Source organism: Camellia sinensis, chromosome 5, assembly GCF_055761805.1.
Source record: "Camellia sinensis isolate YWXY chromosome 5, ASM5576180v1, whole genome shotgun sequence".
NCBI classification, from domain to species: domain Eukaryota; kingdom Viridiplantae; phylum Streptophyta; class Magnoliopsida; order Ericales; family Theaceae; genus Camellia; species Camellia sinensis.
In genome coordinates, this window is record NC_138965.1 from 211817149 (window position 1) to 211889237 (window position 72089).

At 36.3% G+C, this 72089-nt stretch overlaps 4 protein-coding genes across 4 annotated transcripts; 3 read left to right on the top strand and 1 right to left on the bottom strand.

Annotated features, from left to right (window-relative positions):
- The first annotated feature begins 9202 nt into the window (after positions 1-9202).
- Positions 9203-41811, top strand: LOC114311836 (protein DETOXIFICATION 29). The gene is made up of 8 exons (XM_028258008.2): positions 9203-9608; positions 10732-11273; positions 12031-12117; positions 12254-12310; positions 12802-13040; positions 13243-13361; positions 40476-40562; positions 41393-41811. Exons 1-8 carry the CDS (start codon positions 9270-9272, stop codon positions 41471-41473), a joined length of 1551 nt encoding a protein of 516 aa, XP_028113809.2. The 5' UTR covers positions 9203-9269; the 3' UTR covers positions 41474-41811.
- A 2738-nt stretch (positions 41812-44549) lies between these two features.
- LOC114311860 (protein DETOXIFICATION 29) lies at positions 44550-59126 on the top strand. Its single transcript, XM_028258034.2, has 8 exons — positions 44550-44921; positions 47338-47879; positions 49119-49205; positions 55672-55728; positions 55833-56071; positions 56174-56292; positions 58149-58235; positions 58732-59126. Exons 1-8 carry the CDS (start codon positions 44616-44618, stop codon positions 58810-58812), a joined length of 1518 nt encoding a protein of 505 aa, XP_028113835.2. The 5' UTR covers positions 44550-44615; the 3' UTR covers positions 58813-59126.
- A 2592-nt stretch (positions 59127-61718) lies between these two features.
- Positions 61719-68935, top strand: LOC114311858 (protein DETOXIFICATION 29). The gene is made up of 8 exons (XM_082871403.1): positions 61719-62201; positions 63383-63924; positions 64007-64093; positions 64769-64825; positions 64932-65170; positions 65272-65390; positions 66018-66104; positions 66271-68935. The coding sequence occupies exons 1-8, from the start codon at positions 61857-61859 to the stop codon at positions 66349-66351; spliced, it is 1557 nt and encodes a 518-aa protein (XP_082727529.1). The 5' UTR covers positions 61719-61856; the 3' UTR covers positions 66352-68935.
- LOC114311859 (large ribosomal subunit protein uL15x) lies at positions 68310-69083 on the bottom strand. Its single transcript, XM_028258033.2, has one exon. It carries the CDS (start codon positions 68866-68868, stop codon positions 68428-68430), a length of 441 nt encoding a protein of 146 aa, XP_028113834.1. The 5' UTR covers positions 68869-69083; the 3' UTR covers positions 68310-68427.
- Positions 69084-72089: the final 3006 nt, after the last annotated feature.

The following is a 72089-nucleotide window of genomic DNA, read 5'->3' on the forward strand; positions in this document are numbered from 1 at the left end:
AGCTGAAAACTCTCTCTCTCTCTCTCTAGAATTCTCTCATTCTCCTCTTGTTTTTAAGCCTTAAGCTTAGAATTCTCTACACTTTTGCAAAGAAACCCTTAACCAAAGTTGATCACCATTGGGCTGAGGTCCCTTGGAACCTATTTTTGGGCTGTTAAAAGGTTGTTTGGCTCAGAAAAGAGGCTGATTTGCTGCTGTGCTTCAAAGGTAACCTCTTATCCCCTTTTAAGCTCTTTGTGCACTATTGTTTTGCCAAAGTTTTCAACTACTTTGGTGATATCTTAGGGGTGGTGTTGAACTACAAAAACCTATGTTTTTCAGTCCTAAAAGTGTTGGTTTGAGCATTGTTTGGCTACGGGGTGTTTCCTCCATTTTGCTCCTTGTCTTGTAAGGCCTTTTGAGCTATCTTTCAAGCTTTTCAAACAACTTCTTTTTGGCCTTAAAACCACTAAATTCCAAAGGAATTTCAGTGGTAGAAAACTTGTTTTGAGGTCTCAAATGGGTGGGGGTTGTCCCCCCCCCCCCTCTTCTCTTGTTTGCATGTGTTGATGGCCCATCAAGAGCATGTGTTTCTACTTCTTTGTGACTTTATTTAGGCTCATTTTTGTGACTTTTTAGACCGACCTTAACTCTATTTTTGGCTGTCATGGTCACCTCTTGCATGCTTATTGTACTTGTAGTGTAATCCTACTTGTAGCCTTGCAAAATAGCATGTCTTTGTGCCTTAAATTTGCTTAGTTCAAGCATGTTTTTAGCCATTATTTAACATGTCATAACTCTGTTTTGGGTTGGTTTGGTTGCCTCTTGCATGCTTCTTGCACTTGTAGTGCAATCTTGTTCACTAGCCTAGTGGATTTGGTGTTTTAACCTATTGATCTAACATGTGTATGCTCTACTCCAGCACTTTTTTGGCTATGTTTTAGCATGCATTAGGTCTGATTTAAGTGGTTTCGATCATGCATGCTTGGCTTTGCATAGCTACAGTGTATTTGGCTTTGCTAGCCTTGCATTTTGGGACCTATAACATGTCATATTTAAGCTTTTTGCATGGCATAGCATCATTTGGCATGTTATTTCAGACCACATACCTCTGTCATATTCTTGCATTTATCACTCTTTCAATGCTTTTGGAGAATTGTGCCTTATGCCTTGATCATGAGCTAATTTGTATGCATGCTTGTCTAACCTTTTGGGCTACCATCTCAGCATGTTTTTGGTCTTATTTTGCCATGTTACAACTCTGATTTTGGTGGGTAAATTTTCCTTTTTTGCATGGCATAGCATCATTGGACATGAGCTAAATGATCGCTTGGTCTATCACTTTTCTGCAATGTACGCTTGGTCTACCACTTTTGCATAGGTTGGTAGTTTCAAAACTTCAAGCCTATCTTTGATTTCAGCATCCAATCCTACTTCGAATTTTCTTACTTTTCGAGCTTCAATGGGGATGACATATATCGCAAATCGAGCGAGTCGTGTGAACTTGCTCTCGTATTTGGCCACCGTCATGGTTCCTTACTTTAAATGTATGAATTCTGATGCCTTCTGTTCCCACAATAAATCTGGGAAGTATTTTTTCAAGAATATTTCCAAGTCGCAATTTCTTTTTTCTCCAGAGTGAAAAGCCATAATTCCTGTGCATTATCTTTGAAAGTGAAAGTGGTGAAAGTTACCTTCTGTCTTTCGGTACAGGGCAGGGTGCAAAAAATATTTTCCATGTCTTTAACCCAAGCGTCTGCTACCATTGGGTTTGGACCGCCGGTAAATGCGGTGGGTTTCAGATCCTGGAACTGTTTTATGTTAACCGACTCTTCTCGCTGTTCTGGCATCCCATTACTGATGTTAGTCTGCAAGGCTTGTAAAAAGCTAGTAACCGTTCTTTCTATGATTCTTTCCATCGATTTAGTGCCACTGACTGATGACTTGCTTCCGTTACCATTATTGGTCATTCTACAAAGTAATAAACGAGACATTACATCCATAATGCAACATATATATAAGCATGTATAGTGCAATCTATATCTATATAAAATACTAACTTTACTATTTTTACAATTAATATTACATCCTTGTTTCAAAAGTCAGAATATGTTAGTGTCTCATCCCTGTGGTACAATAAAACTAAAAACAAAAAAGACAACAAAAAGGGGTTAGAATACATCATGGTTAGCATACAAAAAGGTTTTCTTTTACCAAATCTAGAGTGGTGGGTCAAACGAGCCAAACAACCATGGGAAATAGTGTTGCATAAAAAGCTCAAATTCTCATCCTAACTGGGCCACACCAAAACACATCCACGCTGCCTAGACTGTGAAAATGGGGACAGACTGTATGTATCCCAAAAATGCTCAATCAACAATCTAGCCCAGTGTCTCAATATATGATAGGTCATTACTAAAGTCAACATTTTGAATATTAATAATCTCCAGCGGGTTAAGGACAGTGGTAAAAATGTAGTCTTCGGGGTACACGTTTCCCCTTCTTGCCACAAAATATGGGGGTAAAGGGCCTATGATGTAGTGCGGGCGGTCATATCCCGAAGCAATGCCGAGGACACGAGTGGGTCCGAGAAAGTGTTCGCGCGTATGTGCACAACTCTGCCTCCATAGCAAGTATGGGACATCAGTGGGATCAGTCTGTATATAGATTGGTTGACCTATCAATTGGGCAAGGCCTGGATGTAGTCTTCTAATTATGTCCTCTGAATCTCCCCATCCTTCAGGTGAGGCAGGGGCGGGGCGCTCTACTAAAATTTCATCCAAATTAATGGCTCCAAGCTCATCCCAAAATCCCTCATCAAGGTTAATCTCGGACATTCCTACATTACCAGAATAAACATGAGATTTTACATAAAAGGACTAACGTCGCAGGTATTTATTTTATTATGTTTATCTAGTTATATAGTTTTATTTATAGATTTATTTATAACTTTTCGAACTTCTTGATCAAATTAAAATAGCTTCTTTTTCTTTTTCTTTTATTTGAATGAACCATTGCTCTAATACCATCTTTGTCACGACCTAATCCCAAGGGCTTAGGGCTGGAATCGTAACTCTCTACTTTATTCTAATTGTGGCAAATTAAATGGCGCAGGCGGAGGCAAAAGGAAATAAAAATAATTAAACAGAAAATTTACTTCATTTTACTATTTTAATAAGAGAAAATACATTTATAGGGTTTTTATTATTTTATTATTCAGTGACCGGCCTTGAGTAAAAACAAAAGGGAGCAAAAATAAAATAAATAAAAGGAAAAAAAAAAAGAAAAGAAAAACAAAATAATGGTTCAACATCAAATTCTCGTATGGATTCCACTACGTGAGGTCATGGGTCTTCCTTACAACTCGTCACCTGAAAGGGTAACAGGTATAAGCACACAGCAGAGTGAGAAATATTATGCCAAGAGTATATGGAATACAAAATAACCATGGATAGTTACTCAACGTAAAACATTTAGGTAACTTAATTTGAATAGGCAAATTATTCAAAGTGACAGAAACTGAAAGGCGAAAATTATGTAAATAAATAACCATAATCACGACATAGAACAGAGGTCATAGGAGTGACAGTCAGAACAGAGATCAATGGATCTATGACAAGACCACAAAGTGGCCAAACAGAGACCAATGGTTGTTTAAGTCTCTCAAGGCGTGGGACTCTCATGGTGGTACTTACAAAACATAATTGTTTATAAGGTCAGTACCAAATACTTTCTAAAATTTAAACAAACATATCCATGAGTTTCATTTTAAACAAATAGAGTTCAGAAAATGACCCACGTAATTGAAATATTAATATAATTTATAAAACAGAACTTGTATAAAATAAATTATGATAAGTCAAAACATACGTAAAATATATTATAATAACTCAAGATATAATATAACTTACCGTAATATTAATTCTTACTATTTTCCTCCTATTTTTTTCCGACTATACACGCCGATTCTCTTGCTACTTTCTTTTCCCTCCATTTTCTTTTCCTTTGCTTTTGTTCTCCCAATCTGCAGCATATCCTCCCTCTATATATAGCCTATAATATTTATTATTTATATATTAAATAATATAAAATTATATATAAAAAATAAGAGAAATATGTTATTTATATATTTAAAAAATATAAATATAAATAATAGTTAACTATAGATAGTACATTTATATAATAGTGGTAGTAGATATTATTATTTTAGTAAAGTATGGATTTTTTTTTAGTATGTTATATATATATATATATATATATATATATATATATATATATATATATATATATATTGTATATATAATTGTATAATCAAAGTTTTAATTGTAATTTTAGTCTCACATGCGAGTATGAATTTATAAATTTTTTAGCTCGTTAAGGTTCGTGAACAGGCTCGAGCTCGAGTCGAGCCTAAGCCAACTCGGCTCGAGCTCGGTTCGTTAAATTTTTATTCAGCTCGAGCTCGAGCTCGTTAAAATCTTAATAAACAAGCTCAAACATACTAAAGCTCGGCTCGGCTCGACTCATTTACAGCCCTATATATAGGGAGGCAACGCATGATTAGCCAACCATATGGAGTCTCCTGGATGTGCCACGTGTTTATGGCCAATCTTGCTTAAATAGGCCAAATCCTAAGCCAATCCTAACCCAAACCCTGCTTAGATATGTTCTTATTCAACAAGTGTCAATTTTTACGTGATTTTTTATTTAATTTTATTTTGGGAAAATGATTTGTCCCCCGAAATTCTTCCCCCCGAATCCCCCTAATGGCCAAAATGACGTCGTTTTGGCCATTTTCTTTTTTTTTTTTCTTTTTTTTTCTTCTTCTTCTTCTTCTTCCATTTCGACTCTGAAATGCAGGAGGGAGAGGAAGAGAAAGAGAGAAGAAGAGGGGAAGAGAGAGAGAGAGAAGAGAGCCCAGCCCATCGCCGTCGTCGTCGCCCAGCCCGTTGCCGCCGTCGGTCGTCTGCCCAGCCCCGCCGTCGTAGCCTCTACTCAGCCCCGCCTCTGCCCAGCCCCGCCTCCGCCTCCTTCCATTTTGATGGCCTCCTCCTCCTCCTCCTCCTTCCCCTGCTTCTAAAAAAAATAAATAAATAAAAATTAGGGGGATAGGGGGAGCTCATTTTCGAGCTCCCTAGCACTGCTCTTTATTTTGACCCCAAGTCTTAGCAATCCAATTAAATTTTATTACATATAATCATAAAATTAATTATTTTATTTTACTACTACTACTATTCTTATTATTATTGTTATTATTACTTTTATAATTTATTTATTTATTTATTTATTTATCTTTTGATGTCATTTTATTTTGGTCCAATTCTTCGAATTATTATATTTTTTGTATCTTATATTAACACATACAGTCATAATCAGTGTGTTTGGTTTGAGTTTTCTGGATTAAGTTTTTTAAAAATTGATTTTTTTAGTTTTCGTGTTTTTTTTGTTTTTAGTGAATATTTTTAAAATTTTAAATATTTTTTTTTACTTTTTTAGATGCACCTTATTTTGATATATCTAAAAAGTAAAAAATTTGTGAAAAAATATTTTTAAAAATTAATAAATACATAAAAATACAAAAAATGTATTGAATTCTTGTATTTTTTTTTTTGTATTTTTGGTATTTAGTGAATTTTTAAAAGATTTTTTTTACAATTTTTTTACTTTTAAGGTGTATTTATGTTAGGTGTGTTTAAAAAGTAAAAAAAAATTGCTTAAAATATTAAAAAAATTCAGTAAAAACAAAAAAAAACACGAAAAATAAGAAAGTAAAATTTTCTGAAAAATATTTTTTTGAAAAGTGGAAACAAGCAAGGTGAATTATGTTTATATATATATATATATATATATATAGTATTTAATTAAACAATTAGGGTGTCACATCTTGACGTAGGACAAGATTTTAAGACTCTTTGTATTTTTAGTTTTAATATTTTTTATTTTATTTTAAATCTAAATTATTCATACTCAATTACAAGAATCCTAATAAAATTATTTATCAAAAATATTAAAATTAAAAATACAAAAAATCTTAAAATCTTGAGTCCGGATTCTCGGCCGCCCTTCTCGGCGGCCGTTCTAGCAGCCCCCCAAAACGACGTCGTTTTGGGGGTTTTTTTGATTTTTTTTTTTTTCTTTCTTCTTCCTCGTTCTGGCCGAACCAGAGGCGAGGGGAGGGGAGGGGAAGGAGAGAGAGGGGGAGGGGAGGGGAGCCGCCGGTGGGCCGGACTGGAGGGGGCCATAATCACCGGGGGAGGAGGAGGAGGAGGCAGAGGCGAGGCGACGATCGGACGGCTGGACGACCTGCGACGGTGGAGGCGAGGCAAGGAGACGATCGGACGACCTGCGACGGCGACCCTCCCCTCCCCTTCCTCTCTCTCTTCTTCCTCTCCCCTCCCCTCCCCTCCCCTCCCCTCCCCTCCCCTCTGCTCTGGTTCAGCCAGAACGAAGAAGAAGAAAAGAAAAAAAAAAATTCAAAAACCCCCAAAACGACGTCGTTTTGGGGGGCTGCCGGGTAGGGCGGCCGAGGATCCGGATTCTAAAATCTTGTCCAACATAACATCTAGTGTCATTTTTGAAAAGTGTTTAAATTAAAGAATTTAAAATCTTGAAATTGGAGTTTAATTTGTAAGATTTTCATAGAATTCAAGCCCATCCTATTAAAAAAATGAAAATCCATTCCCAAGAAGATTGAGGAAAGTTAAAGACTCACTAGATTAGGGACTTTTTTACAAGCTCTAGTTGTGCAATTTTTGTTTTAATCCAATGGTAATAATCTGCACAAGATGATAGTCTCCCTGGCTTCTGTTACTAATACCAAGATTTTTTTTCAAGCTAAATTATAACCTTCAAAAATTTGGTTATTTATGTTTGAAATATGACTTTTTAATAAAGATCTCAGAACCTCAAAACTTTATTGGATCATTGTTTGGTGAAAAAAAAAGTCTAATTTATTTTGCTTCATAAACTCCCTAAAGATGAGGTGCATAATTAAGTAAGAATAAAATAAAATAAAATATTGTTATTTTTTTCTTGGATAATATTGTCAGAGTAACATGTATTGTTTACATCAATTTTGACGATAATATATATATATATATATATATATATATATATATATATATATATATTAAGAATTTAATAGTGAATATGGATCTTATTTGATAGATCTTGATGAGATGATTCTAAAAATACTAATTTTATTAAAAATGGAAAGTTATATTATTTTAAAGTTTAATATTTTGATAATAGTAGTATTTTGAAGAAAAGATTCTAAAAATATTAATTTTAATAAAAACTAACATTTAGATTAAAAGTTATATATTTTAAATTTTAATATTTTGATAATAGTAGTATTTGTTTAAATTTTTTAAGAAAAACTTTTTATACTTTTATTAATATATTAAACTTTTATTATTATGTGAAATTTTTGATCAAATTCTCCCATAAAAAAACGATGATATATGGTTCACGTTTAATATTAACAATTTTATTTGAGATTTGACGCCCAAACGAGAGATTTCAAAAAATTATTAAAAATTCTACAATTTTTTTTAAAGCTCTGTAGCATTTGTGCAGCTAAAAACTTTTGAGGTCAAGAGAGAGACTCCCTCTTTAGGTGATTTCTGGTGATATTTTAGTGATTTATTTTATACTTTTAAAATATAAATTTACACTTTTAGAATATAGATTAACAGTTTTAGAGTGTATATCTAAATTTTTTATATCCAAAATAGAGGTTTTGAGAGTTTTCTCCTTTGATTTTGACATAGATTTTTAGATTTTCGATACTCACAATAATTCTCTTCTCTCTCAAGCTTTCTCCTATATCATTGTGGGTGTATTTCTTTCTCTGGCGGCAGTGGCGGTAGAGTTAGGCAGCAGCGATGGGGATGACGTCGATAAGAACAGCGGGCTTTCAAGTAGATCTTACTTTTTGTATAAAAGATGGTTCAAGAACATCGTTGGAAAATTCAAAAATTTTCGAAAATCTTTAAAGAAAAATTCGAATTCTCTAGAAAATGATGAGAGGTTTAGATTCTTCAATAGTCACAACTAAGAACACAAAAGCAAAGAGATGATGGAAATAAGAGATTGGGTGAAGAAGAAGGCAAAATAGTTAGAGAAAGAATAATGGCAAGACTCTCCCATGAATCTCTCACTTTCACTCTCAAGATTGATAATGAAGAAAGGAAATTAGTTCTTTCTCAAGAGTTATCTCTTCAAAATTCATATCTTGTAAAGCCATGGGTAGGTGCTATTTATAGGCACCTCATGATATAGGATGGAGAGCATGTGCAAGGCACATAGGGAATAGTCTCTCTAACCACCTTGTCTGAGGAGGTAACCTCTCCGAGGATAAGGAAAATCTTGAAGAGAAGATCAACCTCTCGGCGAACCTTTTTTCTTAGTCACACCTAACCAATGATCCCAAATCATCCCAAGGGGTCAGGGGTAGTTCTAGAGGACGCCTTTCCGCAAAAGGGTCAAGGGTAGCTCAAGAGAACGTCATGCCGCAAATATTGCTGAGTCTCAGGGACCCCCTAGATCGTGCCACCTCGACTTGGGTATAGGCTAGTTTAACCGAATTAACCGAAGAGTGAATTTATCTCCACTCACCGTCCTCGAGATCGGGTCCTTTGTTCGGGTTTCATTACGCCAATGGTTCTAGTAGGTAGATCCCCGAAAGCTCTGAGTCCGCAAGTATTCTACGACTCATTAATGGAGCAGCTTCTAGATTGCGTCTGAATCCGTTCGAAACGAAATGTTTCGGATCTCTAGGTTCGTGGATCCGAACTTTTTCGAGTCCGGGCCCGAGTAAGTCTCTAAGTTCATGGATTTGAGCCCTTTTGAGACTTACAGCGATTCGGCCCATTTGATGGCGATAAATCCAGGCCCACCAATCTTGGACTTGCGATAAATTCGGGCTCACCAACCTTGGACTATTGGGCCTAATTAATTTAGTGGGCTCAAATTAACTCCTTTTACATTTTTCAAATTACATCTTTGAGTAGATCGGTGATTTTTCCTGAATTATAACTATTTTTTTTTTGGCTGATTTATTTTTTTATTGTTTGTTTTTTATTTTGTTGTTTGATTAGAATGACGCTTTAAGATCTTATTTATGTACTATTGTTATCTTATTAATATAATATTTCTCATGTTGTAAAAAAAAAATATGTAAATAAAATAAAAAAAACCTATAGCTTTGTTGTCCATTTAAATGGCTGACAAATCTTAGACCGAATGCTACCCCTCTCTCTCTCTCTCTCTCTCTCTCTCTCTCTCACATGTCTAACATGGAGGGTAGCAAGCACCCACTTCTCTCCCCCAGGAATGATGATCATAAACCTGACCTTCTAACACAATCAAGTCTTCTCTCTTCATCATCTTTCGCAGTTGATGAAGATGACATCAATCCAATTATCAGCACCAAAGATTTCTTCAGAGAATTCATCATCGAGTCGAAGAAGCTATGGTACCTCGCTGGTCCGGCAATCTTCACCTCCCTCTGCCAGTACTCCCTCGGTGCCATTACTCAAGTCTTTGCTGGCCATGTCGGAACTTTAGAACTCGCGGCAGTGTCTGTCGAAAACTCTGTCGTCGCTGGATTTGCTTTTGGCATCATGGTAAGGTATCTGATTGATTGATGATAGTTTGATATATATTGTTGGTCTATTTTTAATAACTTAAATTTATGAGATAATAATCGTTTGTTTAAGTTTAACTGGAAAACGTAACAAAATTTAAAATGTGTTCATCAAACTTGGCTTGAATTGTGTTAATAGATTTAATGGATCTTATTCAGCTTTGGGAATCTTAGTTTGTTGGAGTTTCTTTTTAGAGGTACTATTTTTGGGTCTGCTTTTTTTGTTGGTTATGGAGCTGTTTTGTTGGCTTATGGACATCTGGTTGCTTCCTGTAAAAGTTTCTTTACGGTGTCTTTGGTTAAAAGATTTGGACAGGAATATAGAAAGCGAAAGAAAAAAAAGTGTGTGAAACTATATGAAATGTAAGCATATTTTTTTCACATTTTACCTACCTTTTCCATTTGTCTTTTCAAATTCCTCCTTAAATCCCTCAACCAAACACGACATTAATGTTTTATTTTCTTCCCCTTTTTGTAATGTTTTATTATCTTTAATGAAATATTACTTTTTCTTTCCCAAATTTACTTATCTTTTGACTCAATCTTAAATAAATTTTAATCCAGAGAGGTCGAGTCATTTGATTTTTTTTTATAATACATATAAATTTATAAAGTTGTGCATTCACAAACTATATGGTTGGTTGCCGTTTTGTTTTCATCGTTTCCTTTTTTTTGTTACAAAAACAATGAACAATTCAAAACATCTTACATATTGGTTTAATTTTTGTGAGAAAACTGTTTTTGAAAATTCAAAAAATAATTTTTCAGCTTTTCCTGAAAAGTGAGGTGCTTTCAAAAAGCAGTTCTCTATTTTTTTATTTTTTTTCTTGTTTCATCCAAAAAAATAGGAAACAAAAACACAACCAAACTATGTAATGAGTTGATTAGCTAATGAGCTGAGTTTGAAAGAGTTTTTAACAAATGGAACACGCGTCTAATGCACCTTACTCTGTATAGTCTATTTGCCTTTTTTCGTGCGTGACAAAATCGCATGCAAAAGAAAGAGATATCTCGATATACATTATAAGCATTGTTTTCTAATAATGTAAACTTTTAGAATAATTGTTGATCTAACAATTTTAGTTGATACTCATTTCAAACAGTTGGGCATGGGGAGTGCACTAGAGACGCTATGCGGCCAAGCATTTGGAGCCGGACAATTAAGGATGCTCGGAATCTATATGCAGAGATCATGGCTCATCCTCGTCTCCACAGCCCTAATACTAATGTTTGTCTACATTTTCGCGGCTCCAATTTTAATCTTCGTCGGCCAATCAATTGATATTTCAAAGGCAGCAGGAAAGTTATCCGTGTGGATGATACCACAACTCTTCGCCTATGCATTGGTCTTTCCTCTCGCGAAGTTTCTGCAAGCGCAGAGCAAAATGGCAGTGATGGCGGTGACATCTGGCGTTGCGCTTGTTTTGCACACTTTTTTCAGCTGGCTGTTGATGGTGGAGCTAGGGTGGGGGCTGGTGGGGGCGGCGGTGGTGCTGGATTCATGGTGGTGGTTCATGGTGGTGGTTCAGCTCTTGTATGTGTTTGGTGGGGCTTGTGGTGAAGCTTGGTTTGGGTTTTCATGGATGGCATTTCACAATTTGTGGGGATTTGTTAAGTTGTCCTTTGCTTCAGCTATAATGCTTTGGTGAGACTATTTTTCACTCTTATATTGAATTTTTTCTCATTGATCTGAATATTGACTAGGTGCATGAAAAATAATATATAAACACTTAATTTTTAAAAATAAAAAAGTACAAAAAATTCATTATGACCAAGAATATTTGGTTTTCAAATTTCGCTATTTCTTCATTCAAAACACTCTAAACTGTTAAATTAGGTGAGAATTTTAAATTTTCAAATAAGATTAACATGTGATAATGTTAAAGGGGATTGTTCTATAAAATTGTGATTTTATTCTTAGACAAAATGAATTGCCAAAATATGATAGATGCAACACTACTTTCTTATCTTTTTATATCATCATTCACCAATTACATTGCAAAATATAATTAAAGAAAAATTAATAAGAATACTGCATAATTTTAATACATAGTCTTTTAATTTTTATTAAAGAAATATAAACAATTCATTACATCATTTTCTATCAAAATTTTATAATATGAATAAATTTTATTTATATCACACACACATACTTTTAACTCTGACAGTTCACGTGGTTGTGTTGTGTCTTTATTAGAAGTTAATATTAATTATAAAGTTGTAGTTTATCCAAAAAGTCTTAGATGTAATCGAACCCCAATGTAATGTAGTAAAAAAATTGATGTGAATTTGTGATAGCACATGAGATTAGTTCTGGCAGGAAGCTCAGTTAAGTATATTAATTTAATTTCAACGTCAAATCATTTTAGATTTTAATAATGTTTATTTCTAGAATCGTGCAGCTTAGAGTTTTGGTATTATATGGCATTGATTCTCTTTGCTGGATATTTAAAGAATGCAGAAGTTTCTGTGGATGCCTTGTCCATATGGTGAGTACACAGTTCTACCTTTTTCGAGGTATTTACCATTATTTTTAAAACAATTAAAATGTTGATTTGCAGCATTTTAAAACAAATAATATGGTGAGTTTCGCTAATTGTTAATTGTTTCATGTTGGTTTTGCAGCATGAACATATTGGGCTGGACTGTCATGGTAGCTTTTGGATTCAACGCAGCCATAAGGTTGTTTTGGCATACACCAAAACTACGTACCATAATATGTACCTAAAAAAAATATTTAGATAGTGTTTAATTTGTTGGAATGATTTTTGTCAAGAATGACCACTGATTTAAATTATTGAGTTGTAATTTGATTTCCAATATAAATTTCTTTTTTTATTTTATTTATCAAACCAATATAAGAATGAATATTCTGACAAAATGATAATTTCATTCTATCTTATTTCAATGAATCAAACACTGTATAGCATCACAGGAATATATAATAATTGTGAGAAAGATTAAATTTGCAAAAAAATTTCACAGAATGAGACACAAATGTGAAACAAAAGGCGACCCTACATGTATGCCTTACCTCTATGGGTAAATAAAGACGACCCTACATGTAGGCCTTACCTATGTGGTCTCACTCATTTGACTCACTGCTCCATTCTTTGAAAATTTTCTGTATTGCTACCAAAATTGAATTAATTTTTTTAATTATAAAATTACAGTGTAAGGGTATCAAATGAGCTAGGGGCAGCAAATCCAAGAACCGCCAAGTTCGCTGTGGTGGTGGCCGCCGGAACTTCATTCTTCTTTGGCCTCTTCATGGCACTCATTTTGATTGTTTTCCAAAATCAGTACCCAGCTTTGTTTTCAGACAGTAGAGAAGTCCAACAGCTTGTATATGAGCTCACTCCATTGCTAGCTCTAAGCATTGTCATTAACAATGTTCAACCTACCCTATCAGGTACACATCAATCCTTCGTTTTGTAATCGCATAGGTATACAGAAATCCAAACAGATGCAAAAAATGTCACAAACACTCAACCTGTGTTCGTGACATTTTCTGTGTTTTGTATGCTTCTTCTTGATTACAAGCCTTCTTAAATGATTATTTTTTTGGTTCTTTTACAAAAAAATTTCTTCTTGGTGGATTCCATGGTTTGTAGGGGTGGCAATTGGAGCAGGGTGGCAAGCTTATGTTGCCTATGTGAACATAGGGTGCTACTATTTATTTGGTATTCCTTTGGGTCTGCTGGCAGGCTACACCTTTGGCATGGGTGTCAAGGTAACTTCTCTCTCCATTTTCTAAATTTTTATTAATATAAATGTTTTATTACCGATCAGTGCTTTTTTTTTTAAATAAAAAACAAAAAAGCAATTTTTGTGTGGAAGTGGCATCTTGCTACGTATTTCATTTTGAAATGATGAAATCTAAACATCTCATGTTATAATATATGAAGTTTTTGGATAAATTTTTTGTTTGTATATGGTTAGCAGAGAGGTTATCGATGATTACTAAATCAAATCTCATAAATCATCAACTACTTTTGATTGTCGCTGGCAGTCATTGCTTCATAAACTACTTCATATTTACAAAAATTATTCTCATTTAATATTTACAAAAATTATACCCATTTGATGTTGTACAATAGAAAAATTTTATTTTCACACACTTATTTATTTCAGTACATATCATATCTTAGTGTATACACTTATTAATCTGATTATTAATTATTTTTCTCAATCTATACACTAAATATTTCAATTATATCATTCACTTATGCCATTGTATATACACCATCTCAACCCTTACTCCACACACTTGTTGCAAAATTGCAAACCCAAACAACCATTCATAAAACTCCCTTATCTTCCCCCTCTCTCTCTGTCACTCTCATCCATGGCCTCTCCGTAAACTTATTGAAATTATCTTCATTTCTATCGTTGTTCTAACTCTACCCCCAAAATTCCCTATCTTCCAAACCCCAATTTGATTCATTGTATGCAATGCAATTACGAAATATTGTTTTCCTTTATATATATATATATATATTGTTTTGTTTATGAAGTAAGGTTTTTGTTTCTATTGTTTTAACATAAGTGTGTAACATGGTGTAAAAATTAGGATTTTTTTAACTAAAAATATGTGTATTGAGATTTTCTTTATTTTAAAAAAATATATATATAAAAATTTGGAATATAATATTAAAGGTGTATTTTGATATCCATTATAGTTATTTTATTTTAGGGTATGATTGTCATTAAAATAAAGTAAGTGTTAGGAATGCTTACGGTTCGGTTGTGGTTTGGGAACCTCTAATCCGTCATCTGTCCAAAATTAGACGGATTGGAGAAAATCAATTTGTAACAATCCGTCGGATTGACGGATACAGATTGAGTGAATTGGCGTATTGGCGTATAGATGCGAATCAATTGGACAATTTACATTTTATAAATTTTCAGCACAACAAAACATGGATCGACATAAATTTTTTATTTTTTTATTTTTGGATAGCAATCCAATATGTTTTATTAATAATGACTACAAATATGGATAATAATCTAACAAATCTCTATGTTAACAATGGCTGCAAATGAGGGGTGTTTGCGGTTTGGTTACGGCGTAGGAACTTTCAATCCGCAATTCGCCATTTGTCCAAAATTAGTCGGATTGGAGAAAATTAATTCGTATCCGTCTGCTTGTCATCACGCATCCCTTCAAAATGTAGCGAATCGGTTCGGTTCAATCGGTTTGAACGGATCGACATATCCGCTGAACACTCCTATTAAATATATATACTGAGATAAGTAGGTGTGTCCAAATAGAATTTTTCTATACAATACGGGTGGCTGCTGGCTCAATAGCCTGCCTACGCCCAACTAGATATATTTAGAAATTAGGATAAATTTTTTGGCCCATATATTTGGGTCAAATTGGGTTAAGATTTTGAGTCTATTTAAGAATTCTAACCTAACCTAGCTGGGTCATTTATAAAATATTATTCTAAAATTCATATTATTTAGTTACATAATTATTATTAAAATTAAAAGATTAGCAATACATATCCATCGTAGGATTTAAATTAAAATAGTTGTTAAAATGTTCAAAATCATTTATTGTAGAGAAGTGGTTTGGAAATACTCTTTGGATCCAGTAGGACGCTCGTGATCCTCAACTAGTCACCTAAAAAGGAATAAACACTTCGATCGGGGTTTCTGGAATTAGCATTCCGACGGATAAGTCAGTGTATACTCTCTTAGTTGCTTATATCTCAAGTTAAACTTATTTGTTCTCATCTACCTCTTTTGGCTGATTTTCCTCTTATTTATAGTAGTCCTTGATGTTGATGGTTAGGCCCACCTTTCGTCCAATGAACAATCGCTCATTAGGCTATCTCTTCATATTCGGCCCAATCTACAACTGATAGAGGTCGATCTGGATATTCGGCCTCTGTCCCTCGGGGCTGGAGCCGTATTGTACACGATCTAGTTCTCTTCTTTAATATATTCGGCTATCCTACGTAATAATTTACTCGGTCCCCACAATTACAACATCCTATTAACTTCAATTTAGACGGCATGTTTGGTTTTGGACTTAGAGGGTCAAAAAATACAGCAGTTTTCCTTTTTCCAATGCAAGCGTCAGAACGCCTACTCTTTTTAGGCATGATTATAATTCCCCGCCTCTTCGTACGCTTCATTCATTTAATACGATTTAAAACCGTGTTGTCTCTTCGTTTGTATGCTTTTTCGAATGCACAAGATGTCAATTCACCTTCCTCGCTTCACGCCCTCTGCAACTTCTTGCCGTTCTTTATTGCCCTCATTTTTTGTAAGTTCATCTTTCTTCCATTTCGACTCCTTTTCCTTGTTCGTTTACTGTTTAGAGTGTCCATTTTACCTTCTATGATGGCAAAACATCTGAGAGCCCTTCTTTCGGCGGAGCGAGTCTCTAGTTTCCGTCGTCATTTCTCCATTCCTGACGACGCTCATCTGTCACTCTTCGCAGAGAGCGTGATTGACACAGAGAGGACTGACGAAAGTACAATCGTCTTTCATCTCCTTTCAATTGCTGAGGAGGGGAATCTGTTTTCCCTTTCATCCACTTTTGAAGGCTGTCCTTTGCCATTGGAGTTTAATCCCTTCTCAACCGAACGTGAATTTTTTCAGAATAATAATGGGGGTTGTGGAACTAAATCGGCGCCTCAGGCTCGACCTTGGAATCCCTGCCATTCGGCATTATTATGCCTTGGCCAAATCCACTGGTCGGTAGAGGCGCTATCTCCTCAGGGCCAAGGACATCGACCATCATCTGGTGACAATGCTTGCCAACTCTGGTAAGTGTGTTGATGATGTCATGGTTGTTGTTCGTGGCAACTGGGAATTTGGCAAGGGCGAAGATCGTCAAGATCCAGTGCCTAGGCGAAGAGGTGAACCAGGTTGTCATTTAATCCCCTACGCATTTTTATTAAATATTTACTTCGTTCAACTTCTACGTACTTACTGTTTTATTCGCGTAGGAAACGACTTGAAAAAAGTTCTCATTTCAGCCGACAAGTTGTACTCGCATAGATCAAAGCGGCACTCAAGTTCTTCGGCCGTTCGAATCTTCAGAAGCAGGGGAGGGCGGCCCACATTCTTTTGAGATATGAGCCGATCTACACTACCTTCTCGGCCGCAGATAATATTCCGATTCCAAGGGATGAACAGTACCTTACGGCATTTGTTTTTCCTACCTTCAAGAACCTTAGGCAGGTTGGTTTTGAGGCATCGGACTCAGAGCCGGAGGACGAACAAATAGCCGAAGGGGTCGTTAAGCAGCCGAACCAACCACCCCAGGACAGATCTAACGGATCAGAGGAAGAGGTTGATGCAGCATTAAATTTGGCATTTGAAGAAGCCGACTTTAATCCTCCATCCACTTTTGGCCGAGCGAACATGTCCTTCGAAGACATTTTCACGGGCTTGGGGGACCTACCCGGCTCATATACTGACGGCATGGCTGGTGAGTTGCTCACTCAAATGGCTAGGTAAAAAAATGCCGAGAGGATGGCTGTCCGTAGAAGAGCCGAGGCCGAGAAAAGTGAACCTCTGCCCCCTCCATCCAATGCTAGGGAATAAACTCCACCTGCCCCCGTTGAGGAGGTGATTCAGATTGATGTGGCCGAGACGGAGCTTGTTGTTGATCAACAAGACCTGACGGAGCAAATGAGGGAAAAACATTCAGCCAAAGAAGAAGCCGGATATCTGGAAGAACTAGTGGATAAATGTCACGACCCAAACTCGTCCCTATGGGTTTAGCACTGTAACCGGCCAGTAATCCAAGATTACCGAAGGCCTGCTTAACAGTAATACAGTAAAACAGAGTACAGGGGCATGGCGGAAGCCAAAACAGTAAATAAACAATGTCCAATAAGCTGTGACAGTCTGTATGCCAAAAAGACTTTTCATACACATATACATGAACAGTACAAAATAGCATGTACATATATACAATCATTCAGTTCAGAGACCTAATCCCTATTAAACAGTACGGTAACAGTTTACAGTTTACAAGACAGAACAGAGGGAGGGAAACTAAAACACCCCACAGCCTTAGCTTCACAGGCTCGGAACCTTGCAGTGAGGCATAGTAGTTGGCTTGACAAAAAGGGGAGTCTAACCCACGCTCCTAGCTCCGGTCTGGTACCTGAACACCTACATATATATATATAAACAGTGAGCTAAAACCCAGTGAATAACATAATGCGTAAAGGGGTTTAGAATGAATGTCCTTACAGTAATGAAAACAGTTCATTAAATCAGTATTTCAGTCGTTCCGTCAGTACAGTCATATGTGGTACATCCATTAGCATAACAGTACAGTAAACAGTAGGTCTTAAAAGACCGAACAGTAAATGATGGCCATCAATCAGTAAACAGTAGTGGTTCCAACAAGGGAACCGATAGAGATCTCTGTAATAGTAACAGTAAACAGTAGTTGCTAAGGATGCCACAATATAGTTCAGAATATAGGACATACATTCATTCAATTAACAGTAACAGTTCAGAAAGCAGTACAGTTCAATTGTTCAGAAGATAATCATTTTGAACATATCTTTACACAGTTGTTACTCACAGAGTTCTGGGCTACAGTAAAGCTAGAGCGCGTCCCCAGTCGCCAACCCTACACAGTTTACAGATTGAACACACACTAAGCTACACAGTTGGGAAAGATAATAACTTAATCTCTAATTTGCTTCGGTGTGTTCTACATCTATATCCTCATTAAGATGTCTTAAACTAGGCCTAAGAATGCCTAGGATGGGATGAGGATGCAAAGATGCACTTTAAAAGTATTTTCAGAAAACAGGGGTCATGCTCGAGCGTATGTTACTCCGCTCGAGCGGACATGCAGACAAAGGTTTCCGCTCGAGCGTAGAATTACCCGCTCGAGCGTTCAGCAAAATAGTCAAAAGTGCTGGATAGGTGAAAATCAGGCTCGATTGGGCGCTCGACACCCACTCGAGCATGAGACACAATGTCCCACTCGAGCGTCAATTATCCCACTCGAGCAAACTTCAAAACAGTGCGAAGTACTCGGAGCACGAATTTCACGCTCGAGTGCCAGTCACCCTGCTCGAGCGTGAGTTCAAAATCTGGAATTCCCAAATTTGAGCCTCAAGCTCAAATTCAACTTATAAAACATAAATTTCGATCCTCTTTGGCCAATTTTCCAAAAAACATCCCAAAACTCATAGTTTAACATGATTCCAAAGCTCAATTGTAAAATCAAAGCCCAAGGGTGTTTCAAACAACTCAATTTCAAACCAATTTTCAAGAATATAATTCAAACATAACATGCATGAATTTAAACCATTTCAAAGCTTCAATTTCATGCTCTAATGAGCCAATTCTTTCAAAGACAAGGTGAAAACATGGTTTATGATCAAAACATAGACATGCATGTGGCAAATTCATGAAGAACAAGCTCTAAAATGCAAGAGTATGCCATGCATGCAATAATTAAGCTTCAATTCAACACTATTGAACCAATTCTTGACTTAACTCTTTAAACTACCATGATCCATGCTAGAAGGAACTTAAATACACAATAAAGAGGATGAAATTCATACCTAGGTTCCTCAATTACAAGTCTAGAGGCTCAATTATGCACTTAAGCTTTCAATTTCCCTAAGCCTCCAAGCAAAATCAAGATGAAAACAAGTTGAACTCACTTCTCTCACCCTCCCTCACTCTCTAGCCGGTTATACACTCAACAAGGCTGATGAAATGTACAAAATAGAATGAAGGCAAGTCTCAAAATGTATAAGGTAGTGGCCACTAAGTGACACTAATGTAATTAAGTCAAACTATGCAATTTAACACCATTTAGCCTAATTTAATCATACCGAATCGATTTTCAGATAATTACACCATTAAATCACATAAATTCTACTGATCATGAAACACTAATCAATTTCTGGTTCGGCCGCCGATAAGGCCTTCAATTTGTAGTTAAACACAAAGGCATGAACAGATAATCAAGCAGTCAACTGATAGACATACAATTAAACAGATATACTTAATCAATTCAGTTCCAAATTTTAGTCAGTCAGTTCAGTACTTCAATCAATTCAGTTACCAATCATAATCAGTCTCAGTTCAGCAGTAATCAGTGGTTAATCGGTAAACAGTGACGAGGGTTGTTACAGTCTCCCCTCCTTAAAAAGAGTTTAGTCCTCTAAACTCGAGTTACCTTCGTTTTGGAAGAAAACAAGACTCAGTGGAAACAGTTCAGGATATCTTTTAGCCATGTCATCTTCCCTCTCCCAAGTGGCATACACGCCACCATGGTTTTGCCAGTCAACTTTCACTAACGGGATCTCTTTGTTTCTCAACTTTTTGATCCGTCTGTTTACAATCTGAATAGGCCGTTCCTCGTAAGTGTAGTCATCACTCAGCACTACACGAGTAGGCTCTATCACATGGAAAGGATCCCGGAGGTAGTCCCTCAACATAGAAATGTGGAAGACATTGTGCATATGCTCCATTTCAGGAGGAAGCGCAACTTGATACGCCACTGGATTGATTTTCTCAATAATCTCATATGGTTCGACGTATCTCGGTGCTAACTTACCTTTGACTCCAAAACAAGTCTGGCCTTTCATCGGTGTCACTTTCACAAAAACGTGATCACCTACTTCATATTCTCTGTCCCGTCTTCTGAAATCAGCATAACTTTTCTGTCTGCTCTGTGCAGTTTTCAGTCTCTGTTGCATCAGTTTCACTTTCTCAGTCGTTTCGTATACAATCTCGAGCCCAAGCAAAGGCCCATCTCCAACTTCTGCCCAGCAAATTGGAGATCTACATTTTCTGCCATACAATGCCTCGAAAGACGCCATACCAATACATGAATGATAGTTGTTGTTGTAGGCGAATTAAGGTAAGGGCAAATGACTTTCCCAGTTTCCCTGGAAATCAAGGACACACATTCTCAATAAATCCTCCAGAGTTTGGATGGTCCTTTCTCGGAAAATTATATAAGCCAAAATAATTGGGGGAGTTTGAATTATTTTGCAAATGGATCGCGGAGATCTAGGCCAATTTCGGCAGTTGATTTTAAAATACGAGCCGGATCTATTACTGCTGCATTGGTCCTTGTTGGTCGTCGGCGAAAACAACGCCGAATGTTTAATTCGGCTCATCAACGCCTTATAGTGGCAAGAAGATGCTCTATTCGCCGGTCTAAAAGCGGTTTCCGAAACAGAAACCCCGGCGACGACTCCAATTATGCAGACGATGGAGCAACGTGCAGATATGTGTTCTGCTACTGATGTTTGCTACATCACCGCCCCTTCAGAAAATCAACCTGTGCGTTCTGGTTGTGGATGTTGAGATCATAAAAATAAAATGTAAATTATTATTTTGTAACTGTTTTAAGCGCAATAAAATTTGGACCTTCTCTTTAGTGTCCACTTCTTTCATAGTTTGGATGGGCCGCATACTGATGGGCCGCTTATTGATGGGCCTATCTCTAATGGACTGCTGTGCCATATGTCTGGGCCTATTTTAATTCTTCCTAATAAACATGAAATGGGCCTCATTTTGTAATTGGTCCGTTCGTCTGTTTACCAATTACAGCCCAATTATCCAGCTTAAACCTGCTCAGAAATCGAATTTATTAAGGCACATAAATTCAATAAACTTGCATTTTTATTTAATCACAAAAATTTACATAAATATTTTCCCATCGCCAATCTTTTACATAATATGAAAGCTCGTCGAGTACAATGGTCAGTGCGAGACAATAATTTACAGGGCTAATAATCCCAAAGCTGGATAATTTATTCGTCATCCTGCGTGCAATAAGCTGGGTAAATACAGTCTCCGACAGGCTTCTGCGACCACTGGATGTCAGCCATGTATACATTGTCGCAGTAAACATCCGGATTCTCAATGTTTTCCGGAGGTTGTAGTTGAACAGGCATTGTATCTTGTACACCCCCTGATCGCCCGATCTGGACATGTCCACTGCTTTGAACCACATCGGGTTCTTCAAAGTATCGTAGAAGACCCCTGACAGCGTCCTCTCTCTCCAATGTATGTGGTTCGACACATCCATTCGTATAGAATATCGAACAGCCGCACTGGAAGTGGAATATCTTCCTGCGTTGGGCCTTCTTCTTGGCATTACGATGCCTCTTCTTGATTGGTTCTGGCGAACAGGGGCTTGTCGACTTTATAGAATTCTGCGTTTCGGATTGTCCACGCTTTGAGCCCGGCGTGGTCATGTTTTTCTAAAAACTCCTTGTAACTGGAGTCGGCTCCGGGGTTGCATAATATAATACTTGGAATCCCGCCCGTTATTTTCTTTGGATGGGCATATTTACAATTTGAAAAAAATCCCGTTGGGCTCCAATAAACTCGCGCCAATGTTTTAAAAATTGTGAGGCCACATCATCTATTATGTTGTAAAAAATGTCGTCCTTGTGGTCCCTCAGGTCGATGTGGCCAGAATAATAATTATGTGGTCCCAAAGACCGGGCCCAACATGTTTTCCCAATTCTAGATGGGCCTTCAATTATAATGCTTTTGGGCCTGTGCGGTCTTTGGGCTTCGTCTTTAATATTGTCTGCAACCCATTGTTGTATGGCTGTTGGAACGATCCATACTGTGTCTGTAAATGGATGAACATACGGCAGTGGTGGATTAAATGAAATCCGGTCATAATTTGATGACAACTTGTCAAAATTTAACCAGAAACATTTTGGATCGCCATTTCGTACCACTGCTAGTGCTTCGTCCTTGGTGCCGGCGGCAAGGGCATCACGATATATATTTTCTTTGTTATTCTGGTTAGCGCAGCGGCTCCTCTCATGGAATTCACCCCATTTCGTGTAATCCTCGTGTTTGGAGATGTATTCTAGCACATTCTGTTGGTTGTAGGCCCCTTGTACATTCGGATGGAAATGGCAACTGGTTCGATCTTGAGTAACGTCGAAGAACCGTTCATTCTATGTCTGAAAACGGTATGGAAATTGCACAAGGGCATGAAGGTGTGGTTTCCCATCCTCGTGTAATTCATGTGCGACCCTTACATAATTTGGTGGCCTGGTTGTGAAAAGCACTCTAATTTTCTCTGACAATCTCTCTTTGAGTATAGAACACTGGGCATATGTGAGGAAGATGTTCTTGTTTTGGACCCTAAAACGACGTCACATTGATGCCATAACTCACTCTCAATGACGTCACTTACTCTCTCGGATGACGCAAGTCACTCTCTGGAAAATTATACTGGTGGAAGAGAGTTAGGGAGTGAGTTATATAGGTGCCCCGGAGCGTCCCACTAATATTACCTGGGACGCTCCCCCCCGCGCCACGTGTCGTCCCCCGATTGGTACTCCCTTCCGTAATTCGTGGCGTGTTGTCGTCTAGGGCTTCCGCTCCGCGCCCAGATCTGCGGTCAGGATTAAAAACGACTCTGGCCTTTCATCGGTGTCACTTTCACAAAAACGTGATCACCTACTTCATATTCTTTGTCCCGTCTTCTGACATCAGCATAACTTTTCTATCTGCTCTATGCAGTTTTCAGTCTCTGTTGTATTAGTTTCACTTTCTCAATCATTTCGTATACAATCTCGGGCCCAAGCAAAGGCCCATCTCCAACTTCTGCCCAGCAAATCGGAGATCTACATTTTTTGCCATACTATGCCTCGAAAGGTGCCATACCAATACTTGAATGATAGCTGTTATTGTAGGCGAATTAAGCTAAGGGCAAATGACTTTCCCAGTTTCCCTGAAAATCAAGGACACACATTCTCAGTAAATCCTCCAGAGTTTGGATGGTCCTTTCTGACTGGCCATCGGTCTGAGGATGATAAGCACTACTCAGTCTCAATTCAGTACCCAATGCAGTCTGTAAGCTTTGCCAAAATCTCGATGTAAACTTTGAATCCCTGTTAGAAACAATGGACACAGGCACTCCATGCAGTCTAACAATTTCATCAATATAGAGTATAGCCAATTTGTCCGCATTATAAATTGTCTTAACAGGTAAGAAGTGAGCAGATTTAGTCAGTCTATCAACGATAAGCCAAATTGAGTCCATACCTTTACTGGAGCGAGGCAATCCCACAATAAAATCCATGGTGATATGCTCCCATTTCCACTCCGGTATGGGTAAGGGCTGCAATAAGCCTGCGGGTCGTTGATGTTCGGCTTTAACTTGTTGGCAATGAAGACATTTCGATACAAAATCAGCAATTTCTTTCTTCATTCCCGGCCACCAGAAATTCAGTTTCAGATCTTGATACATTTTCGTATTCCCTGGATGGATAGAAAATTTTGAATTATGGCCCTCTTGCAGAACTCTTCTTTTCAATTCAGAATCATTTGGTACGCACAGTCTTTCTTGAAATTTCAGTACATTATTTTCAAATTTGAAACCCGGTCTTGGTTTAGTTTCCCTTTCTTCGATGATCTTCTTCAAGAAGTCATCCAGTTGTTGTTTCTCTTTAATCTCTTCAATCAATGCTGGTTGAGCAGAAATAGCAGCTATTGTTCCACCTTGTTCTCGTAAAACAATTTCAATTTCAGATTTTTCAAGGTCACAAAGTAATTCTTTCAGCCCGGTATGCAAACAGGCTAAATTTCCAATCGATTTCTGGCTCAGTGCATCGGTAACGGTGTTGGCTTTTTTCGGATGGTACAAAATCTGTAGGTCATAGTCTTTAATCAGTTCTAGTCATCTCTAGCTATCCCTCAGTCTCAATTCAGTACCTAATGCAGTCTGTAAGCTTTGCCAAAATCTCAATGTAAATTTTGAATCCCTGTCAGAAACAATGGACACAGGCACTCCATGCAGTCTAACAATTTCATCAATATAGAGTATAGCCAATTTGTCCACATTATAAATTGTCTTAACAGGTAAGAAGTGAGCAGATTTAGTCAGTCTATCAACGATAACCCAAATTGAGTCCATACCTTTACTGGAGCGAGGCAATCCCACAATAAAATCCATAGTGATATGCTCCCATTTCCACTCCGGTATAGATAAGGGCTGCAATAAGCCTGCGGGTCGTTGATGTTCGGCTTTAACTTGTTGGCAATGAAGACATTTCGATACAAAATCAGCAATTTCTTTCTTCATTCCCGGCCACCAGAAATTCAGTTTCAGATCTTGATACATTTTCGTATTCCCTGGATGGATAGAAAATTTTGCATTATGGCCCTCTTGCAGAACTCTTCTTTTCAATTCAGAATCATTTGGTACGCACAGTCCTTCTTGAAATTTTAGTACATTAGTTTTACATTTGAAACCCGGTCTTGGTTTAGTTTTCCTTTCTTCGATGATCTTCTTCAAGAAGTCATCCAGTTGTTGTTTCTCTTTAATCTCTTCAATCAGTGCTGGTTGAGCAGAAATAGCAGCTATTGTTCCACCTTGTTCTCGTAAAACAATTTCAATTTCAGATTTTTCAAGGTCACAAAGTAATTCTTTCAGCCCGGTAAGCAAACAGGCTAAATTTCCAATCGATTTTCGGCTCAGTGCACCGGCAACGGTGTTGGCTTTTCTCTGATGGTACAAAATCTGTAGGTCATAGTCTTTAATCAGTTCTAGCCATCTCCGCTGTCTCATGTTCAGTTCTTTCTGTGTGAAAAAATATTTCAGACTCTTGTGGTCGGTATATACTTCACATGTTGCCCCATACAGATAGTGACGCCAAATTTTCAGTGCAAATACTACTACAGCAAGTTCCAGATCATGGGTCGGGTAGTTCTTTTCGTGTGGTCTCAGTTGTCGGGAAGCATAAGCAATTATTCTCCCATTTTGCATTAAAACACATCCCAAATCCTCATGAGAAGCATCACTAAATACAGTATAACCATCCGTACTTGAAAGTAGGGTAAGAATCGGTGCAGTTACAAGTCGAGTTTTCAACTCTTGGAATGCTGATTCCTTTTGGTCAGTTCAGTCAAATGATATCCCCTTTTGAGTTAACTGAGTCAACGGTAAGGCAATTTTGGAGAAATCTTTGACAAATCTTCTATAATATCCAGTCAAACCCAAAAAGTTTCGGACTTCAGTCACATTTGTTGGTCTAGGCCAGTTTACTACAGCTTAAATTTTCTGTGGATCAACAGAAATTCCATCTTTGCTAACAACATACCCCAAAAACATAACATGATCAAGCCAAAATTCACATTTAGACAGTTTCGCATAAAGTTTATGTTCTCTTAGGGTCTGTAGGGTAAGTCTCAGATGATGTTCATGTTCTTCTATACTTTTGGAGTAAATCAGTATGTCATCAATGAATACTACAATAAAGTCATCAAGGTATGGTTTAAAGATTCTGTTCATGAGGTCCATAAATGCAGCAGGTGCATTGGTAACTCCGAAAGGCATAACTAAAAATTCGTAATGTCCATACCTCGTTCGAAAAGTAGTTTTGTCAATGTCTTCTGGTTTAACTTTCAACTGATGGTATCCTGATCTGAGGTCGATCTTAGAGAACACTTGAGCACCCTGTAACTGATCAAATAAGTCATCAACACGTGGCAATGGGTATTTATTTTTCACAGATACCTTGTTCAGTTCACGGTAGTCAATACACAGTCTCAGTGAGCCGTCTTTCTTCTTCACAAATAAAACAGGAGCGCCCCATGGCGAAGTGCTAGGCCTGATAAACTTCTTATCTAGCAGTTCTTTCAATTGCACTTTCAATTCTTTCAGTTCAGTTGGAGCCATTCGGTAAGGAGCTTTAGATACTGGCTGCATTCCCGGAATCACATCAACGGTAAATTCAATCTCCCTGTCAGTCAAATCCCCTGGCAGATTATCTGGAAAAACATTGGGAATTCTCTGACTATAGGAATACTGTTCAAGTTAGCATTATCATCAGTAGATACAGTCAATACAGAACACAGATATCCCTTACATCCATTTCTAATCAATTTAACAGCTTTCACAGATGAAATCAAGTACGGAGAAGGTACTACTCTAACCCCATTAAACACAAATTCGGGTAAACCCGATGGACGGAAAACTACTTGTTTCGTTACACAGTCTATGGTAGCATGGTATTTCGTTAACCAGTCCATTCTCAATATTACATCAAAATGATCAATGTTCAGGGGCAGTAAGTCAATAAACAAATGTGTATCTCCAACAATAATTTCACAAGCAGGGTACATATATGCACAGGTCATAGATCCCCCAATAGGTGATGATACAGCTAACAGATAATTCATGAGTTCTAGTGGTCTATTCAATTTTCGCGAGAAAGCATGCGACACATATGAACGCGTAGACCCCGAATCAATTAGTACATAAGCATTTTGAGTACAAATAGAGAGAATACCTAACACAACGATCTCGGTATTCTGCACGTCTCCCGGTACTAGGGCCAACACTCGGCCCTGCCTCATGGGTTTTTTCCCGACAGCTTTGGGGTTCGATTTTGGAGCAACAGTTGATGCTGCCACGCTTGGTGCAGCTTTACTACTGGCTTGTGAAGCAGAGGGGTAGTCTTTAACCATGTGGCCCACCTTGCCACACCTGTAACAGGCTCCAGATATTTTGTAACAGACCCCTTTGTGCTTCTTGCCACACTCAGAACAGGGTGGTATGAAACCACTCCCTTGGCTAGGGCTAGTTGCTGACCCCGTATTCTGTTTCTTGTTCAATGGGTTATGCTTGCCTTTCTTGAATTTATAACCCTGCCTTTTACCACGCCATTCAGACACTGGTGTTTCAGTTTTCAGTGCCTCGATGTTCGATTCAGCCATCAAGGCTTGGTCAAGAACATTTACGTAATTTGGTAATTTCAAAACATTTATTCTGTCGAGTATTACAATATTAAGGCCGCCTTCAAATTTTCTGGCCTTCTTGTAGCCAGTGTCAACCATATGTGGTGCATAACGGGCAAGCTCGGTGAACTTCGTTTCATATTCAGCAGCGGACATTGTGCCCTGTCTCAGCTGTTCGAATTCAGTTACTTTTCTGTCCCTAACACACTGAGGGAAGTACTTTTCAAAGAAGGCTCCTTTGAATTGAGCCCAAGTCATAACAGTATTGTCATCACGGATAAGCATCCACCACCATGTAGCTTCTTCTTACAGAGTAAAGGTGGCCAATAGCACTTTATGTGCTTCGGAGCACGGAAAAACCTCAAACAATTTTTCTGTCTCGAGAACCCACGCTTCAGCTTTTAATGGTTCAAGGCCTCCCTGGAAGGATGGCGGTTTCATTTTTTTGAACTTATGGGTGAGAGCAATTATGTCCTCATCATTAACATTCACATTCTGCTCCGGCTGTACTGGAGGAGGAGGTGGGGGTTGTTGATTCTGTTGTTAATCTAATCTTTCAGTTATTAATTCCATCATTCTTTCCAGTCTTGCCATTCTTGCCTCAGAGGATGAGGATTCAGATTCATTTGCAGTTCTCGCATTATCCATTTCACTATAGGCAGTTCTAACAGTTATCAACATAGGCAGTCATTTGTTTAAACAGATTAACACATTAGCATACATTCAGTCATGTCATAGCCACACACTTATCATGCTCATGTAATGCCCTAATTGTTTTTCTAGGACATCCTATAGCTCATTGGGACACGTGTGTGCGGTATAACTCGTGGTAAGTATCGCTCTGATACCACTCTGTCACGACCCAAACCCGCCCTTATGGGTTTAGCACCGTAACCGGCCAGTAATCCAAGATTACCAAGGGCCTGCTTAACAGTAATACAGTAAAACAGAGTATAGGGGCATGGCGGAAGCCAAAACAGTAAATAAATAATGTCCAATGAGCTGTGACAGTCTGTATGCCAAAAAGACTTTTCATACACATATACATGAACAGTACAGAACAGTATGTACATATATACAATCATTCAGTTCAGGGACCTAATCCCTATTAAACAGTACGGTAACAGTTTACAGTTTACAAGACAGAACAGAGGGGGGAAAACTAAAACACCCCATAGCCTTAGCTTGACAGGCTCGGAACCTCGCAGTGAGGCACAGTAGTTGGCTTGACAAAAAGGGGAGTCTAACCCACGCTTCTAGCTCCGGTCTGGTGCCTGAACACCTACATATATATATAAACAGTGAGCTAAAACCCAGTGAATAACATAATGCGTAAAGGGGTTTAGAATGAATGTCCTTACAGTAATGAAAACAGTTCATTAAATCAGTATTTCAGTCGTTCAGTCAGTACAGTCATATGTGGTACATCCATTAGCATAACAGTACAGTAAACTAGGCCTAAGAATGCCTAGGATGGGATGAGGATGCAAAGATGCACTTTAAAAGCATTTTCAAAATTTTCAGAAAACAGGGGTCACGCTCGAGCGTATGTTACTCCGCTCGAGCGGACATGCAGACAAAGGTTTCCGCTCGAACGTAGAATTACCCGCTCGAGCGTTCAGCAAAACAGTCAAAAGTGCTGGATAGGTGAAAATCACGCTCGATTGGGCGCTCGACACCCGCTCGAGCATGAGACACAATGTCCCGCTCGAGCGTCAATTATCCCGCTCGAGCGTGAGTTCAAAATCTGAAATTCCCAGATTTGAACCTCAAGCTCAAATTCAACTTTTAAAACATAAATTTCGATCCTCTTGGGCCAATTTTCCAGAAAACATCCCAAAACTCATAGTTTAACATGTTTCTAAAGCTCAATTGTAAAATCAAAGCCCGAGGGTGTTTCAAACAACTCAATTTCAAACCAATTTTCAAGAATATAATTCAAACATAACATGCATGAATTTAAACCATTTCAAAGCTTCAATTTCATGCTCTAATGAGCCAATTCTTTCAAAGACAAGGTGAAAACATGGTTTATGATCAAAACATGGACATGCATGTGGCAAATTCATGAAGAACAAGCTCTAAAATGCAAGAGTATGCCATGCATGCAATAATTAAGCTTCAATTCAACACTATTGAACCAATTCTTGACTTAACTCTTTAAACTACCATAATCCATGCTAGAAGGAACTTAAATACACAATAAGGAGCATGAAATTCATACATAGGTTCCTCAATTACAAGTCTAAAGGCTCAATTATGCACTTAAGCTTTCAATTTCCCTAAGCCTCCAAGCAAAATCAAGATGAAAACAAGTTGAACTCACTTCTCTCACTCTCCCTCACTCTCTAGCCGGTTATACACTCAACAAGGCTGGTGAAATGTACAAAATAGAATGAAGGCAAGTTTCAAAATGTATAAGGTAGTGGCCACTAAGTGGCACTAATGTAATTAAGTCAAACTATGCAATTTAACACCATTTAGCCTAATTTAATCATACCGAATCGATTTTCAGATAATTACACCATTAAATCACATAAATTCTACTGATCATGAAACACTAATCAATTTCTGGTTCGGCCGCCAATAAGGCCTTCAATTTGTAGTTAAACACAAAGGCATGAACAGATAATCAAACAGTCAACAGATAGACATACAATTAAACAGATATACTTAATCAATTTAGTTCCAGATTTTAGTCAGTCAGTTCAGTACTTCAATCAATTCAGTTACCAATCATAATCAATCTCAGTTCAGCAGTAATCAGTGGTTAATCGATAAACAGTGACGAGGGTTGTTACAATAAACGACCACGATTGGAGGAGTTGGACCTAGTCGTGACGTTCGTAATACAACCAAGGATAAGGAACATGTCGGTTGCATCCGATGCGTCGGCTGCAAAAGACCCAACTGTGGCCTTGAGCTTGGCCTCCTCCATTTTTCTGCCGGTTAATAGAGCAACCTTTAGGGCAGAGCACGATCTGTTGTCCATCGCATTAGCCGCTCAATCGGCAATATTGGTACGTGATTCTTAACTGTAATTTTGCAGGGATAACCAAAAGGAAATTTTATATTGGCTTACTGATTTCTTGTTTTGTAGATGGCGGGTAGGATAGCTGAGATTGGCCGTCACCAACACAATGCTATCGAATAGATCGGCTTTTTCACGACCGAGGTGCAAAACGAGAAGGGGAAGACCGAATTCGAGGCCATGAAAGCGGCGGCAGAAAGAACAAAGGCCAATGTCGAAGCAGATAAGGTCGAGGCTTCTGACGGACTGAGGTTGGCCGCCGAGGAGAGGGCGAATGCCAACGAAGAAGCGCTCAAATTGGCCAACAAGGCCATTGCCAAGCTGGAGGCCGATTTGGAGGAGTCGAAGAGGGCGATAGCAAATGTCGAATCTGAGATCTCCAAGTCATTCTAAGCTGGCAAGGATGCGGCCTTGGAGAATTATGTGGAAGAGGTGCCGAAGTTCGAAAATAGGGGGTTCAAACACGGCTGGCTCAAAGCCTTAGTTGCCGCTAACGTGGTATCGGAGCAGCCGATTCTGTACGAGCAGGTAGACGTCGAGCCGCCGGAGTCTGACCCTGAAAACTGATCTAGGGTCAAAAGTATTTTTCATTTTGTTTTGGTAGATTTTGTTAGGTTTTGTTAGAGTTTTGTCAGAAGCAAATGTAGGGTAGTTTTCATTTGTAAAATGACTTCTGTTTGTACTCAATTTATGAATGAAAATTGCCTTTACTTTTTAGCTTATTGAATGTGAATGAAAATTGCCTTTGCTTTTCAGCTTATTGAATGTGCGTGTAAATAGCCAAGTTGTAACGCAATAAGTTGTAACGCAACTATTAAATTAATTCGGCGCTAAATTAACTGCTTAGCTTCCAGCCTATCCTTTTGGCAGAAAGGATTAATGTTGGGCTGAATAGATTAGTTAATCTGCCCTTACCCCAGCGGACCAGTGAACGTGGCCAACGATAATCGGCCATTTATGGATTGGCTAAGGCAGCTTATTTTTCGACACAAAGGATTGACATTAGGCAATAAGTTGTAACGCAACTCGTAAATAAATTCGGCGGTAAATTAACTGCTTAGCTTCTAGCCTATCCTCTTGGCAGAAAGGATTAATGTTGGGCCGATTAGATTAGTTAATCTGCCCTTGCCCCAGCGGATTAGTGAACGTGGCCAACAATAATCGGTCATTCATGGATTTGCTGGGACAGCCTATCTTTTCGGCCTATCTTTTCAGCACAGACAATTGATGTTAGGCTGAATAGATTAGTTAATCTGCCCTTGCCTCGGCAGATTAGTGAACGTGGACGCCGATTAGAAGCCATTTATGAATTGGCTAGGGCAACATTGAAAGGATCGCTTTGGGAGCGGTGTGCCCACAGATAATAAAAGGGTAGTTGCTTCTTCAACAGCAGAGGAGAAGGCAGGACATTGGCTGAGCTAGACGCAGCGATGAATCGATGTGAGGGACCTTCATGAACGGGGAGTAGGACGTCTGGGGAACGGGAGAGGCGTCACTCTCCACGTCCTCGAAGTAGGTCACCTAAGAGGGAGAAGCGACAGCAGGGGAGCTCCCTTCATCTGCGAAGTGAGGCCAGTGGGCCATCGCGCCCGTTAATTTTTTCAGTCTTTATCGGGAATAAACTGATGACGGAAGCAGATTCGATCATCCGAGATCCAAGCGTGGCAGTTGAATTTGCACGATAGATTTTTCCTCCAAAAGTCCAGCAGTCGATGATTGGTCAACCAAATTTCGAAGTGTTTCGAGAGGGCGTTCATAGAGCGATGAAAGGACTATACACCGCCTATAAGATCGGCATGCGCCTTCATGCCGCGCGGCGGGAGATCGAACAAAAAGATGAACGCATTCGTAATTTAGAAGCTCGTGCGGAGAAAGCCGAAAGGGAGTTAAGAAAAACCAAAGCCGCCGAGACTCATTCGGCCGACCCAACTAACCCGATTGTGGAAGAGAAGGTGACCCAACGGCTTATAAGTCATGCGATTGCCGATCGAGATACGGCAAACATGTTTGCAATAAAGGCCGCATAGTCTAGAGCTTATGAAAAAGGCTTCTATGAGGGCCGAAAAGTTGGGATACAGAAAACAAAGGAAAACCTCACCAATGAGGTATGCCAATACGAGAATCGTGGATTGAAGCACGGGTGGATCAAGGCTCTTCAGGCCGCAGAGGCTCTCCGGGCAACAAGCGTTGATTCGGCGTCTCCGCTATACCAAAGGCATCATTTTCCCTTTGCGACCTTCGAAGTCAAGAATAGCGATGATGAGGGGGATGCCGTATAGAACTGAATATATTTTACCGCTCTAACGTAGATTGGGAGCAAATTATGTATTATTGATAAATTCAATGTAACATATTATTTTAAATGTTTGCATGTTGTTTCTATTTGTGTTTATAAATTCAGTGATAATCATCTTCCATTTTTTATTTTTCGCCAACGACGTTTATGCTTGTCAATTATAATATATGAAAAGCGCGCCGAATTCGGAGGCTTACTTGGCCCAAAAATGGCATTCACTGATGGGGTTTCGAATTCGAAGGCTTTTAACTTGGCCAATCGTGAGATCTACGAAGGGCGCTCCGAATCCAGAGTCTTGCTCGGCCCAAAAGTGGCATTCACTGATGGGGCTCCGAATTCGAAGGCTTTTAACTTGGCCAATTGTGAGATCCACGAAGGGCGTTCCGAATCCGAAGGCTTTTAACTTGGCCAATCATGAGATCCACAAAGGGCGCTCCAAATCCGGAGTCTGACTCAGCCCAAAAGTGGCATTCACTGATGGGGCTCCGAATTCGGAGGCTTTTAACTTGGCCAATCGTGAGATCCACGAAGGGCGCTCCGAATCCGGAGGCTTTTAACTTGGCCAATCGTGAGATCTATGAAGGGCGCTCCGAATCCAGAGTCTTACTCAGCCCAAAAGTGGTATTCACTAATGGGGCTCTAAATTCGGAGGCTTTTAACTTGGCCAATCGTGAGATCCACGAAGGGCACTCCGAATCCGGAGTCTTACTTGGGCCAAAAGTGGCATACACTGATAGGGCTCTAAATTCCGAGGCTTTTAACTTGGCCAATTATGAGATCCATGAAAGGCGCTCTGAATCTGAAGGCTTTTGATTTCGAACTAAAATTCCATGTATTGAGATAAGAAATCTTGCATTATAGAAGTGAAAGTTGTACACGGCGAGTATTCAAAACAAGTTATCGTGCCCCACATGTCGGGTTAATGATAAAATTTACGCAAATGCGTGGAATTCCAAGGGCGTGGCAGACTTCTCTCAAACATATCTTTGAGCCGATATGCCCCTATTCCCACAATTGAATCGATCTGATAGGGTCTATCCTACTTAGGACCCAGTTTTCTGCCAGCCGGATTCCTGGCAGCAGGAAGTACTTTCTTGAGGACCAATTCTCCTGGTGTATAACGGCGTAGCTGAACATGTTGATTATACGATTTAGCAAGCTGTTGCTGGTACCGTGCCATGGACACAAGGGCACGGTCTCGTCGTTCTTCAATCATAGTCAAATCTAATGCCAACATCATGTCATTTCGGCCCATATCAAAAAATTTCGATTTCAAGGTTGGGAGGCCGATCTCCAGGGGAATGATTGCCTGGGTTCCAAAGCATAAAACAAACGGCGTTTTCCCAGTGCATCGCCTCAACGTAGTGCGGTGAGCCCACAACACACTCGGCAATTCTTCGACCCATCTGCCTTTAGCTTTTTCCAGCCTCTTCTTGATGCCGTCCAAGATGGCTTTGTTGGAGGCTTCAGCTTGACCATTGCTCTGTGGATAAGCCAGCATGGAGAAATAAGGTTGAATACCATACGTACTGCACAGTTCCCGGTAGACGCCACAATCAAACTGGGTGCCGTTGTCTGAAATAAGTGCTCTTGGAATGCCAAATCGTGTTATGATATTTCTCTATACAAAACGTTTAACATCAGTATCTTGAATATGCGTTACTGCCTCCACTTCGACCCATTTTGTGAAGTAATCTGTCGCGACAATAAAAAATCGCTTGTTGCCCGAGGCACGAGGTAATGGTCCGACAATGTCAAGTCCCTATTGGGCGAACGGCCAAGGACTGGTGATAGAGCTTAACTCCTCAGTAGGCAAATGGGTTATAGAAGAAAACTTCTGACACTGTTCACATTTCTTGACGCAACACTTGGCATCAGCTCTCATTGTCGACCAATAATACTCTTGTGTCACAGCTCGATGAGCCAAAGAGCGCCCGCTGGAATGGGCACCACAACTACCTTCATGTATTTCAGTCAGGAGTTTTTTGACTTTATCCGAATGAATACATTCTAGATATGGACCAGAAATGGATTTTTTGTAGAGCTTTCTTTGCGGATCCAAGTAATATCGCAGGCCTTTCTTTCGCAGTCTGTGTGCTTCTTTCTTATCCGCCGGGAGCTGTTCAGAAGACAGGAATGCAGTAATAAGGTCCATCCAACTTGGACCTAATTCTAGGATATTAATTTGAATTGACTCTAATGAGGCAATACTCAGCTCAGGGATGAATCCTACTTCAATTGTCCGTTTGATTTTCTGAGTTAATGGCGGAGGCTAGGTAGGCCAGGGCATGTGCATGTGTGTTCTGATCCCGAGTTATATTATTTAGTTCATGATGGTCGAATTTTGCCAACAAAGAATTCACCGTTTTCATGTATGCTATCATTCGGTCATTTTTGGCTGTGTATTTTCCTTTCAATTGGTTGATGACTAGCTTTGAATCGTAGAAGATAAGCAGACGCCGAGCACCAAGGAGATGTGCATTTCATAAGCCGGTTAGCAATGCTTCGTATTCGGCCTCATTGTTCGATGCGTCGAAGCCCAGTTTTACAGCCTACTCAATTATTGCCCCGTCGGGAGCCATGATCACTACGCCCGCCCCACTGCCACGTTGGTTGGACGATCCATCACAATACAACTGCCAAATGTCCCCAACATAAATTCTCCAATTCGGCTTAAGTTGAATCTGACCAAACGTAAAGTCGACGAGGCCTCCAGTGAATTCGACCACAAAGTTGGTGAGCACTTGCCCCTTGATTGAGGTCCTAGGCAGAAATTAAATATCGTACAGGCCAAGTTCGAGGACCCACTTTGAAATACGCCCCGATGCTTCTGCACTACGGAGTACTGACCGGAGGGGGTAGTCCGTTAGTACCCCAATGGTATGGCCCTGAAAGTAATGCATCAGTTTTCTTGCTGCCATGACGAGAGCAAGAATGAGTTTTTCCAATGGAAGGTAACGTGTTTCGACGCCAACCATTGCTTTGCTCACATAATACACTGGCCGCTGCTTCCCAAGTTGTTCTTTTAACAGTACGGCGCTGAAGGCCCTGTCGGAAACTGCCAGATATAAAATGAGCGGATCACCTGCCAAAGGTGTTATCAAGAGTGGAACTGATCAGAGATAAGTCTTCAAACCGTTCAAAGCGGCTTCACATTCGGAGGTCCATTCAAAAGCTTTACCCTGCCGTAGGGTATAAAAGAATTATCGACAGCGATCTGTGGAACGACTGATGAATCTGTTGAGTGCGGCGGCCATCCCCATCAGCTTTTGAACCTCCTTGACTGACCGAGGATAGCCGAGTTCTAGAATTGCTGTGATTTGCCTCAAGTTGGCTTCAATTCCGTGGTGGTAAACAATGTAGCCAAGGAATTTGCCGGATCCGATCCCAAATGCACATTTAGAAGCGTTCAGCTTCATTTTGTACTTGCGTAAAATGCCCAATGTTTCTTCCAGATCGGCTAGATGAATTTGCTCTTCTTTGGACTTGACCACCATATCGTCAATGTACACTTCCATAGTATGGCCGAGTTGCTCCTTGAACATGGCAGTGACAAGTCTTTGGTAAGTTGCCCCCGCGTTCTTCAGCCCAAGAGGCATAACCTTATAGCAATAGGTTCCTTTTGGGGTGAGGAATACGGTTTTGTCTTGATCCTCCAAATGCATGGCAATTTGATGGTAGCCTCTATAGGCATCCAGGAAGCTCATACGTTGATGATGTGCTGTGGCATCTACGAGTAGGTCTATTCTGGGAAGGGGAAAGCAATCCTTGGAACAAGCTTTGTTTAAGTCCGTGAAATCCACACAAACACGCTGAGTTTCATTTTTCTTCTTTACAACCACAGTATTCGACAGTCATGTAGGATAAGTCACTTCGCGGATTGCCCTGGCATCCAGTAACTGGTCAACTTCTTCAACAACGGTAGCAGTGTGTTTCGCGGCTGACCATCGACTTTTCTGAATAATCAGCTTACACTTGGGGTCAACGTTTAATTGGTGCTGAGAAACAGGTGGATCCACCCTCGGCATCTCATATGGTGACCACGCAAATACATCAAGGTTGCTGAGTAAAAAGGAAACTAGCTACTGCCTGTCGACTTTATTCAGGGAAGCGTCGACCATGAAGAACCTGTCAGGGTTTCCGTTATTTTCAACTTGATCCAGATCTTCGGTTGCCTTTTCACTTGGAAGTCGCTCAACATCATCGAGGCTCTCTCGATCAGGCACCTCAATAGAATTCACTTCCAGCTCTTTTGGTGCCTTTACTGCGAGAAGATAACATGTCTGTGCCGATTTCTGGGAACCGCGAATTTGTTCAATGCCGCGTTCAGTCGGGAAACGAAGTAGTTGATAATAGGTGCTTGGCACGGCCTACATGGTATGCAGCCAAGTTCGTCCCATGATAAGATTATACGACGAATGAAGCTTGACAACCAAATATTCCACATCCACTGATCGGGAGCCCGCTCAAACTGACAGTATGATTTTGCACAACAGATATTCTGGATTAGCGTTGAAGCCGAATAACGAGTAATGAGCTGGAGACAGGTCCAACTCAGTGAAGTCGAGTTTGACGAAGGTCTTGTAGTACATAACTTCCGAAATGCTCCCCTGATCAATGAGAACACGCTCAACGGTGAATCGATTTACGCGTAGCTCGATGACCAAGGGATTAACGTGGGAAAGCGTCACACCGGCCAAATCTGAATCATCGAAAGTAATACTCGCAGCTTCGTGGGGCCGTTTCGCTAGTGTGATTTGCTTTTGGGGGTGAGGATGTGCCTGAATTGTATGTACGGCGGATGCCGTCGGCAAGTTGTATATCATATATGGATTACGCCGAGTGGAGGTGAATCCTACCGTGGAGCAACTGTTTTGGTTGAGTCGTTCTTTCGGACGTGTTGCTTAAGCCGACCGTCTAGTACCAACTCCTCAAGGTGATCTTTCAAAGCATAACAACTTTCGGTATTATGACCGTGGTCTTTGTGATATTCGCATCGCCTATCCTGTCTCTTTGTGTCGGGAGGTTCCACCATCTTGGGTGGCCATTTGAAAAATGGCAGATGTTGTATTTTAGACATAACCGTGCTGATCGGCTCTAACAACTCCGTATATTTCTTGTTCGCTCGCCTTATGCACCCGCTATCCACTTGAAGTTTCTCATTAGACCGATGTGGACATTGGTCGTTTGATCGGCGCGAATCTCGTCTTTTGTCTCGTTTCGTCCGATTTCGTGGTTCAGGGCTTCGTGATAGTACAAAATTTATCGGCTGGATGATTTCAGATGGGGCTGTCTTGTTGGCCTTGTGCCCGGCTTTGACCCGCAGGGCGTCATCTTCCACTTTGCAATATTCTTTGACTTTCTTTATCAACAACCATACTATTTTGGAGGGGCCTTCTGGTTAAGGAGCTGCGAAGAGCACTATCAGGATGCAACCCCATTTTAAAGGCGGTGATAGTTATGGAGTCATTGCAGGCCTCATTTACGAGATTAAAGCATTCCCAATAGCGCGTCGAATATGCTCGTAGGGTTTCTCCTAGTTGGATTTGCATTGCCCAGAGAGAATCGGCCTGCTTCGGTTGGACCTCATTGGTGATGAACCTTGCCCTGAAGGATTTTTGGAGTTGATGGAAGCTCTTGATCAATGCCAGCTCCAATTTATAATACCATCTGACGGCCAAAGGTCCCAAACTGTTTGGAAATATTCGACACATGAGGGCCTCGTCGTCTGCATGTAGCGTCATGGCTTGCTTATAATGACGGATGTGATTTGTGGGGTCCGATTTTCCATCGTATATGGTGAACGATGGAGCTTTGAACTTTTTGGGTAGCACTGCCCTTGCGACCCTTCGAACAAAGGGGTCATGTTGATCTTCTTCGTCTGAACCATTTCTTCTTCGCTTATTCCGTGCACGTGGACCCTCTTCAGAGGAACTGGAAGTTTCGACTCGTCTCCTCTTTTTGGATTCGGGGGATGATGAGTCAGAATCACCGTCATTATCTTGTCTCCGAACTCGAGGTCGTCGACCGTCCCTTCTCAGAGGTCGTCGTCCTGGATCTTGGCGTACGGCCTGTTGGGATTTTGCCACCTCCAAGGCCAAATCCTGTCAAAGGTGCTCGTTCTCAGCAATCATGTTTTCCAACCTCTGTTCGTTTTGCTTCGCCTGATCCATGATCGCTTGCATTGTCTCATGTGCTGATGCCGAGGGTGAGGTCTGGGCAACTAAGTTGAAGTTCAAGGTTCTTCGTGCAACGATGGTCTCGAGCCCAAGAATGTTGCTTGGAGTGGTTTCGTCTCGACACATAAGGTCGTCAGTGACTATCGGAGGATCTTCAGTTACGTCCGCTATGGATATGCTGGAGTATTCCCACAGACGGCGCCAATTGTGGAGAAGTGGTTCGGAAATACTCTTTGGATCTAGTAGGACGCTCGTGATCCGCAGCTAGTTACCTGAAAAGGAATAAACACTCCGGTCGGGGGTGCCGGAATTAGCACTCCGACGGATAAGTCAGTGTGTACTCTCTTGGTTGCTTATATTTCAAGTTAAACTTATTTGTTCTCACCTGCCTCTTTTGGCTGATGCTCCTTTATTTATAGTCGTCATCGATGTTGATGGTTGGGCCCACCTTTCATCCAATGAACAATCGCTCATTCGGCTATCTTTTCATATTCGGCCCAATCTACAACTGATAGAGGCCAATCTGGATATTCGGCCTCTGTTCCTCAGGGCTGGAGCTGTATTGTACACGATCTAGTTTCTTTCTTTAATATATTTGGCTATCCTACGTAATAATTTACTCGGCCCTTCCATTTATTATTAAATTTTGTTAATAAATTAAATTCAAATAGTAATCTAAAGGGCTAAATTGATTTAATAGCCCTCCAAGAGTGGGTTTTTTTTTTTTTTTAAGAAGAAGAAGAAAAGAAGTCCATACGTATTGAGTAAAATGTACGAGTTTAGGATTTAGAGTTTAGAATTTAGAACTTGTTTAGGGTAAATGTTTGAGATGGCTATATTAAGCCTGATATTGTATTAAACTTGATATCGGGTTAGGTGAAATGGGTATGAGACATATTTTTATTATGTAGTGCAAGCCTAGATTGACTTGACCCAACCTGTGGATGTCCACCCCTTATAACAAAAAATTAAGGTTTTTAGAGACCAAATTTTAGAGACAAAATTATTTTTTAGGGACTAAATATTTTTGTTGCGAAAAGTGTTGTCATTATATTTTTAGTAACGAAAATTAAACATTAATAATGAATTTTTTTATCTTTTTGGAACCAATTTTTTTGTCTCAAAAAATAAACTATTTTGAAACTAAATTATTTTGTCCTTAAAAGTGTATTTATTAGTGTCATTTTTAAAATTTTGTTGCTAAAAGTCTTATTTTTTACTTTTCGGGATGACATTTTAGTGATTATCCTCACAACGATAAAAATTAGTCCCCGAATGTCTTTTTGCAGCAAAATTTTCACTTTTAGAGACCAAAAATTTTGGTCTCTAAAACGCTTATATGTTATAGTGTCTTTTATGCAATTCAAATTTAGACATAAAATTCATGTCTAGATTTAGGTGAAAATTCAAAGAAATTGAAAACCATGATTGAAATGATGGATGAAAGCCAGGATGGGAAGTTCATTGGCAGGGTTTCATTCATTACTTTACGGCATATATATTTGCTACTACTTTAATTTCAACTTGAATTAACAAAAGGAACAAAACTTATTTTTCCTTTGTTATTCTTATAATTTAAATTCTTCACCATTGATAATTTTGCAGGGTATTTGGTACGGTATGGTGTCTGGAACAATCCTACAGACGTGTGTCCTATTTTTGATGATTTATAGAACGAATTGGAACACTGAGGTAACTGTTTCTTGCAATACAACACAAACATAAAAATTGAAAACACACACAAACCGAAGAAGAGGTTGTTGGAAAAACACATTGTGAATATTGAGGATCCTTGATCCCTAATAATAGGAGGCATGTGACCGTTGTTTGAGAAAAATAGATACAAAGTGACTACATGACCATTGACTAGAATATTTTTTTTTTCATTATTTTGGTGCAATCATCTTGTTGTGATACACACGTCAGCAAAAAAGAAGAAAAAAAAACATATTCCAGTTGGTCAAGTTTAAAATTGAAGTAAATGACATTAAAGTACAAATTTTAAAATTGCGTTGCTTTGATTCAACTTTAAACTTAGATCATTGGATATTACTATAGAAAGATCACAGAAAAGGATCCTGATCTCATGACCTCATGCTATTAGATGGAAGACACTTCTCTCCAATCTGGGCTTGTGGGACGCCATTGCCTACACTTCAATGATTTGATCAATTTTAAGCTCTCATGTGTAGATCATTTTTAAACAAAGAAAAAAAAGGAAAAAAAGATTGATTCAATTATTGCAACTACATAATTCAAGCTCATCTATCTTTAGAAAAAAAGATACATTGTTTTTAAAATTATATTTGTCGTCTAATATGAATGTGATGAAATTATGTAACTACGGAATGTGGTGGGCTCACATGGACCCACTAGACGGATCCAGTCAAACTAAAGACAACTTGGATTCTATAAGATGATCAGACTGTCATGCTTGAATTCTTAACCTAATTGATAATTTTTTTATTTCCATGGAAAGTTTTATACTAGAGAAGAACTTATGAATTTGCTGCTAAATGCAGGCTTCCACTGCTGGAGACAGAATAAAGAAGTGGGGAGGGAGAGTAGATCCTGACAAGAATGATGAAGAAACCACAAATTAAGATCAGAATGTGTCGGAAAGCAAAAGCTACAATTTTTGGTGACATTTAACTACAAGCGAAGACTATTTTGAGATGATAGGTTAAAAGTTAACTTTTTTATTATTTTTATTTTTAAAACGTGTGAAACAGTAGAGGTGTAGTATAACTCAAAAAAAAATTAAAAACCTAAAAAACTGATTTTTAACACAGTTGCCAAAATAGACCTATGTTTCATCAATAAATGTTTTTGGAACTTTTATTACCACACAATGGCTTCATTCATTTTTAAGAGAATGGACCATATGTTGAAGGTGGGACTGAATAGTCTTTTCACTCTCTAGTCCAAATGTTGATGAAAATAATTTTATTTTGCAATATGCTTAAGCTAAGAATTAGGAAGGAAATTAAGATGGATATATCGAAATTATTATTGAGTTTATGAACAAAAGTTGAATTTCTTATTAAGGCACTGTTTGGTAGAGCTGTGTGAAAGTGATTAGAGATTATAACTTAGCAGATTATAGATTATAACTTTAAACATAAGCTGTTTACATGTTTGGTATAACTGTGAGATTATAGATTTAATCAACAGAGTAGTGTTTCGTTAAATAAGTTATAAAATAGCCTTTAGCTATGTAATGTCCTTTTTGCCCTTTTTTTTTCTTCTTTTTTTTCATTTTATTTTATTTTTCTCCTTATTTTCTTTTATGTTCTTTTTTTTTCCTTCTCTTCTTTTCTTCTCTTAACTTGTTTTTTGTTCTCTTGGTTCCTTATTTCTTTTTTTATTTTCTTCTCTTAATTTTTTTTTTCTTCATTTTATTTTATTTTATTTTTTGTTCTTCTCTTCTTACATATTAATTATATCCATGTATTTATATTAATGTTGTGATTTCATTTCAGATTATTTTTTTATATTCATTTTAGTTTATAAATACATGAATATTTATTATTTCATATTTTTTATTAATATAAAAATCACAATTTTTTTTTCATTAAGCAATTTTCTCTTCTTTCTTTTTTTATTTTTCTTCATTTTACAATAATTCCAAACCCTAGCCACCTTTGGCAGCTCTAGGGTTTTGCTCTAGTTCAGATCGCGATTGATCAGGATGGGTGTGGTAAGCGTTGTCGATCACGAGCCAGGGTTGATCATCATCGCGATCGCGACGCTAGAGTGAAAACGGTCAATCGTGACGTTAGTTTGGAGATTGCAGCGCAATGGTGGTGGTGAGCTCTGGTTCGTCACCGTTCGATCGTCACGCTGTCGATGGTGAGCTCTGGTTCATCATCATTCAATCGTCATGCAGATGCGATAGTGAGCTAGGGCTTTGCTCCTCTAGTTCGTGAGAGAAAGAGAGAGAACAACTCAAAAAACTATTTTACAAATTGCGATGGCGACGGGAGGATTTTGCCCCTCTGGTTAGGGTTTCAGATCACGAAGGTGGTGGTGACGGAGAGAGTTTCAGATTGTAAGAGAGAGAGAGACAGACAGACAGACAGGCAAACAGAACCAGAAATCACCTCTCTTCGCTAGAAATCACCTTTCTGGTTCGTGCGAGAGATAGAAATGAGTGTGTTTTGGTTTATATACATGGCATACTTGTAATAACTTGAAATTGTGAGGGCATTTAAGTCATTTTGCCCCTCAAATGGCAGCTGCACGCTTAAACTGTTTCGGAAAAGCTTCTCCTCTCCCATGCAAAGAAAAAGTTGATTTTTTACTTATAAAAAGTTATAATCTGTATTATTAAACTAAACCAAACACACCAAAATAGCTTAAATTAAGCTAAAAGCTGAAATAAGCCCTACCAAACAGGCACTAAGAGTATAATTTAGAGTGCATAGACCAAGAAAATGACTAGATAAAATAAAATGTATGTTTTATTTTTATTTTTTATTTTTTTTTATGTTTATACATTACCTAGTGAAAAATAAAGAGATTATCAATTTCAAAAGCAGCAGGCAATGGATACATATATTTATTTGTACATGCAAAAACATCATTCATATAAGGTGTTTTTTTTGTTTTTTTTAAGGAGAAGAGGTAAGGAGATGTCAAGAATCTTGATGAACTGGCGACAACACACACCTCTACTGATAGATCTTGTAAAAAAAATTTATATTTTTCAAGTGTCCAATTCTGTATTTTTAGATCTTATTATTATTCAATAGTAATCTCCAAATAAAGAACTTGACACCCACTGCATTATTGTGGTGTCGTTTTTGAGATCTAGACATATAGACAATCAATTGCCATTTAAAAAATAAAAAATAGAAAATATTGAGCCATGCCACGAGTGCCACGTTCATTGAGCTGTATTTTTTAATTTTTAATTTATTTTTTGTGGTTGAGTATCATGAAGAAAACTCTTTGTTAATGTGAACCAACCACAACCTTTCCACATGTTAGGGTCCAACATTAATGTCATTGAATAAATATCATTTCTATGGAGCCAAAATTGTAACCATGATTTACATACAGACTACTATAAATTAGAGATGAACAATATTATAGAAATAGACAGAATAACTATAGAAAGCAATTATAATTATATATATCAGATGGTAAGACATATCATCGAAAAATTATTTCATTCACATTGCGCTAACTTATTAAAATATAAATTCAGAAAAATTTATTTTATATTATATTCATTGTAAATATGACTTTGATTTTATTAATTTTAAATATAAACTACACATTTACTTTTAAAAATTAAAAGTAAAACTAAACTTTCATAACATCTAACATTTTTTATATTCCGGAAATTAAAGAAAGAGGATATTTCACACTCATTCACTCAATACATCGTCTCGTTTGGGAAGTTGACTATTTTAATAGATTATTTTAATTTTTGACTATTTTAGTAGGTTAAAATTTTTATATTTGAGAAGATTATTGGATTTTTTTGTAATTAAATATGATATTTGTAAGAGAAAAATATAAAATGATTATGAATTTGATGTGACATTTTATCATATTAACTATTTAATTTATTTTATTTTTATAGATTTTAGTAAAAAAAAAACAAAAACAAAAACAAAAACAAAACAAACAAAAAAAAAAATTCCAACTTGCTAAACAGACTAATGTCTAGTGATATTTTACACACACTCACTCACTCACACTCTCTTTCGCTTCTCTCTTTCTCCCTCTCTAAACATGGAGAATAGTAAACAACCACTTCTCTTCTCTAAAGAATCAAACACTACTTCTCTCTCTTCTTCCTCCGTCAACGGCGAGAAAGGCGACATCGAGCCGATTAGCAGTGCCAAAGATTTTTTCAGAGAATTCTGTGCGGAGTCGAAGAAACAGTTGTATGTGGCCGGTCCGGCCATCTTCATCTCCATTTGCCAGTACTCTCTCAACGCCGTTACTCAACTCTTCGCCGGCCATCTCGGAACCATTGAACTCGCCGCCGTCTCTGTCGAACTTTCCGTCATCGGCGGATTCCCTTACGGCATCTTGGTACCATTTTTCATCCAATAATTTATAAAAATGCCACGTAAATTTAAAATTAATAGATGAATCATATATAGACAATGAATTTTTATCCACACATTTGAGTTCTGATATAGTTCAATATTTAAAAAAATAACAACATGTAATAGTATATATTTTGTACATCACATATTTCTTGACGCGCAACAAATTGTTAAAAAATAAACTGCAAGTTATCCTAAATTTAAATTTACATTTGTTTATAACTTATGAAAATTATGTTTTCTGACTCTCTAGTTTTGATGTATCCGTGGGGTTAGGAAAATTTTCAAAGGATAGTATTTCTTTATTGTTGCTATTACATAAATAGTGAGATTTTTGGTTTTTTTGGCTCTCTAATTTATTTATTTATTTTGCGAGTATTTAGGCATTCATTTTTATAAAAAAAAAAAATTTTGAGTCTATAGATAAAGAGATTTTTTTAAGAACTTCTTGATAAAATTAGAAAAGGATAAAATTCCTAGGCCATTCTAAATTGGAAAATGCTATCCATCTTAATTAACTTATCAAATTTTTCATATGTGTATATGGATTCAACGCAAATTCATTTGTGTGTGAATCTCACACTTATACAAGAGATTTGATAAATAATTTAATAAATTATTTAAAGTTTAGAGACTGCAACCGCTTAATTTTTCACAACAGCAATGTTAGGTATCATGAAAAATCTTTCATGAAAATAATCATGAAAGCTTTGTACCCCTTGTATTACATTTAGAATAAAACACTACACATTAATCAAAGTAATCTAAGGATCATAACTCTTTCATGATCCCTAACTTTTCTCTTTTCACAATGAATGATGGTTTTACCAGTGGCCTACATAGACTGGCAGGAGTAATTATCTAATGCTCTGGAACAATGTTTTATGAGATACTAGTTGGATTTACACCTTTTGAGATTTGAGTTTAATACATATCATCTCGTAATGTTTGAAAAATTACATTAACTCTCCTATCTTTATAATTATTTAAACGGAATAAAGACATTAAATTCATACTCTCTCTATTCTTACTTTGCTTTATTTCCTCTATTTTTTTTTTTTTTCCTTTTCTTCGCTTTACTTTTTTTTTTTTTTTTTGTCAATGTAATTTCTTTTGTTTTTCTACTAGGAGTTGTTGCCTTTTATATAAAGAGGGGGTTTGTGAAATGAGACTATTAACCACATGAGTGAAAATATAATTTTTAAAAGATCAAAAGGTGAAATGTAATTGAACTAAATCTCAGAGAGTATCAATGAAATTTACCCTTAATAAATTCTAACCATCCAGATTATCAAAACTGACCCACAAATAGCCCAAAAGACCTAAATTGTTCTCTCAAGTTGACAACCTTACTTGTATCCGTCTAAAATTCACAAAAATCACATTAATATATGTTAAGGGTTATTTAGAATAATTTAAATAAATATATTTTTTTTTTTATGAAAGATATTCAGAAAAATAGAGAGCTAATATGACCTAAATAAATACATTTATTTAAGGGATGCTAGACAAACTCTTAGTCTGATGAGTAGGAATGTAAGAAAAATCGGAAAAAAAAAAAAAAACAATTAAACCGATAACCAAATCAAACCGGTCATATTTGGTTGGTATTTTAATATGAATCGGTTTGTTCGGCTTTGAAAATTATTTTTTTTCCATTTTCAGTTTGGTACCGATTTTGACATATTGTATACCGATTTTCACTGAAACCGACCGTAGATGTTTACATATAATAAAATTATTGTTTTTAAGTTTTGGTATTATTTTGATATTAAGACTTTGGTTCTTAAATTATATTTTATTTCTAATTCTAATTCAGTAAAAGCTTCAAGCATTAATATTTATTTTTATTTTTTTTTGTATTTTTGTGAATAGTTAGATTGGATATGGTTAAAATAATGTACAAATGCCAATTTAATATTTTTTATATAAATTATTTATTATACTACAAATTTAAAAAACGATTCATTTTGAAAATATTTAAACCGATTAAATCACATTAAGTCGAACCGTTTGAATCGGTGCAGTTTGGTACGATTTGATAAAAAAAATTTGATCTATATCAGTTTCCAATATAATAAAACCAACATTATCGATTCGGTACAAAATTTCACCTAAATGCTAAATCGGTGCAGTTTGGTGCGATTTGATAAAAAAAAAATTGATCTATATCAGTTTCCAATATAATAAAACCAACATTATCGATTCGGTACAAAATTTCACCTAAATACTGAACCGATTACCTCCCTAAGTATCTTTTAAAAGAAATTAGCCTTTTAATCTTCCAAATTTTATATAAATATCACTTTAGCCCTCAAAATTTTACTTTGACCCCCTTATTTTTACAATTTTCCTAGTCAGCCATTGCATTGTAGCATTGAATAACTAAATTGCAACAGTTTGGGATGGGGAGTGCACTCGAGACACTATGTGGGCAAGCCTTTGGAGTAGGCCAACTAGACATGCTTGGAATCTACCTCCAAAGATCATGGATCATCCTCAACTCCATGTCTCTACTAATGCTCTTTCTCTACATTTTTGCAACTCCAATTCTAAATCTCATTGGCCAAACCTCTGAAATATCCGCGGTAGCTGGAGCTTTCTCACTGTGGATGATACCGCAACCTTTTGCTCTGGCGATGAATTTTCCGCTCGTTAAATTTCTGCAATCGCAGAGTAAGTTGGTGCCAATGGCTATGATAGTTGGGGTGACACTAGTTTTGCACACTTTCTTTAGCTGGCTGTTGATGTTGAAGCTGGAGATGGGGCTGGTGGGTGCTGCCATTGTGTTGAATTTGTCATGGTGGTTCTTGGTGGTGGCTCAGCTTTTGTATATTGTTAGTGGGGCATGTGGTCAAGCATGGACTGGATTTTCTTGGAAAGCTTTCCAAAATCTTTGGGGGTACTTCAACTTATCTCTTCAATCAGCTGTAATGCCTTGGTAAGATTACCTGTCTTCTTCCTAATTTGTCTCGTGTCAATTTAATCCCTAATTGAATTACATCAGTTTTACAAAGGAGTGTTGTTATTAGCATCCTATCAATTATTTTGAACACCTTATTTTTTAATTTTTTTTTATCACAATAATAATTTGAAATGAAATTATAAAAAAGGACATCAATTACTTTGGAACATCCCATCTCACAATTAAGCACACACCTATTACATCATGAGTTAAGATTTATGAGAGCACCTATGTCCATTATCATCCATCTATCTTCTCCAAATCCCACCTTCAAAACCTACCCACCTTAAAAACCTTGAAAATCCTTTGACGACAATATTCCAATAGTAATAGTAGTTTGATCAGTAGTTTGATTACTTACACTTTTTCGACAATGATAATGAGTGAAAGTTCTTTAGGCAACCATAACTTCATGAGACGAGAGAAGTACAACAAAAAAAACTCAAAAGATGTTCATAGCTTTGATAGTATTCTTAATTTAGAGGAGATTGGCTTTGTAAGGGTAAATTTCTTGAAAAAAAATGACAAAAATAATAAAAATTGTTCGTCATTTTTTCGAGACTAAACTCCCTAACATATGATCAAAATTCAAGAACACAGGCCCAAACATTATTCATTTGTTCGAGAACAAATAATCGAAACCCATGGAGATCGCAGAACCCACAAAAAAGGAAATTTTAAATCAACAACAAAAAAAACCTACGTTTATTTTCTCAAATCATGTACAAGTATGTGGAGATGAAATAATAATCACCTTCGTATGTTTTGTTAGGATTTTTGGCAGAGAGGCTATTTGGGGTGTGGGGGTGTGCATTTAATTGAATGGATGGAATACTTTCACAAGGATAATTTTGGTATTATTTGAGGGGAAGAAAGAAATTTTAAGAGTTTTAAAATTTATAAGTGAGGGTTTAAAGAAATAAGGAGTCCAAAATAATTTATAGGTGCTAATACCATCATTCTTTACAAAATTTTCAAATTATATCAAGCGTAAATTACAACTTTCACCCTTCTAGTTTTAAGTAAAGTTTTACTTTGGTCTTTTTCCTATCAATTTCAATTATATCAATTTTAGTCTCTAAATTTATGATTTTGTTCATGATTAGTCTCATTGAGCACGTGTAATATGTTTTTACCAGCAAAATGATAAATTTTCAGTTAGTGTTTTTAAGTTTTAATATACTGCTTTTTTTTTTGGGTGCAAGATTTGTGCAGCTTACAAAGCTGGTATGTTCTGGCGTTGGTTATGTTCGCTGGTTACTTGAAGAATCCAGAAGTTTCAGTGGATGCAATGTCGGTGAGGTGCAGTTTCTTCTATCTCCTTCCAATTTTTTTTTGGCATAATTTTCGTTGGTATAAAAAATTCAGAGCATGTTTGGTATCATTTTCAATTTTTTTCGTTTTCAATTTTCGTAGTTTTGAAAGCAAAAACAAAAACAACTGAGGCGATATCAATTGTGCTAAGTAACACTTCCTCTCGTACTTGAAGGTTTGAGAGGTGATCACACCATAATATGGTGGACCCTCTCACACCAAATCAAATCCGTATATAGTGATTCAATCTTCCCGTAGGAAGAAGGTACTGGAAGTAGGAAGTTTAAGATTTGAATGAAGAGTCACAATGGTTTAGAAACATGGTGATCATTGAGTTTGAATTCCATAAGTTGCAACCACTAGTTGACAGCCACCATATGCTATATATATGGACAAAGCATAGGTTCAAAGCACTTGGATTTCTCTCAATTTTTCCTCTTCCAGATTGTATTCTTCTGTGTGATTAAACACCCTCACGGGAACTTCGATTCATTGCCATTGTTAAGTTAATCTTTCAGTGGTATCAGAACAGTGTTAAATTGAGTACGCAAGTGTTGAATTATGATATGTAGGAGGGCAAAATTTTAGAATTTATTTTTTCCAAAAATTTAGAGAACAAATTTATAAATATAGTGTCTCGCGTCAGTGACTTGTATTTGGTTGTTCAATCACTATAAGCACAAAAATAACCCAACAATGCACCCAAAGGAAGTTGTTGTGGTTGGATACAACGAAAGTACAAATTGCCGAAATCAAGTCCGAATATTGTCTAGTGAAGGAAGTTTTACAATTTTTATTTTCCTTTTCGGTTGCCAAAACACGTCTCTATCTTCTTCATTTTGTTCATTTCAAAATTTCAGTCGAGACAGTGAACTTCATTGTGAAAAACAACGAAGAATTGATCCTGAAAATTTGAGTTTTTTGTCTCTTGTCTTTGACGCCATTGCCGGAGATGACAACCTGAAGAATAAGACCATTGGTGAAATTTGTTTATAACAATCACATGCCCTGTATTTGATTAGTTCTTGGGCCAGGTCCAAATCCAAGAAGCAGGGGCTCAAGAATTAAAGTTTCTACCCGAAACCCTATTACTAGGTCCAATACGGGTCCCAAACTGTTAAGCCCAAATTAAATATTGGGGAAATTACCCACAGGTCCCATGTGGAACATGTAGACACCATTTAATCCCATAACTTTTTGAGTACACCCAAAAGTCCTTTTCCTCTATTTTTCTGCTTTGTGCTTCCCTCTTTACGATTTCTTCTCTCGTTTTTCTTCCTTCCCCTTTGCCTCTGTTTTCAGCAGCAGCAGCAGAGCAGTCCAGCTTTACCCAAACGTGAGGCTAACAACAAAAGCAAAAATAAAGCTGGCAGCATCCAAGTTCCAAGTCAAGATCCACCGTTACCAAATCATGTTCTTTCCACTCATGCTCTCTCCATTTCTGAAATTACTTACCACTGGCGCAATATCTCACTTGATCTAGATTATATATGAAGTCATTCACTGAATAATGCAATCCTTTTGTAGAAGTCTTCATCCAAATCGCAACCCTGCTCTTCGAAAAAATCAAAATCAAAACCTAAATCTAAATTTAAAAATCAAAATACACAAATCTACCAAATTTACACAAATCAAAAAAACAAAAAAATAATAATAATAATAACAGAGGAAGAAGGAGAGAATAACAGATTCTGAACAAGTAGTTTTCGAGTTTTAGTTACAGGCGGTAAAAACTGTAAAATTTTGCAGTTTCAAATTTTTTTAGTACTGGAATGAATCATGGTATAAAACTGTAAAATTTTACAGTTTCATAACATGTTTTTCAGTTTGATTAATTTGACTCTGGCAACTTCCCGGCGATGTTGAACATTCCGACGAGTCTCCGGCAACCGTTTGACGAAAATCCGATGGTAGTAAGATGTGAACAGTGTCTGTAAATTAAAAAAAAAAAAAAGGATTTTTTGGTAACAATTAAAAATGTATTGTACTAATTGGTGCAAGTGTTTTGTTTTGGGATTAGCTGGATCTTGAACTTGGTACATGGGACTTATCAGTAAGTTCCCCAAAGATATTTATCATTATCATTATTATTATTTTTGGTTTGGTATTTTGGCTGATTCTTATTCATTTCAAAGTGAAATTGAGTGATTCAAAAAATTAAATTTTTCATAATTTTGTAGGAAACTCTGAAAGTCATTAAAAAATTTTATAAAAAAAAAAATTTTGTATCCATAATTGTGTATATATATTTAACATTATTCCATAGTAGACATTTATTTTTATTATTATTATTTAATGGCAATTAAAAGTGTCATGGATTCTTCAAGAATCGAGATGCTTAATGGAAATAATTCCCGAGCATAGAAACGCCACATTTCTTATCTTCTTACATATGAGAAAACATTGCATACTTTATCCACTTCTAAACTAGATGATGATTCTAGTTGGTTCCATCATAAATGGATAGAAGATAATGCAATGGCAAAGGCAACTATGTTACATAATATGAAAGATAACATTATTTTGCTTTTTGAAGAATATGAAACTGCAAGACAACTAATGGAAGCACTAGAAAGTAAGTATGGAGTTCGATCGGATACTCAAATTCAATTGCTCTTGGACAAATATAATAACACTCGTATGAGTGATAATGAGAGTGTTGGTGATCATGTTAATCAAATGGAATTAATTGCTAAAGAATTATCCAACGCTGGTTACGCTTTGTCGGACAAGATGCAAGTAACTACCATACTTAATAGTCTTCCATTGTCTTGGGATCATGGTATCACATCTCTAACGTGGATTGATAGAAATTGAATTGCTCTCCTGGAAATGACAAGGTCTATGATGGCTCATGCTGATCTTCCTATTCATTTTTTGGGGGAAGCCTTGTCCACCGTTGCGTACATATTAAATAGAGTCGAAACAAAGGCCAAACCTCTAACTCCTTACGAATGCTGGCCTGGAACTAAACCTAATGTTCAAAATCTCAAAGTTTGGGGATGTAAGGCACATGTACTTATTCCTAAACCTTTAAGGGATAAATTGGGAAGCAAAACTTGGGAATGCAAGTTTATTGATTATGTCAAAAATGGGAGTGGCTATCGTTTTTACCATCCCGAACGTGGATTGATAGAAAGTCGAGATGCTATTTTTCTTGAATCCACTGATCTTGTTACTCCTATTGAACAAATTGAATTGCTCTCTGACGTATCTCAGGATTCTTCTCTTCCTTCTTTGTCACACAGTCCACATATTCTCCCTAAACCATCTAATAGTGGGAGCAAACGCAAATTACATGACGTTGGTTTCCCTGCTTCGAATTCTGAAATAAGTGGGAGCAAGAGAGCAAGGCATCCATCTACGGTTTTGAAAGATTGTTATGTTTTTCAAGTTGAAGAACTTAATAACTTAGTAGATGATCCTACTAGTTATAATAAAGTAATAAGTAGTAATGATGCTACACTATGACTTGAGGCAATGAATGAAGAACTTGACTCGATCAAGAAAAATGATGTTGGGGAATTAACGGACCTCCCAAATGGAAGAAAAGCAATTGGTTGCAAATGGGTTCTTAGAAAGAAATTCAAAGTAGATGGAAGTTTGGAGAAATACAAGGCCAGGTTAGTAGCCAAGGGTTTCACTCAACAACCTGGAATAGACTTCGTAGATACATATTCTCCTGTTGCAAAATTTGCCTCAATAAGAATTCTAATGGCGGTAGTTGCCAGGATGGATTTAGAATTGCATCAATTAGATGTTAAAACAGCTTTTCTCAATAGAGAATTAAAGAGAAATTTATATGATGCAACCTGATGGTTTCTAGAACCAAGGCAATGAGGATAAAGTCTACAAGTTAAAGAAAGCTCTTTATGGACTTAAACAATCTTCAAGACAATGGTACTTGAAATTTCACCAAGCCATTTTAGAAATTGACTATGTTGTGAGTCCGTTAGATCACTGTGTTTATAACTGGAAAAATGATGACAAGTTAACAATATTGTCTTTATACGTAGATGACATATTATTAGTAGGAAATTGTCCAGATATGATTATAAAAACCAATACTTTCTTAGCATCTAGATTTGAAATGAAAGACATGGGTCTTGCAACCTATGTTCTAGAAATTAAAATTTCAAGAGATAGAAATTCAAAATTATTATATCTAGATCAAGAGAAATATCTAGACAAGGTACTCAAAAGATTTAATATAGATAACTGTAATTCTTTAAGCACGCCTGTTTGCAAGGGACAAAGTCTTAGCAAAAATATGAGTCCTCAAACTAAGTCTGACGTTGAGGAAATGAGAAATGTTCTGTATGCTCAGGAAGTAGGCAGCCTAATGTATGCTATGACAAGCACTAGACTTGACATCTGTCATGCAGTCGGATTGGTAAGTCGGTTTCAATCCAATCCAGATAAGAAACATTGGCAAGCAGTCAAAAGAATATTCAGATATTTAAAAGGCACTAAAAATTTGAAGTTATGTTTTAGTTTGTGTGATCTAGACATAAAAGGATACACTAACGCAAATTTTGCAGGAGATGTAGATGATAGAATATCTGCTAGTGGTCATGTGTTCTTGTTTGGTGGAACAGCAGTTTCTTGGTTAAGTAAGAAACAGAGTTGTGTTGCAAAGTATACTATGGAAGCTGAATATATAGCTTGCAGCACAGCCGTTAGTAATGCGGTCTGGATAAAACGATTTGTTGATAGTTTACAATTAGGTATACCTATCAGACTGGTCAGTATGTTTTGTAACAATCAGTCTGTCATCTCATTAATAAAAAGTGGAGCAAATAGCTCTAAGGGAAAACATATTGATGTTAGTTACCACTATATTCAGGACATAGTGGAGAGAGGTGAAATTAAAGTCAACTATATACCCTCAGAAGAGATGCTGGCTAACCCTATGGCCAAAGAGTTGTCTTTGGAAAAATTCAGAGAACATGTAGCTAATATGGGATTGAAAAATACCTAGCTAGGTGGTTTAGCTACTTATATAAGAGCATAGTCGGATGACTCTGAGGACGCCTAGATAACCGATGTTTTGCGACTCTATCTTGCATAGAAACATGTGTTTGGTCAGGTAACAAGATAGAGGAACTGACAAGGTACGGATATCATAGTTAGCATGAGATGTAAAGTCCATAATATGCAATGTGCAAACTAGATGATATTGTCTGCTTAATCAGCAAAAAGTCATTGATAAAGTGTGTTAAGGAAAACCTTCAGGAATGAGTCATAAAGAAAGTACTTAACAATAATTTCAGTGCAAGTCGACACATGAAAAATGTGTACCGCTGAAGTCGTCAATGGTGATTGGGTATGGACTATGAACCCATCACTAAAAATTGATGCCGTTCACTTGTTACATAGAGAATTGAAGTCATTCGAAATGTGTTGTCAATGGGAGAACACATTCGTACGCGTGCGGTCAGATTGGTGGCAAAAACGTGCGCACGTATGGCCAAGTCACAATCAGACGTCGATCTATGAGGTAATTTCATAGATGAAAGTTGGCATGAGGCAAAATTTTGGTACCAAGGTAAACATGCCTAACTCAGGTTTTATCACCAATATTATAATGTGATTAAGTGGGAGATGAAGGTTCGAGAGGTGATCACACCATAATATGGTAGACCCTCTCACACCAAATCAAATCCTTATATAGTGATTCAATCTTCCCGCAGGAAGAAGGTACTGGAAGTAGAAAGTTTAAGATTTGAATGAAGAGTCACAATGGTTTAAAAACATGGTGATCATTGAGTTTGAATTCCATAAGTTGCAACCATTAGTTGACAGCCACCATATGCTATATATATATGGACAAAGCATAGGTTCAAATCACTTGGATTTCTCTCAATTTTTCCTCTTCCAGATTGTATTATTCTGCGTGATTAAACACCCTCACGGGAACTTCGATCCATTGCCATTGTTAAGTTAATCTTTCAGTACTGAATTACTATTGTCTGTCGACATGGTTGCATTTTTAACACTTCCTCTTGTGCTAATTAATCTAAAGGAACTATTAATCACAACTTTAATTTTTTCTTTCCATAATCAAGAATAATGAGATGATAAGAACTTTTTGAGGTAATACTAAGCATAAAAGCTTAAATATTTATTACAAAAGTTTTTAGTGTAAATTTTTAAGATTAATCCTAATGATTTCTCTAATTTCAAAAACAAAAATGCCTCAACAAAATTTTTAATTTTAGCACAAATCAGTGCAAATCATTATTTCAAATTTTAAATTCCTAATTTTAGTAAATCAAAACATAGCATTTTTTACAGAATTAAATTATTAAATATCAAATTTAAAAAAAAAATAGGAAGTGAATTTTGTTCGTAAAGTTCCCAAACGCTTGCAATTTTCATTATTGTCCAAATAGAAATTAGTCATAGTTTTCACTGTTGCTAATTGCTAATTGCTGGTTTATGGGTTCTGCAGCACAAACATATATGGTGTGACTTCCATGGTAGCTGTGGGATTCAGTACAGCCATAAGGTTTTTAGCCCTATATGAATTTCACTTCCACAAAATTTATTTATTTATTTATTTTTAAGTCATGAAAAATTAATTTCTCACGTAATTTAATCACGCTGCTGCAGCGTAAGGGTGTCAAATGAACTGGGGGCAAAACATCCCGGAACAGCCAACTTCTCGGTGGTGGTGGGTACAATATATTCATCTTTGTTTGGGCTTGTCATGGGTCTTATACTGATGATCGACCGAGACCAATACCCAGACTTGTTCACAGACAGTGAACAAGTAAAACAGCTTGTATATGAGCTCACTCCATTGCTTGGATTAAGCATTGTCATTGGCAGTGTCCAATCTAGTTTCTCTGGTAATTTTTTTTTATCAATTTTTAGTTTATCTTTCGGTTCAAATCTTATTTTTATTATATTTGTAAGTATGATTTTTGAATTAATTGAGGACAATGTTGCAGGGGTGGCAATTGGAGCAGGATGGCAAGCATGTGTTGCATATGTGAACTTGGGGTGCTACTACTTGTTTGGTATTCCATTGGGACTTGCTTTGGCTTTCACCTTTGACTTGGGTGTCGCTGTATGCATCTGTTCTCTCCCACTTCCTTTCAATATGACTATAAAGAGATTTGGCGAATTTTATGTAGTGTCGGATTTACTGAAACTAAACTAAACTAAATCAAGCTTTAAATCAAGCTTTAAATCCTATCAAATGGAGTCGGTTATATGAATCTTTCTTCTCCACACAGTTTTATCAAAGACCATTTCGCTAGTGAAATTAAGTATATCCATATCTCTATTTACAACGCTAGCCAGCATTAATCTAGGCCTACCTGATCGCCTAACACTTCCATCTACCGTCACTGAATCGCATCTCTTTATTACTGACTTTGTTGGTCTCCGTTGAATATGATTAAACCATCTCAATCCATTCTCTCTCAACTTATCTTCTATCGGTGCTACTCGTACCCATTCCCGAATACACTCTCATTTTTAATTTTGTCTTGTCTAATCTTGCTACACATCTACCTTAGCATCATCTCAGTCACACTCATCTTATGTACATATTATTTTTTGGTTGCCCAACACTTCTTTCCATACAACATCGCTGGTCTAATAACCTTTCTTTCCATACAACATTGCTGGTCTAATAGCCATTCTATAGAACTTACATTTTAGGGCTGGTTTGGCTTATCCTATATAAGCCAAAAAGTCAAAAAGTTACTCCAAAATTCAAAAAGATATCACTATTCTAAAAAAAAAAAAAAAAAAAAAAAAAAAAAAAAAAAAAATCAATTTTGTTTCCAAAAAGTACACACCGAATTCAATAAAGTGCGGCTGCTGTGTGCATAAGTGAGAAAAAATAAATGATTGGGTGTGATTTTTACACACACCGTTGTTTGTCCTATGGGGCCATCACGGGTCCCGTTTTGATAATCTGAACCGTGCAATGTGTAGAAATCGTCGAGTATTATATGTCTAAAAGAAAAATCACATTGATCGGATATCGATAACTATATGATCAAATCAGTTATGTACAACAAATGGATAGTGTTATAATTAATGATTGAAAAATAAATAAATCTAATCAGATAGTTATCGATATCCAATTAACGTGATTTTTTATAGGTACATAGTGTTCGACAAGTTACACACATTAAACGGTTCAAATTATTAAAATGGGACCCGTGATGACCCCCACGGTTCAAACAAAACCGTCCAATGCTTTGTACAAAAATTAGCCAATAATTTCCAACTCAAATTACACAGCCGGTTGTACAGCCGGTTGTACGGCTGGGGCCCACTCCTCTCTTATCATCTCTTACACACTTTTTTTATACAATTTTTTAATACACATTTTTCCATAAAAAGTTAAAAAGTTAACCCAAACCTCTATATTTTTTTTTGTCTTTTTTAGTCCAAAAAGACAAAAAGTGCACTTTTTTAGGACACCTCAAACCAGCACTTAGTCTAGTTGGTATTCGTTTATCGCACAGTATCCCAGACATACTTCTCCACTTACACCATGTAGATAAAATATAAAATAAAATGATCAGTTCATCAAAAAATATGTTCTCATGCTCAATCATTTAAATGAATGATCATTTCATAAGGTGATTAAAGAATGATAATTTCATTTTATTTCACCAAACCAAATTCTACCGTGTTTGACTTTGGATCTGTTAAAAGAAAGAAAAATAAGTGGAAAACATATTTTTTTACAACTACTTTTCTTTTTTTCATTTTGTAAGAACCTTCATTTTCACTTCTATCTTTTCCCTTTTCATTTTCTTTTTCTTCCACAAATTTAAGATCCAAACACAATCTACATGAATTCAAACATAGGTTTTGCTGTGCATGAGTCAGGGAAAATATTTGTTGTTCTCATAATTTTTTTTTTTTAAATTTATTTTCAAATCAAATGAAAATTTTCAGGGAACATGGTATGGAATGATGTCAGGACTATGCTTACAAACATGCATCCTGCTCTGTATGGTCTACAGAACCAACTGGAATAAAGAGGTAAACAAAAACAACAGTATATATATACATAGATCAAGTTAAATGCACTTTTTGATCACGATAACATTTTAATTGTGTCAATTTGATTCCAAAATACAGAACAACAATGTTAGGTATCATGAAAAAAAATTTATAAAAATAATCATGAAAACTTTGTGACTGTTGGATTACACTTAGAATAAAACAACACACATCCAAGGATCATAAATTTTTCATGATTATTTTTATGAAAAAAATTTCATGATCCCTAACTTTTCCAATACAGAATGGGTCTTTTATTTTTAGTCCCCAAACCTAACGCGGTTCAAAATTAATGTACCCTTAATATCTAAACTATCCCTCATTCCGTTACTAATTTGGATTTTGAGATTAAATTGACACAAGTAAAGAATTATACTTCATGGACTACTAGTAGCTTCGTTTAGAAAGATATGTCCCATTTTTAGTGAAAATATTTACTAGTGAAAGACTTCTATACTGGTGCTTATGAATGCAGGCAACCATTGCTGGAGACAGGATAAAAGAATGGGGAGGAAAAATTGGTGCAAAAGAGAATGATGGAGAGAGCACCAAGTAAGATCAAGATGTTCACAAACACAAGTCCACAATTTTTTGGCAAAAAAATTCAAATTCATAAAGATATTCATATATTTTCGCTCTAATTCTAGGCGTTGGAACATTTTAGGAGTGGTTTGGGATGATCTAAATAAATACACTTTTTGACTTTTTATAAAATATGGGTTGAGTATGGGTTAGGTTTTAAGTGATGTGGTAGAGAGGTCATGTGACTTAAATAAGATGATGTGATTTAAATAGGATAGTGACTTTTTATTTTTTTAGGTTATGACAAATAAGGCTTAAAATATTATTAATAAATAATTTATTTATTTATTTTGTGACCTTTCACATGATCCATGAATGAGGAGTTACTGAGAGGTTATGAGTATTAGTAACTAGTAATTGCTTGGGATTATCAAGAATTCCACATTGATTGAATGAGTAGACAAAGAGGTGTATAACTAGCAAGAATTGGGTCCAATCCACCCAACGGGCGCACGAAAGAACCCAAGCAATTGGGTACAAAATGTTACGAAACCCTCAACTAAACCCTTAATCCCACATTCTCTACTCATACTTCATAGTTTAGAATGCATACTATAATTTTTATTAGAATATCATTTTTCTCTTTATTTTTAATTATAACCGTCAACACTTTACATATTTTATTAACAGTAGTACATGGATACAAAATATCATTTTAGTTTTTTTCATTTTTAATTATAATAGTCAACATCTTATATGCTTTATTAATGATAAATGGACCGAAAGATGAGATTAAAATTTAATTTAAAGTGTAAAGAATTAATTGTGAAATTGAAATATGATTTAAAGGGTAAGAAATTAACTGTTACAACGAAAATGAATAAGATCATGAGATAAAAGTAAGTATAATTTATCCAAAGTTAGATCAAGCTAATCCCAAGGGCAAGAAGGGTGACGCAGCAAGCAGAGAGGCACGAGTACCACGCTTTTTGAGTCATATGTCGGTTAGTTGAAAGTCATCGATAAATCTTTCATTGTTTTTTTATTTTTTCAATCATTAATTAATTATAACATGTTCATGCCAACTGCCAAAAATAAGAGAAAAGGCCACCCAAAAAAATGTCATAATCTAGAAATTATTTTTAAAAGTTGTTCTTCTATCAGATATTTTTTCAGATTTATTTTATTTGTAATTGATTTTTTTTTCTTGTTTTTAATGAACTTTTTCCTTCGAAAAATTAATTTTTTTAAATGAGATGGACCTAAAAAAAAAGTAAAAATAGAGGGAAAAAATTGATAATTTTTTTTATAAAAAAAATTATATATATTTTTCTTTTTATAAAAAAAAAAAAAATGTAACTTATAAGCGAGTGTCAAAAAAAAATTTGTGATGTTTTGATGTGCAGTTTACTCTTTGATGTGCTGAAAAATAAATCTATTCCAACGAGGCATATTAAATTCTGCAACCACCTAAATAATTGAACTTAAAGGAAGAGATGACAAAATCCTATAGAATCCAAGATTTTTTTTTAAAATGATTTTTTTATTTGATTTTTAAGATGATTTAATAGAGACAATAATGCTATAGATTCAAAATGGAATTTCAAGATCTTTTGAAAAAAGATTTAATTATAGAATAAAAAGGATTGAGACCGCTTTTTCTAGTTTACTAATTCGACTTAAGGGTCAGTTGACGGTTTTGTGAGCTTATTTTGAATTTATTTTTGACAATCTTACCATTTAATTTTTTACTAGTCTCACGAGGAAATGAGGTCATTGTTGTGCTAAAGGTACAGTAGTGACTATTGTATCTCAATTTGAAATATATTATGAGCTCATTTTTATTATCTGAACCGTTCATTTTATAAAGTTTGTTAAGTACTTCATATGTACTAAAAATCATATTAATCGGATATCAATAATTATATGATCGATAACCAAAAAAATAAAAAATAAGTTTTTCTTTTTAGAATAGCATAAAAAATATGTCATTCGATCATATAGTTATTGATATCCGGTTAAGATGATTTTTGGTATGCATGAAATAATCAACAAATCCTACAAAATGAACGGTTCGGATCATAAAAATAAGTCCATAATACATTTTAACTTGATGCATAACAGTCACTGTTGTGTCAAAAGTACAACAGTGACCCCATGTCCGTCTCGTGAATAGATCATTTATATATATATAATAAATTGATTAGATATAAGTAATTACATGTTTGATCACATTTGACTCAACAAAATAGATAATAAAAAATATAAAAAATTATTTTTTGAAGACAAATGTGATCAAAACATGTAATTACTAATATTTAATCAATTTAATTTTTTACATGAATAATTTAATTAGAAAGCTCTAAGACTAATGTTTGAATGATGAGAATTTTAAAAGAAACTGAGAATGTTATTACCAATAATAGAATTCATATGTCATTGTTACTCAAGCGTTTGATTTTGCTAAGAATCCTTAATAATAATATAAAAAATGATAAAATTTTAGATATTGTAGTCCAAATTATTAATTTTTACTCTTAGAAAAACAATGTAAGATTCTCATCGTAAAGTGGGAGAATCATATTCTGACTCAGCTTTTGTAATTTAATTATTGCTCAAATATACAATAAGAAATCACTTCTCTATTCCAATTTACTCCAAACCCTGTAATTAAGGGGATCCGAAAACACATTCTCAATCTCTTCAGAAATTTTATTATTTAAACATAACTTAAATATTAAACAGTTCAAATAATCGAAGCAGGCTCACAAGATGCTCAATTAGACCATATTCAAGCGAGTAAGCCCCCTCCACACACAAAAAATAATAATAATAATAAACAAAAATTTGAAAAATAATCAGAATATTAAGTGACAGGATCATGTGAGTTCATTCCTTGATACCTTTTAATACTATTTTTTTCTTACACCCTTGTTCCCTAACTTTACTGGGAGGGAAGGTTGTCCCCCTCCTCAATGTAGCTGGAGTTTGTTGAGCTAACTGATCATGGACCAAACAGATGTATAAACAGAAAGCTCATGGACCAAACAGATCATCACTCTCTCCCTAATAACTAACATGGTGGAGAGTAATAAACAGCCACTTCTCTCTCCCAAACACTCAAACACTTCTATCTCTTCTTCTTCTTCTCCTCCTCCTCCTCCTCCTCCTCCTTCCTCCTCCATCAATGGCGATGAAGAAGGAGACATTAAGCCAATTGGCAATATCAAAGATTTCATCAGAGAATTCTCAGCTGAGTCGAAAAAGCAGTTGTACTTGGCAGGCCCGGCCACCTTCATTGCCTTGTGCAATTGCACTCTCTTGACTATTACTGAAGTCTTCGCAGGCCATATTGGAACAACTGAACTTGCTGCTATGTCTGTTCAAATTTCTGTCATAAGCGGATTCACTTCTGGCATCTTGGTAAGGGTATTACGATCACATTCGGTGTCAGCAATGCTAGAAACACTAACTAATATACCGATAAATAGACACAAGATATGCATGTAGCTCCATCACTTCGGTGTGGACATTGTCTTGTGCCTAGTTAGTATATTTATTAATATATTAGTTAGATCGATGACTTACTAGAAACAAAATATGTACATGGCTTCATCACTTGATGTAGACATTGTGTCTAGTTAAGTCTCATTTGACAATTACATAATTTAGGTAAAATGTCAAAAGGCTACTATAAGTAGTCACATCATTTTTTTACATTTTTTGTATATCTTTTTATAAAAAGTCAAAATGTTATTAAAATAGTTTGTTCCCAAATAAAACCTTAATATGTTCATCGATCTAACTAATATACCAATAAACATGCTAATTAAGCAAAAGATATGAATGTGACTCCATCACTTAATGTTGAAATTGTATCTAGTTAATATATTCATCGATTTGTATATTAGTAAGCCTCCGTTTGGCAAGGGCTTTTTCAAGCTTTTTTGGCTATTTTAGCCATAACAAACAAAACATCACATTCAACCCATAATCATTACATTCTTCTCTCACAAAAAAACTCAAAAAAGCCAAAAAGCCAAAAAGCCCTTCCCAAACCAAGCTTTTAAGCCCAGGCTAAAATAGTCAAAAAAGCCAAAAAGCCAAAAAACCAACCCACTTCCCAAACGGAGGCTAAGTGTTTCTAGATAATTTATTTCTGTTTGTTTAGCTGATTGTTTCTCTCATTATAGGGCTGTTTGTTTAGTTTATAGAGTTGGACTTATGATTGGTTGTTTCTCCCAATTGACAAAATAATAATAATAATACTGAATGATTAAGTTTCATAATTTCCCATTGTCATTTATTATGAAAAAACAAAATTTCAATGTTGTGATTATTGATACAACAATGATTGAGATTCCTTTTTTTTTTAAGATCTCACAACCCTTTTTAGATCTCAGATCTCAACTATTGATAGTGTGGACCCCACATACATGAGTGGGTCCCACACATACATGGTTGAGATCCAAAAGAAGTTGTGGGATTTCTAAAAAAGGAATGTCAATCATTTTTCTTATTAATATGTGCTCCTCGACGTTAAATTTTTTACTCTGTTATTGCCCATATTTACATCATACCATTGACAAAGTGATTTGAAACAGTTGGGCATGGGGAGTGCACTAGAGACCCTTTGTGGGCAAGCATTTGGAGCTGGGCAACTAAACATGCTTGGGATCTATGTCCAGAGATCATGGATCATCCTCATCACCACAACCCTAATCCTCATGTTTCTCTACATTTTTGCCACTCCGATTCTGATCTTCATCGGCCAAACTCCTGAGATATCAAAGGCAGTTGGGGCATTCACGGTGTGGATGATTCCCCAGCCATTCGGTCAAGCGATCAACTGCCCGCTCACCAAATTTATGCAAATGCAGAGTAAGATGATGGAAATGGCCGTCATAATTGGGGCGACAACTGTTTTTCATGTTTCCTTTTGCTGGCTCTTGATGCTGAAGCTGGAGATGGGATTGATTGGTGCAGCCATTGTCGTAAATTGTTCTTCGTGGTTTCTAACTATAGCTCAGTTGATGTATGTTTTCAGTGGATCTTGTGGTCGAGCTTGGTCTGGATTTTCATGGAAGGCTTTCCATCATCTATGTGGATATATTAGGTTAACCCTACAATCAGCTGCAATGCCTTGGTGAGATATCCCAACTTGTATTTTGTCACATTTAATCATATATTGTTTTTAACAACATATTGTTTTTGCAAGATTTGTGCAGCTTGCAAAGCTGGTATGCTACAGTGGTTGTATTGTTTGCTGGATATATGAAAAATGCTGAACTTTCAGTGGATGCTATGTCCATAAGGTGTATTCTACCATCCTAATTTGTTTTTTGTGTAATTTTTTTTTTTTTTTTTTGGTGGAAGCAACTCCTTACAAATTGAACCTTAATAATCAAAAAATAAAAGCAAAACACATACTCCTCTACTTCATAAATTACACCAAATAGGGCAGCAAAATTTTTTTGAGCAAATTACACAAACCTTCCCTGACCAAACTAAATTTAATGCTTTGTTTGTTTTTAGCAAAAAATATTTTCTACATTTGTGGTATGATGAAAACGAAGGCCAACAGAAAACGTTTTTGATGATCAACAAAAAATAAATTTATTTAGGTGAAAATATTTTCCACATTTGAAAGAGTAGAAAACATTTTTTTTAAACTAAAGTCTTACCATTACCACCACACTACCACCGCAACAACCACCACCATCATCATTCATACCACCTCCACTAATACAACTATTAGCACAACCATTAATACATTAATTTCATAATAGCAACCAAAATAAGAAAATATGTTCCCTATAAAACCATTTTTCACAAAAAAATAAAATAAAACAATCCTAGAAAAGCTTTTCATTAGAAAATGTTTGTTGAATGGAGCATAAATAAAAGTTTTGAGGGTGAAAAGTATAATTTATCCTAATTTCATTATTCCTATTGCTAATTGTTGCTCTATTATCCAATGGGTTTTGCAGCATGAACGTATGTAATATGACATCCGTGGTAGCCGTGGGATTCTGTACCTCCATAAGGTTTTATACCAGAAATTACCCTACATGAATTTTGGCTACAACTAAAAACAAAAATAAATAAATAAAAGAAAATTTATGGTCTCACATGATTTAAATAAATGTGCAGCATAAGGGTGTCGAATGAACTAGGGGCAGCACACGGTCGCAAGGCAAACTTCTCGGTGGTGGTGGGTGCAATATATTCATCTCTGCTCGGTCTTGCTATGGCTCTCATTCTGATGGTCACCCGGAATCAATACCCAGACTTGTTCTCAGACAGTGTACAAGTTAAACAGCTTGTATCTGAGCTCACTCCACTGATTGGAGTGAACATTGTCATAAGCAGTGTCCAAGCTAGTCTCTCTGGTACTTTTATTTTATGTTTTGTAATATGTTTTCGATCTCAGACCATTTTTTGTGTTTTGTGAAATAGGGGCACAAATGACTGAATGAAAACATTGTTGCAGGGGCAGCCATTGGAGCAGGATGGCAAGCATATGTTGCATATGTGAACTTTGGGTGCTACTACTTGTTTGGTGTTCCACTGGGACTTGTTTTGGCTTATGACTTCAACATGGATGTCATAGTAAGCAACTCTTCTCTCCCATATTGGTTAACAATGGGTTTAGTATCCTTCAATACCCACTGTTTACAAGCCAAACTTTAGAGGTGAAATATATCCTATGAAGCACCCATACTTCTAAAGGGAATCATATCTGTATCTTAAGGTGAATTCTATCATATGAAGCACCAAGACTTTAGTATTGTGTACGGATATAATACTATCGTGCTCAATGCAAATAAGTTGCACTTAAAGAACATTATAAGTGAGTGAAACCGGCAAGCAAGCAACATGCTAATAAGTTGCACCAAGCACCATCCTTTGCAAGTCAGTTTAAAGAATGAATTATCACCCTATGAATTTAGAGATATGAATATAAACTCCTAGGCACTATCCCTTGCTAGCCACTTTTCACGCGTGTAAAGAAGCTAAGATGCCTAAAATGAGTAAGAGCAGAGGAGGTCATGAGATATTAAGTGACAGGGTTTTGCTATATACTGAATATGCATTGCTCAGTGAACATATGTTATCTATCAAATTTACTTGTGCTAAAGATCAAATTCCAAGCTGCTAAAAGCTAATAAGAATCAAAAAATGTTTTAAGGTTGTTTTGTTATTCTCATAAATTTTTTCCCATTGAAAATTTTTCAGGGAATATGGTACGGAATGGTATCAGGATTATGCCTACAAACATGCTTCCTACTCTGGATGATTTACAGAACCAACTGGAAGAAAGAGGTAAGCGACAATAGTCTGTATACAGAGATGTTTTTTTTCGAAGACATAGCTACACATATGAACTTTCTTTATAAGGTTAAAATGATTATCTTATTAGCCACCTAGTAGTTTATATTGAGAAAGATTTACTAACGAAAGACTTTCATACTGGTGCAAACAAATACAGGCATTCATTGTGGGAGACAGGATAAAAGAATGGCGACGGAAAATTGGTACCAAAGAGAATGATGAAGAAAGTAAGAAGTAAGATCAGGAGGTGCACGGAAATAAGTCTACAATTTTGAGAAAATTTAACCATATGAGTTCTCCATATATTGTCGCTCTAATTCTAAGAAAGAACGTCACAATGCCTATCAACCACCTAGCTCAATAGGTAGAAATGACTCTCTGTGTGTTTGCGCACACACTTGTCTTTGTTCCTTTCTCTTTCTATTTGCACCAAAAATTAAATTCTTCATCAAGACTCCACCAACATTAACATGGCATAGGAGTCAAAGGAGGCACAGGCACAATAGAAATCACTCCAAAATAAACCTCTGAAGAGAATTTCAAATAAAGCATGATAGAAATTGTGTCAATTCATGTGAATACAATTTTTTTAATTTTTTATTTTTTTGCTTGTAAGAAAAAAAACACTTCACATCGACTAGTTTTCTGAATAAAAGAGTTCACTATAAATTTAGTGCAAACAGCAGACAGAAAATGAGTGCACTACCTCCTAACAAGAAATTTCAAGACTCCCAATTGTGCAAGTATTCATTAAGATTTACTAGAATTTTCACTTTCAAAAGCATAAGAAAACAAACGACAAAGAGACAGATTGGTTTGAACACTTACCACCAACCAATATATTGTGCATCATTTTACTTGCAGGAAAAACAAATAAAAAAATCAGTTCACAAACAATATCTTCAGTCTAACCCATTGGTAATGCAACACAATTTGAAGTTGTGTATGTTGACACTACTAAGTACATATGAAAGACAATGAACAACACAAATAAAAGTTCAATGATTAATCACTCCGTAAATTAGATCCTAATACGACATGGAAAACAATGGATTGAAAGATTGTCACTTCGCACAACTAAATAAGCCTTGATGACGTCATGGAATAGTTGTTAGGCTGAAAGATCTGAACAAACCCACATTGAGTTAGCAAACAAACCTCAACTCTAGTGCCAGTATTTCAAACTTCAACACTCACACTGGATTTCGACATAAAATTGTTACAATTCAACCATTTCCTCCAATTTTTCTTTCTTTCTTTCTTTGTTGTGCACACAGTATTACTGGTTCATTATCTTACTCAAATCAATTGACCCATTTCAAATAAAGACTATTACAACTAAGAGCATCTCCAATCCTCAACAAAATTTTCATCAAATTTGAACTTGATGAAAACATGGCTAAAGGTGTGCTCAACCATTTCATCAAGTCTGTATCAAATTATTGGATGAGCAATTTTGTCGCAAAATCAATGATGAACCAAATGATTCACAAAATTTCCAAGAGTCATATTTTTACTCAAATTAATGAAATTTTAAAAAGAGTAAGGATTGGAGACCATTTTCTTTCATTAAAAAAAAAAGTAGTTAAAACAGATTTAAGTTTAGAATTTTTAAAAAGATTTGATTGAAAAAAAAAAACACAAGTGAGCATCTCCAATCCTTCGCCTTTTCTTTCATCAAAATTTGATGAGAAGTGTTCAAAAATCATCTCCAATCCTTTCATCAAAAATCGATAAAATCAAGGGAGCGTATTTTTTTCATCAAATTGAGAACTCATCAAAGCCTTCAATGAATAAAATATAGAAAAATGAAGCATTGGAGAAGATTTTTTTCATCAAATTTGATGAAACCACTTGGGATAAAAAGGGGATTTTTAAAAATATTTTGATGAAAATTTGATGAACAGATTGGAGTAGTTCATATCAAATCAAAATTTTTACTCAAATTTGGAATCAAATTAGATGAACAAATTGGTGAAGGGTCGGAAATGCTCTAAGGATCGTAGCGTTCTATATCAGATCAGAAATTTAACCGAATTTTCACCCAAATTTCGATGAAAAAGACTAAGGATTGGAGATGCTCTAACAGATTAAGACTTTGCTTTCGCAAATTGAAAGCCTGCAATTCATCATCCAATTACGATATACTAAAATCAACTCATAAAAAACCACAATCAACATCACCAAAAAAAAAAATTTGAAACCATATCCATATTGCATTGCATAATCAAAATCGCATCAAATCCAAATAGATCCAACATAAACCACAGTTATTTCAAAAACAAAATACTTCAAATTCAAAAGCAAAACCAACCTAAGCAGTAAGCACAACAGCACCACCAGCCTCCTTGATCTTCTTCTCAGCAGTCTTCGAGACAAGCTTGGCCTTAACAACAATCGGCTGAGAAGCAGGCAAAAAGCCCTTGCCGAGGACCTTAAAGTAGCCGAATTGCGAAACATCGATGACCGGAGCGTTGTTGGGGGAAGCCTTGTCCTTGATTTCGTTGGGGACTAGAGACCAGAGCTTGTCGATGTTGACGATGGGGCAATGGAACTTGTTGCGGAGCCTGTGGAAGTACCTCATGCCGACCTTGCCGAAGTAACCTGGATGGTACTTGTCGAACAGGATTCGGTGGTGGTGCATACCTCCGGCGTTTCCACGGCCTCCGGGATGCTTGCGGTGTTTTCCGATTCGCCCATGGCCAGCGCTGACGTGGCCTCTCTTCTTCCTGTGCTTCTTCAACCTCGTCGTCATTGTTGCTCTCTCTCTCTCTCTTCTCTCTCTCGCGCGCTCACACAGAGAGGCAGCGTTTGCGGCAACTGAAGCAGAATGCTAGGGTTTTGGGGGTTGATATTTTTGTTTTGTTTACTGTTTTGCCCTCCGGGTTTCTTGTGAATTACTGGCTGATTGCCAGGGTAAAGAGGGAAATGTATTAAGTGGGTTGTTTTAAATGGGCTAAAAATTTAACATTTCAATTGAGGGTTTTCTGAGCCTGTCCAAAGTCCACTAATTGGAAAAGTCTTAGCCCACTTCGATGACATTTTTGTTTGGTTTTATTTTTAGATTTTATGTTTTAATTTAAAATAAATATAGTGAAAATATATTTTCAAAAGATGTTTTATAATTTTTTTAAAAATATTTTTGTCAAAAAAAGGGATTATTTTTTTTAAAAAATTATTTTTTTTAATCAAATTAATTTTTAGTTTTTTTTTTTTTCACACACAGATTCTTTTTTGTGTGTTGAATTTTTTTATGTTGGGTAAATTACACTTTGTCCCTTTTGATTTAAAATTTTTTTTTTCAATTTGACCCTTCATATTTCAAAATTTTCTCAATTTACTCCTAAAATTAATTTTTGTTCAAAATTAAAAAGAAAATGCCATGTTAGCTACCATATGATATATATATATATATTATATTTTGACATTTGGATTTATGTTAAAAGTGTGAATTATATATAATAAAATATTTTTTGTGCCACGTGCTGTCCATGTGTTATTTTCTGTCTAAGTTTGAACATAAGTTAATTGTGAAGTAAATTAAGAAAAACTTAAAACATGAATAGTCAAAGTAAGAGAAAAAACCTTTTAAGGGTCTAACATAGAAAGAGCAAAGTATAATTTACCCTATTATGTTTGGTTATGTTTTCAATTTTTATTGAATTGTTTTAGTATTTTAATTAAAAAATTATATGAAAATAAGATCATTGATAAGTAAGGGTGAACATGGTTTGGATTGGGATAAAATCAGGACCAATCCATTATCTACGGTTCTTAAAAAATTAGAACCAATCCAATTCGTTTAAATCGTAGAACCAATCCAAACCAATTTGTTTAAACACGGATTGGATCGGTTTAGAACCACGGATTCATATAATTAAATAACAAAAAAATATATATAATATTTTAATTTCATAAAAACAAAAATATAGCATCAAACAAAAACAATAAACAAAAGTAACAAACAAAAGCAATAAAATTGGATACACATTACATAAAGTAGAGTTCTCCTTTGTATTAAAACTAAACATAGCATCAAACAAAAGTAATAAGAAAACTGGTTTAACTTTTATATAGAATAAGAAACGATATTACGTGGGAAGGTCTATAATATAAATATAGACTATTTGTATACGGTCCAAATCGGTTCTAATCTGGAACCGTAGGGTTCAATCTGGAATCGATCCATGGCCTGTAGATTTTTAAATTTTCAATTCGGAACCGAACCAAGATTCAAAAACCTAATCCAAACCTATCAAATTATACTCAAGGACGGCCCTGGGCATGGGCCAACCACGCAATGGCCTAGGGTCCCTCAAAATAGACCCAAAAAAAGGGTCCTCTCTCATTATGGTTTAGTATAATATATTAGGTAGGTTTTAAGCTAAAAAAAAATTAAAAAGGCTCAAATTAACTTAAAACAGATTGATCCATTGAAAAATTGAAAGGCTCATTCAATAAAATTAACATTGTTATTCATTGAAAATAGACCAAAGAAAGGATCCCCTCCTATTATAGTTTATTGTAATATATTAAGTATGTTTTAAATCCAAAAAAAAAATTAAGATAGGCCCAAACTAACTTAAAATAAATTGACTCATTAAAAAATTGAAAGGTCCATTTAAAATAATTAGCATGGTTATCCACTGAAAATAATTTTGCAAAAAAACTAGATTCTGCAAGTATGATTGATTTATTTGCTTCTAAAAATGTAAGAAGAACGAGAATTAAGCGACACTTATTAGTTGTTGTTGTAATCTAATACTAAGTATTTTTTGTAATTTTGACACAAATCTTTTGTTTTTTTACCTTTATTTTTTTTTTTAGTTTTTTTTCATTCAATGAAAAAAAATATGAAGGCCCTGAAAATCTCAGGGCCAGGCCTGATTATACTAGACCGGATCAAATTACGAATTATACAGGTTTCTTAGTCAGCCGTATTGATAAGATGAAAACACAAAGATCTTAAGTGTTTTTGAACTTATCAATGATATTGTTTTCTTAATAAATAAATAAATAAATAAAGGGGAAATTACCCACAGGTCCCATGTGGAACATGTGGACACCATTTAATCCCATAACTTTTTGAGTACACCCAAAAATCCTTTCCTCCATCTCTCTGATTTTTTCCTCCCTTTTTACGCTTTCTTCTTTCCCTTTTTTTCTACATTTTTCTCTCATCGTCTTCGTCATAGACGATGGTGCAAGTGTTCATGTCTTTCTCCATTGATCGGGGTTCACTGATAACCGCCAACCATCGAAATCAACTCATGATTTCACTCTCACCGACGGCGAAGATATATATTTCTGACGAAGAAGATGAATGGATCTACATCAGATCTGAGTAGATCTACATCAGATTTGGCTAGATCTAAACAAAAAATGGTTGTCGGAGTATAATCCTCTCTCTACATCCGTCTTTCTCCTTCGATCTCTTTTTTTTTTCTCTACTATACACTTCTGTTTTTCTGTTCTAATAGAGAAAATTTTCGAATTTTGAACAAGTATTTTTTTAGTTTTAGTTACAGGCGGTGAAAACTGTAAAATTTTGCAGTTTCAAAATTTTTTTTGGGTGCTGGAATGAATCATGGTTTAAAACTGTAAAATTTTGCAGTTTTATAACATTCTTTAAAACTATAAAATTTTACAGTTTCATAACATGTTTTTTAATTTTTTTTTTCCGGTAATATTCTAGACATTCCGGTGAGTCTTCGGCGACCGTTAAATGGAAGTCCGACGGTAGTAAGATGTGAACAGTGTCTGTAAATTAAAAAAAAAAAAAAGGATTTTTTGGTAACAATTAAAAATATATTGGACTAATTAGTGCAAGTATTTTGTTTTGGGATTAGCTGGATCTTGAACTTGGTACATGGGACTTATCAGTAAGTTCTCCATAAATAAATTGAGAACACAACACAACAAAGGATTTCAGAAATAAACAAAGAATATCATATTCAAGAAATAATCATTTATTTT

What these genes read in the sequence shown, in the direction of transcription:
- LOC114311860 (XM_028258034.2), top strand. Translation starts at nt 44,616, where the DNA reads ATGGAGAATAGTAAACAACCACTTCTCTTCTCTAAAGAATCAAACACT. An exon ending in GTGGATGCAATGTCGGTGAG is followed by an intron (nt 49,206 to 55,671) that starts GTGCAGTTTCTT and finishes TGGGTTCTGCAG; the next exon opens with CACAAACATATATGGTGTGA. An exon ending in CCTTTGACTTGGGTGTCGCT is followed by an intron (nt 56,293 to 58,148) that starts GTATGCATCTGT and finishes GAAAATTTTCAG; the next exon opens with GGAACATGGTATGGAATGAT.
- LOC114311836 (XM_028258008.2), top strand. Translation starts at nt 9,270, where the DNA reads ATGTCTAACATGGAGGGTAGCAAGCACCCACTTCTCTCCCCCAGGAAT. An exon ending in GTGGATGCCTTGTCCATATG is followed by an intron (nt 12,118 to 12,253) that starts GTGAGTACACAG and finishes TTGGTTTTGCAG; the next exon opens with CATGAACATATTGGGCTGGA. An exon ending in GGATTCAACGCAGCCATAAG is followed by an intron (nt 12,311 to 12,801) that starts GTTGTTTTGGCA and finishes ATAAAATTACAG; the next exon opens with TGTAAGGGTATCAAATGAGC.
- LOC114311859 (XM_028258033.2), bottom strand. Translation starts at nt 68,868, where the DNA reads ATGACGACGAGGTTGAAGAAGCACAGGAAGAAGAGAGGCCACGTCAGC.
- LOC114311858 (XM_082871403.1), top strand. Translation starts at nt 61,857, where the DNA reads ATGGTGGAGAGTAATAAACAGCCACTTCTCTCTCCCAAACACTCAAAC. An exon ending in ACTTCAACATGGATGTCATA is followed by an intron (nt 65,391 to 66,017) that starts GTAAGCAACTCT and finishes AAAATTTTTCAG; the next exon opens with GGAATATGGTACGGAATGGT. An exon ending in GAACCAACTGGAAGAAAGAG is followed by an intron (nt 66,105 to 66,270) that starts GTAAGCGACAAT and finishes AAACAAATACAG; the next exon opens with GCATTCATTGTGGGAGACAG.